This window comes from Coregonus clupeaformis, chromosome 8 (genome assembly GCF_020615455.1).
Source record: "Coregonus clupeaformis isolate EN_2021a chromosome 8, ASM2061545v1, whole genome shotgun sequence".
NCBI lineage: Eukaryota > Metazoa > Chordata > Actinopteri > Salmoniformes > Salmonidae > Coregonus > Coregonus clupeaformis.
In genome coordinates, this window is record NC_059199.1 from 61,452,873 (window position 1) to 61,524,961 (window position 72,089).

At 43.7% G+C, this 72,089-nt stretch overlaps 1 protein-coding gene across 1 annotated transcript; it reads right to left on the reverse strand.

Moving 5' to 3' along the window:
- Positions 1-7,838: 7,838 nt before the first annotated feature.
- On the reverse strand, positions 7,839-57,021 carry LOC121572272 (sorting nexin-13). The gene is made up of 26 exons (XM_041884290.2): positions 56,881-57,021; positions 39,748-39,860; positions 39,438-39,540; positions 39,081-39,170; positions 32,651-32,772; positions 29,956-30,077; positions 29,523-29,627; positions 27,453-27,541; positions 24,608-24,691; positions 23,220-23,358; positions 22,624-22,712; positions 22,408-22,507; positions 21,835-22,025; positions 20,540-20,647; positions 19,490-19,622; positions 18,334-18,371; positions 18,014-18,083; positions 16,443-16,585; positions 15,845-15,952; positions 15,655-15,765; positions 15,376-15,537; positions 10,091-10,162; positions 9,650-9,795; positions 9,352-9,420; positions 9,153-9,265; positions 7,839-9,065 (listed from the first exon to the last, which is right to left on the reverse strand). The coding sequence occupies exons 1-26, from the start codon at positions 56,890-56,892 to the stop codon at positions 8,830-8,832; spliced, it is 2,868 nt and encodes a 955-aa protein (XP_041740224.2). The 5' UTR covers positions 56,893-57,021; the 3' UTR covers positions 7,839-8,829.
- Between the last annotated feature and the right edge of the window lie 15,068 nt (positions 57,022-72,089).

The window sequence follows — 72,089 nt, forward strand, 5'->3', positions numbered from 1 at the left end:
CCACCACCCCTTAACTCCACAACAACATAGCAGCCACCACCCCTTAACTCCACAACAACATAGCAGCCACCACCCCTTAACTCCACAACAACATAACAGCCACCACCCCTTAACTCCACAACAACATAGCAGCCACCACCCCTTAACTCCACAACAACATAACAGCCACCACCCCTTAACTCCACAACAACATAACAGCCACCACCCCTTTACAAACTCCACAACAACATAACAGCCACCACCCCTTAACTCCACAACAACATAGCAGCCACCACCCCCTTAACTCCACAACAACATAGCAGCCACCACCCCTTAACTCCACAACAACATAGCAGCCACCACCCCTTAACTCCACAACAACATAACAGCCACCACCCCTTAACTCCACAACAACATAACAGCCACCACCCCTTAACTCCACAACAACATAACAGCCACCACCCCTTAACTCCACAACAACATAGCAGCCACCACCCCTTAACTCCACAACAACATAGCAGCCACCACCCCTTAACTCCACAACAACATAGCAGCCACCACCCCTTAACTCCACAACAACATAGCAGCCACCACCCCTTAACTCCACAACAACATAACAGCCACCACCCCCTTAACTCCACAACAACATAGCAGCCACCACCTCTTAACTCCACAACAACATAGCAGCCACCACCCCTTAACTCCACAACAACATAACAGCCACCACCCCTTTACAAACTCCACAACAACATAGCAGCCACCACCCCTTAACTCCACAACAACATAGCAGCCACCACCCTAACTCCACAACAACATAGCAGCCACCACCCCTTAACTCCACAACAACATAGCAGCCACCACCCCTTTACAAACTCCACAACAACATAACATCCACCACCGCAACAAACTCCACAACAACATAACAGCCACCACCCCTTTACAAACTCCACAACAACATAACAGCCACCACCCCTTTACAAACTCCACAACAACATAACAGCCACCACCCCTTAACTCCACAACAACATAACAGCCACCACCGCTTAACAAACTCCACAACAACATAACAGCCACCACCCCTTTACAAACTCCACAACAACATAACAGCCACCACCCATTTACAAACTCCACAACAACATAACAGCCACCACCCCTTTACAAACTCCACAACAACATAACAGCCACCACCCCTTTACAAACTCCACAACAACATAACAGCCACCACCCCTTAACTCCACAACAACATAGCAGCCACCACCCCTTAACTCCACAACAACATAGCAGCCACCACCCCTTAACTCCACAACAACATAACAGCCACCACCCCTTAACTCCACAACAACATAGCAGCCACCACCCCTTAACTCCACAACAACATAACAGCCACCACCCCTTAACTCCACAACAACATAACAGCCACCACCCCTTTACAAACTCCACAACAACATAACAGCCACCACCCCTTAACTCCACAACAACATAGCAGCCACCACCCCTTAACTCCACAACAACATAGCAGCCACCACCCCTTAACTCCACAACAACATAGCAGCCACCACCCCTTTACAAACTCCACAACAACATAACAGCCACCACCGCTTAACAAACTCCACAACAACATAACAGCCACCACCCCTTTACAAACTCCACAACAACATAACAGCCACCACCCCTTTACAAACTCCACAACAACATAACAGCCACCACCCCTTAACTCCACAACAACATAACAGCCACCACCGCTAACAAACTCCACAACAACATAACAGCCACCACCCCTTTACAAACTCCACAACAACATAACAGCCACCACCCATTTACAAACTCCACAACAACATAACAGCCACCACCCCTTTACAAACTCCACAACAACATAACAGCCACCACCCCTTTACAAACTCCACAACAACATAACAGCCACCACCCCTTAACTCCACAACAACATAGCAGCCACCACCCTTAACTCCACAACAACATAGCAGCCACCACCCCTTAACTCCACAACAACATAACAGCCACCACCCCTTAACTCCACAACAACATAGCAGCCACCACCCCTTAACTCCACAACAACATAGCAGCCACCACCCCTTAACTCCACAACAACATAGAAGCCACCACCCCTTAACTCCACAACAACATAGCAGCCACCACCCCTTAACTCCACAACAACATAGCAGCCACCACCCCTTAACTCCACAACAACATAGCAGCCACCACCCCTTAACTCCACAACAACATAGCAGCCACCACCCCTTAACTCCACAACAACATAGCAGCCACCACCCCTTAACTCCACAACAACATAGCAGCCACCACCCCTTAACTCCACTACAACATAGCAGCCACCACCCCTTAACTCCACAACAACATAGCAGCCACCACCCCTTAACTCCACAACAACATAGCAGCCACCACCCCTTAACTCCACAACAACATAACAGCCACCACCCCTTAACTCCACTACAACATAGCAGCCACCACCCCCTTAACTCCACAACAACATAGCAGCCACCACCCCCTTAACTCCACTACAACATAGCAGCCACCACCCCTTAACTCCACTACAACATAGCAGCCACCACCCCTTAACTCCACAACAACATAGCAGCCACCACCCCTTAACTCCACAACAACATAGCAGCCACCACCCCTTAACTCCACAACAACATAGCAGCCACCACCCCTTAACTCCACAACAACATAACAGCCACCACCCCTTAACTCCACAACAACATAGCAGCCACCACCCCTTAACTCCACAACAACATAGCAGCCACCACCCCTTAACTCCACAACAACATAGCAGCCACCACCCCTTAACTCCACAACAACATAGCAGCCACCACCCCTTAACTCCACAACAACATAGCAGCCACCACCCCTTAACTCCACAACAACATAGAAGCCACCACCCCTTAACTCCACAACAACATAACAGCCACCACCCCTTAACTCCACAACAACATAACAGCCACCACCCCTTAACTCCACAACAACATAGCAGCCACCACCCCCTTAACTCCACAACAACATAGCAGCCACCACCCCTTAACTCCACAACAACATAACAGCCACCACCCCTTAACTCCACAACAACATAACAGCCACCACCCCTTAACTCCACAACAACATAACAGCCACCACCCCTTAACTCCACAACAACATAGCAGCCACCACCTCTTAACTCCACAACAACATAGCAGCCACCACCCCTTAACTCCACAACAACATAGCAGCCACCACCCCTTAACTCCACAACAACATAGCAGCCACCACCCCTTAACTCCACAACAACATAGCAGCCACCACCCCTTAACTCCACAACAACATAGCAGCCACCACCCCTTAACTCCACAACAACATAGAAGCCACCACCCCTTAACTCCACAACAACATAGCAGCCACCACCCCTTTACATCTAGGTTGCTCCTTCCTACATACTGACACTACATGATCACATTTCTGACATCAAAAACACTGCAGAACAGCTGGCTCGAATGCTCTAACCCGGTGCTAGGTGCTGATGGACTGGTGCTAGGGGGTGGTGTGGGAGTGTGAATGGCTAGGCTGGTGCTAGGCTGGCGTGGGAGTGTGAAAGGCTGGTGCTAGGCTGGCGTGGGAGTGTGAATGGCTAGGCTGGTGCTAGGCTGGTGTGGGAGAGTGAATGGCTAGGCTAGGCTGGTGTGGGAGTGTGAAAGGCTGGTGCTAGGCTGGTGTGGGAGAGTGAATGGCTAGGCTGGTGCTAGGCTGGTGTGGGAGAGTGAATGGCTAGGCTAGGCTGGTGTGGGAGTGTGAAAGGCTGGTGCTAGGCTGGTGTGGGAGAGTGAATGGCTAGGCTAGGCTGGTGCTAGGCTGGTGTGGGAGTGTGAATAGCTAGGCTGGTGCTAGGCTGGTGTGGGAGTGTAAATAGCTAGGCTGGTGCTAGGCTGGTGTGGGAGTGTGAATGGCTAGGCTGGTGCTAGGCTGGTGTGGGAGTGTGAATAGCTAGGCTGGTGCTAGGCTGGCGTGGGAGTGTGAATGTGTGTAAATGTGGGTATAAATCTACATCTCCAAAGCCTGGGATCATCAACTAGATTCAGCCTCGGATGGTCAGTGGGCCGGAACATAATTACACATTTGTAGACTGCAAATTGACTGCAAGAAGCCTAAACAGATATAACATTTGACTAAAAAAAATTCTAACCTTGCTTACGTTTGTATTCGATCATATACTATTGGGCTCCCGAGTGGCGCAGTGGTCCAAGGCACTGCATCTCAGTGCTTGAGGCGTCACAACAGACTCCCTGGTTCGATTCCAGGCTGTATCACAACCGGCCGTGATTGGGAGTCCCATAGGGCGGCGCACAATTGGCCCAGCGTCGTCCGGGTTTGGCCGGTGTAGGCCGTCATTGTAAATAAGAATTTGTTCTTAACTGACTTGCCTAGTTAAATAAAGGTAAAATAAATACAGTATATCTCTCTTTTATGCGTGGAAATACTTTGAAACAGATTTCCAAAATGTAAATAACTTGGAGCTGATTTGCTGGTATTACAGTCTTTTATGTCCAACAATGAAAATGTAAACGTTTTGTTTTGTTCAGAAAACTGGGGGGGGTGGGGCAAATAAAATCACCCGCGGGCCGCCAGTTGGGGAACCCTGTCCTAAACCATGTTAAGCTGCTAACAGAAGCTCCTGCTGACGCTAACTGGAGTGTGTGAGTGCAGAGACAGGGAGGAAAAGAGAGAGGGAGATGAAGAGGGAGAAAGGGAGAGAGAGAGTGTGTGAAGGACCAGGGCACTCTGAAGGAGAGAGAGAGAGAGAGAGATCGCTGAAGAACAACACACGCAACACACCACACAGTGGTCAGTTGGTCAGTTACCGCTTTATTATTAGTGTTATTACTGATCTGAGTTCAACGTTTCCAAAGGAATAGTTTGATAAGCATGATGCAAAAAACACCACAGAGCAGGGGTCTCCAACTCTGCTCCTGGAGAGCTACCCATCCTTAGTAGGATTCTGCTCCAGCCGTGGTCTAACACCACCACACCTAGTTCTGCTAATCAGCTGCTCCTCAACACCTTGATTGGTTAAATTGGGTGTGTTAGAATAGAGCAGGGTTGGAGCAAAATCCTGCACAGCCAGTAGTTCTCCAGGAGGAGGGTTGACCACCCCAGGTTCTAGAGTCTAGAACCCACCCCCTGGCTCTAGAATCTTTAGAGTTCTCTGTTTCTAGAGTCTTTAGAGTTCTCTTCAGTCTAAAATGACCATGACATTCTGTTTGATGCTTATCTGTCGTTAAAGAAAAATACGAAAATAGAGCTGAAGGAACATTTAGGCACACTATTGACACGTACTGTACACAGATATGCTCACGGTTCATTGTCATAGATTCATAATGTACTAGAAGATCCCGGCTTTTCACAGCAACGCTTCATCCAAATGTACATGATGCTTGCTGTGTTGTCTCATATTGTGTTTCTCCATTTGATTCTGTGCTCCGTTCATTTAATGATTAATACAACGCAGGACCATGTTGACGTGGGGTAAACCTTGTGGACATCAACAGCCAAGCCGTCCTGAATGGGAGAGAGTGGAGGCTTTAAAGGTGAAGTCTTGTGGGGTTCACCTGGTCACCTCTCCTGTCCAGGGACACATTTCCACTTCCTTTTAAAAGTCACACAGCTCAGATTTCATGTCCTCACACTGCCAATCACAGTCTAGAGCTGTTCAGTGCCAGCCAATCACAGCAGACGAGGGACAGTTCCATCCAATGGCAGCAGTGGAACGGAGCTCTGATCGGCCAATGGAAGAACTCTGGTACAAAGTGCTATATAGCAGTGATTCTATTGGTTCACAGAAACATGGCTTTCCTGCAATTTGATTGGACAGATGACACAAAGTCTCTCCTGTCATTGGTTCATACAACAGTGAATCATTTCACTCTCCAATCAACAGGCTCATCTGCATAATAAGCCCTTCCACCATATCTCTAGACCAATGAGCTATAGCTTCCCATCCAGAGGCTTTAGCTCGACTGGCTAGATCACTCGTCACTCCAGCTGACACATCGGCATGGAAACCACATTCATCAGGAGTAAAAAATAATAATAAAAAAAATACTTATAAAACGAGTCTGCAATTAAATGTTGATTTTTTTTTTTTTTACAACGGAATGTAGGCTGTTGGGGTTCGAATACTTTTTTCCTTTGGGAAGGGAGGATAATTCTTTCATCTTTTCTACAATTTTTCCAAAACAGTATATTTTTCCATTTTTTATACAATATACAGTTATTCAAATAGTCATGCATCAAAGAAAAATATTGCACAAAATTAATGACATTTTCTCTGAATAAAAGCGTGATAAAGTAGGGATATCAGTGTGTGTTCTCTCTCTGTTCCTTAGTGGTGTGTGCTACTATAGCATTGGGCTATCAGTGTGTGTTCTCTCTCTGTTCCTTAGTGGTGTGTGCTACTATAGCATTGGGCTATCAGTGTGTGTTCTCTCTGTTCCTTAGTGGTGTGTGCTACTATAGCATTGGGCTATCAGTGTGTGTTCTCTCTCTGTTCCTTAGTGGTGTGTGCTACTATAGCATTGGGCTATCAGTGTGTGTTCTCTCTCGTTCCTTAGTGGTGTGTGCTACTATAGCATTGGGCTATCAGTGTGTGTTCTCTCTCTGTTCCTTAGTGGTGTGTGCTACTATAGCATTGGGCTATCAGTGTGTGTTCTCTCTGTTCCTTAGTGGTGTGTGTTACTATAGCATTGGGCTATCAGTGTGTGTTCTCTCTGTTCCTTAGTGGTGTGTGCTACTATAGCATTGGGCTATCAGTGTGTGTTCTCTCTCTGTTCCTTAGTGGTGTGTGCTACTATAGCATTGGGCTATCAGTGTGTGTTCTCTCTGTTCCTTAGTGGTGTGTGTTACTATAGCATTGGGCTATCAGTGTGTGTTCTCTCTGTTCCTTAGTGGTGTGTGCTACTATAGCATTGGGCTATCAGTGTGTGTTCTCTCTCTGTTCCTTAGTGGTGTGTGCTACTATAGCATTGGGCTATCAGTGTGTGTTCTCTCTCTGTTCCTTAGTGGTGTGTGCTACTATAGCATTGGGCTATCAGTGTGTGTTCTCTCTCTGTTCCTTAGTGGTGTGTGCTACTATAGCATTGGGCTATCAGTGTGTGTTCTCTCTCTGTTCCTTAGTGGTGTGTGCTACTATAGCATTGGGCTATCAGTGTGTGTTCTCTCTCTGTTCCTTAGTGGTGTGTGCTACTATAGCATTGGGCTATCAGTGTGTGTTCTCTCTCTGTTCCTTAGTGGTGTGTGCTACTATAGCATTGGGCTATCAGTGTGTTCTCTCTCTGTTCCTTAGTGGTGTGTGCTACTATAGCATTGGGCTATCAGTGTGTGTTCTCTCTCTGTTCCTTAGTGGTGTGTGCTACTATAGCATTGGGCTATCAGTGTGTGTTCTCTCTCTGTTCCTTAGTGGTGTGTGCTACTATAGCATTGGGCCCACACTGGCAGTGTCTGACTGGGGAGGGCTGCAGCTTACTGCTACACTCTCTCAAAACACACACTCACTCAAAACACACTCTCTCTCTCTCAAAACACACTCTCTCTCTCTCTCAAAACACACACACACTCAAACACACACACGCTCTCTCTCAAAACACACACTCTCTCTCTCTCTCAAAACACACACACACTCAAACACACACACGCTCTCTCTCAAAACACACACTCTCTCTCGCTCAAAACACACACACACTCAAACACACACACGCTCTCTCTCAAAACACACACACTCTTCTCTCAAAACACACACTCTCTCTCTCTCAAAACACACACACATACACTCAAAACACACACACGCTCTCTCTCAAAACACACACACGCTCTCTCAAAACACACACACACACTCAAACACACACACTCTCAAACACACACACACACACACTCTCAAACACCAAACGCAGACAGACAGGCCCAGCGAGTACATTCTACTTGATAGACAGCTGCTTCTACAGACAGCAGCATTCACAGTCTGGCCTGTCATTTCATTCTGTCTCCGTCCAAATAGGCACCACATTCCCAAAATGCAGAGTACTACCATTAGCCTCTGTCTGTCCGAAAGCAGTGCATTAGAATGAGCCATTTCAGATTTACCCAGGCCTCACCAGCAGGGGAGCTGTGCATTCTGGTTTCTGTTTTTTTTCTTCACATGATTAACATGAAGCACAGTAGAGCTGTCAATCATCCCTGTCAAACACAAGCAACAGTTAGAGAGTTGGTTGTCATGGTTACTGATGTGCGCATTAGAAAAGGGGGAGTGGCCTTCAGGCCAAACCCAGCCTCCTCGTGTCCTAGAGGATTATGGCAGGATGATGATGTCACATTAAAAAAAAAACGTGAAAACAAACGCCTTGACACTTCCCTTCACGCTTTCTGTCTCACTACCCATGGCATCCTCTATCCCCCTCCCTCTCCTATCCATCTATTTATATACCGGTACATGTGTTTCTCTAGACATGGCCTGGTATCAGGAACTGAGATCATCTGCTGGGCATATCAGAGCAGCTCTGCCAATCTGACCACACATCTACAATAAAAACAGTTAGCATAAAAAAAAAAGTAAAAAAAAAAAATGAAACCAAAAAATAAAACCCAAAGCAGTTTGTTATCGCTACAGGAGCGTGTTGGTGTGTGAGGCACGTATGGGAAGTGAAGAGCAGGACAGAGTTAACAGCTAGGACGGTCCAACAATCCCTTCTTGAGAACACACGCGTTAACCTCTTCTCAACCCCACAACTCCCCTCCCTCTCTTCTCTCACGCCGTGTGACAGAGTGTCACTCAGTAGCCTGCCCAGTCCCAGTCTCCTGTCACCTCTTCAGGGAGGTGCTCTTGAGTTTCTGTGTGTATCTGGCTGTGCGCGGCGAGCGAGAGTGAAGTTTGACAAACAGCTCAGGGAACTTGTAGTGAGGGAACATGGTCTCCAGGAACCCTTCTAGGAGCACGTAGACCAGCCGGCGGTTCATTGGTCCATGTTGGAACATGTCAAACACACGCAGGATGCCCTTACGAGTCGTATCCGCCCCGATGATGTGCTTCAACTCATCTGGAAGAGGAGAGGGAGAAATGGTGGATTAATAGTGAACATGTTGGTTCAGTCAGTGTGTGTGTGTTTACTCCGTGTGTGTGTTACCTGGCATGATTCCCAATAGGTTGGTCTTGGCGGCGACCCGCGTCCTCATGCGGATGTTCTTGTCCCGGCGGGGTGGAGACTCTGCCAGGATTCCGTTGGGCCAGTACGAATCCCTGCACAGTGGCGGGACCACAGAGTTACTTTCAGAGGCTTTCTAACCAATCACACGCAGCGATCTGATGGTGTGTGTGTGTGTTACCTGAACTTCTTGACGTAGTCTGCTACCTGTTCTGGAGCTGTCATGAAGTCCACATGATCCACGATCTTCCTGCAGAGACCAGAGGCAGACAATAGTCAGATCTCCGTATGTGGCTCTGATGAGTGAGTGTGTGTGTGTGTGTGTGTGTGTGTGTGTGTGTGTGTGTGTGTGTGTGTGGTGTACCTGTTGATAGTGTCTCCGTATGTGGCTCTGATGTGTGTGTGTGTGTGTGTGTGTGTGTGTGTGTGTGTATGTGTGTGTGTGTGTATGTGTGTGTGTGTGTGTGTGTGTGGTGTACCTGTTGATAGTGTCTCCGTATGTGGCTCTGATGAGCTGCTGCAGCAGGTTCTTGATGTTCCTGCGGAGCCACTGGTTCCTCTCCTTCAGGTCAAACACCTCATCCATCAGCAACAGCATCACACGCAGGGGGATGTTATCATCCACCTGGAACACACCAGGCCAAAGTGACTGTCACACCACTATACAGAGCAGAGGGCCTGTAAGCTGGTGGGGGGGATGTTATCATCCACCTGGAACACACCAGGCCAAAGTGACTGTCACACCACTATACAGAGCAGAGGGCCTGTAAGCTGGTGGGGGGGATGTTATCATCCACCTGGAACACACCAGGCCAAAGTGACCGTTACACCACTATATCGTTTTCACTTATTAACATGTTTCAGAGCAGAGGGCCTGTAAGCTGGTGGGGCCCTGTGCTAGTGGGGGGTGTTGTACTCACGTTGTCGTCCAGCTGGGCCGAGACTCGGCAGTGCTCTGGGTCAATGTCAGACTTGGGGAGCAGTGGAGGCACCTGAACACCAGACATTACAGAGCATGGTTAAATGGATGGTCAGAGTATTGTTAGAGTATGGTCAGTATGGTTGGAGTTAGGGCTGTTGCGGCGAGCACACCCCCCCCCCCATCAACATCGACGGGGCTGTAGTGGAGTGGGTCGAGAGCTTCAAGTTCCTCGGTGTCCACATCACTAAGGAATTAACATGGTCCACACTAGAGCTGTTACGGTGTCCGTATTACCACCAGTCACGAGTCATGACCGCACTCAAATTCCACTTGACCGCTTAGTCACGGTAACTAGGCTTCTCCAAGCTCTGATGCTGCTGATGGTCATTAGCAGCCTACCAAACTTGCTAACTGCCTGGTACTCAGCACTCCATTGTCCCTCTAATCACACTGACATCAATGCAAATGTAATCGAAAATCTAATCAAACACTTAATGAGAACCCATGAGCTCGTGTTGCGCAACATTTCTATAGGCTATGCAATTGCGTGAGAAAACAGAGTGATGGCCTCTAATAAAAAGAGGAGGCTCCCATCAGCTTTCTATAGGCTAGGCCTACTATATTTATTTCTCAACTTTCCTAATATTAAGCACATTGCTTCGCTTTACAACAGGAGTATAGCCTATCTGGCTGGCATGAAAATGAACCACGGGAAAAGCGCTCTCCATTCGCTATTTAAGTGCATAGATGTAATGTATTTTTCCCCCTGCCCCTGTTACGACAAGTGCATGATAATGGTCCATTCTAAATAAAAACTTATTTTACACATATATTATTTAGTATATGTAAAGACAAAATTAAATGAAGAATAGTCTGATGGGTGAAAATATATATATATATCACTTGTGAATTATATATTATCAATTGTGAATGATGCAAAGCGTGTGCAGTAAGGCAGGAAACAGCGCATGCCTTTTTTCAAATCATTGTCGCACACCTCATGTCACCTAACCCATAGGCCTATACGCTTTGATAAGGTTTGTATCACAACTAAAGTGGCCAAATAACTCCTTAAAATTAAGCACATTAATCTGCTTTACAAACGGTGTAGAGCCTAACTGGCATACAGTACCAGTCAGAAGTTTGGACACACCTACTTATTCCAGGGTTTTTATTTATTTGTATTATTTTCTACATTGTAGAATAATAGTGAAGACATCAAAACTATGAAATAATACATATGGAATCATGTAGTAACCAAAGAAGTGTTAAACAAATCAAAATATATGTTAGATTTTAGATTCTTCAAAGTAGCCACCCTTTGCCTTGATGACAGCTTTGCACACTCTTGGCATTCTCTCAACCAGCTTCATGAGGTAGTCACCTGGAATGCATTTCAATTAACAGGTGTGACTTGTTAAATGTAATTTGTGGAATTTCTTTCCTTCTTAATGCGTTTGAGCCAATTAGTTGTGTTGTGACAAGGCATGGGTGGCATACAGAAGATAGCCCTATTTGGTAAAAGACCATGTCCATATTATGGCAAGAACAGCTCAAATAAACAAAGAGAAAGGACAGTCCATCATTACTTTAAGACATGAAGGTCAGTCAATACGGAACATTTCAAGAACTTTGAAAGTTTCTTCAAGTGCAGTCGCAAAAAACATGAAGCGCTATGATGAAACTGGCTCTCATGAGGACCGCCAGAGGAAAGGAAGACCCAGAGTTAGCTCTGCTGCAGAGGATAAGTTCATTAGAGTTAACTGCACCTCAGATTGCAGCCCAAATAAATGCTTCACAGAGTTCAAGTAACAGACACATCTCAACATCAACTGTTCAGAGGAGACCGCGTGAATCAGGCCTTCATGGTTGAATTGCTGCAAAGAAACCACTACTAAAGGACACCAATAAGAAGACACTTGCTTGGGCCAAGAAACACGAGCAATGGACCGGTGGAAATCAGTCCTTTGGTATGATGAGTCAGAATTTGAGATTTTTGGTTCCAACCGCTGTGTCTTTGTGAGACACAGAGTAGGTGAATGGATGATCTCCGCATGTGTGGTTCCCACTGTGAAGCACGGAGGAGGAGGTGTGATGGTGCTTTGCTGGTGGCACTGTCAGTGATTTTTTTAGAATTCAAGGCACACTTAACCAGCATGGCTACCACAGCATTCTGCAGCGATACGCCAGACCATCTGGTTTGCGCTCAGTGGGACTATCATTTGTTTTTCAACAGGACAATGACCCAACACACCTCCAGGCGGTGTAAGGGCTATTTTACCAAGAAGGAGAGTGATGGAGTGCTGCATCAAATGACCTGGCCTCCACAATCCCCCGACCTCAACCCAATTGAGATGGTTTGGGATGAGTCGGACAGCAGAGTAAAGGAAAAGCAGCCAACAAGTGCTCAGCATTTGTGGGAACTCCTTGAAGACTGTTGGAAAACCATTCCTCATGAAGCTGGTTGAGAGAATACCAAGAGTGTGCAAAGCTGTCATCAAGGCAAACGGTGGCTACTTTGAAGAATCTAAAATATATTTTGATTTGTTTAACACTTCTTTGGTTACTACGTGATTCCATATGTTATTTCATAGTTTTGATGTCTTCACTATTATTCTATTCTATGTTTAGAATATTTTTTTCTCGCACAGAAGGACAAGTTAACCAACAGAATAGGTCAACTTTTGTACTATGGGGGAAAGTAGATTGACATAGGCTAGTGCTTTTGCTGTTCGTTAGGACTACTCATCTTGTTGGCTGACGAAAAGTAAATGTGGACTGTTCTTCGAACATCAATCTGCGCCTCAGAATTCGATAAGAAGGACGCACGCAGTTGCATCCCTGTCTTCACTTGTAGCCTACTTCGGAGTTGAGATGCCTATGAGAAGGACCCGATCACGTGACGGGCATTGGCTAATAAGAATTGAGATATCTGAGAGAGCCATGTAAGTGAGAGGTGCTTTGGAGCACGCGATTTGCAGCCGGGAGAAGGGAATTATAATTATTATATCCAGCCCAAGGGCACAACAGCCACGAAAGGCATGGATTATCAAGTGCTTGTCAAATTGTGAATGAAAGACTGATTAAGTGTGTGCAGCCTGAGCAAAAAACAAAGCAGAGCTCATGCCTTTCATGTGACTTTTTTTCAAATCATCATTAGAGTCGCATCATGCAGCCTTAGAATGTATTAAAAATCTAAACATTTGTATCACAACTAAAGTTACATAAATAACTCTAAATGATGCATCTAAGAGGACCTGTTTCTTTGTTAACCGCTCAACACAGAATAGCCACATGTGCGCACTCCCTTGGAAATCATTTGGTAAAAATATCCTTGCATGCATGAGAGCATCAGCTGTTCCGGACGACTGTGTGATCACGCTCTCCGTAGCCGATGTGAGTAAGACCTTTAAACAGGTCAACATTCACAAGGCCGCAGGGCCAGACGGATTACCAGGACGTGTACTCCAAGCATGCGCTGACCAACTGGCAAGTGTCTTCACTGACATTTTCAACCTCTCCCTGCCTGCAGACCACCATAGTCCCTGTTCCCAAGAACAATAAGGTAACCTGCCTAAATGACTACCGACCTGTAGCACTCACGTCTGTAGCCATGAAGTGCTTTGAAACGCTGGTCACGGCTCACATCAACACCATAATATAATAATATGCCACTTAGCAGACGCTTTTATCCAAAGCAAATTATTCCAGAAACCCTAGACCCACTCCAATTTGCATACCGCCCCAACAGATCCACAGATGATGCAATCTCTATTGCGCTCCACACTGCCCTTTCACACCTGGACAAAATAAACACCTATGTGAGAATGCTGTTCATTGACTACAGCTCAGCGTTCAACACCATAGTGCCCTCAATGCTCATCACTAAGCTAAGGTCCCTGGGACTAAACACCTCCCTCTGCAACTGGATCCTGGACCTCCTGACGGGCCGACCCCAGGTGGTAAGGGTAGGTGACAACATATCCGCCACGCTGATCCTCAACACTGGGGCCCCTCAGGGGTGCGTGCTCAGTCCCCTCATGACTGCATGGCCAGGCACGACTCCAACACCATCATTAAGTTTGCAGATGACACAACAGTGGTAGGCCTGATCACCGACAACGACGAGACAACCTATAGGGAGGAGGTCAGAGACCTGGCCGTGTGGTGCCAGGACAACAACCTCTCCGTCAACGTGATCAAGATAAAGGAGATGATTGTGGACTACAGGAAAAAGAAGAAGACCGAGCACGCCCCCATTCTCATCGATGGGGCTGTAGTGGAGCAGGTTGAGAGCTTCAAGTTCCTTGGTGTCCACATCACCAACAAACTAACATGGTCCAAGCACACACCAAGACAGACGTGAAGAGGGCACGACAAAACCTATTCCCCCTAAGGAGACTGAAAAGATTTGGCATGGGTCCTCAGATCCACAAAAAGTTATACAGCTGCACCATCGAGAGCATCCTGACTGGTTGCGTCACTGCCTAGTATGGCAGCTGCTCGGCCACCGACCGCAAGGCACTACAGAGGGTAGTGCGTACGGCCCAGTACATCACTGGGGCCAAGCTTCCTGCCATCCAGGACCTCTATACCAGGCGGTGTCAGAGGAAGGTGTCAGACTCCAGCCACCCTAGTCATAGACTGTTCTCTCTGCTACCGCAGGCATCCCCCCTCTGCTACTCTCTGCGTATTATCTATGCATAGTCACTTTAATACCCCTACCTACATGTACATATTGACTCTGTACCGGTACCCCCTGTATATAGCCTCACTATTGTTATTTTTACTGCTGCTCTTTAATTATTTGTTACTTTTATTTCGTATTATTTTTTGTGTGATTGTTTTTTTTTTGTTGGTATTCTTAAAACTGCATTGTTGGTTAAGGGCTTGTAAGCATTTCACTGTAAGGTCTACACCTGTTGTATTCGGCGCATGTGACAAATACAATTTGATTTGATTTGAATATAAAATACTGCCACGGAATTCTAAGCAAATCTTGTCTACTAAATGAACTAATGTAGCCCACAGCCATATGGCACAGCCATATCAGGACCTAACATAAGGACAACTCACAAGTTTATGTTAATTAACGGTCAATTACCATGAGACCGGCAGTTATTTGCTTGACAATCACTGACTAAATGTAATGACCACCACAGCCATAGCTGCAGTGTTAGACAGTATAGTCAGCCTGTATCTTGAACATGACATGTTTGATTCTGTCCCAATCGTTCAGATATCCCTTGTTGGCTAGGTTATGGTTGCAGTTAGGGTCGTTACCTTGAACACGGACTGTTTGAGTTCGTGTCCCAGCTTCTCAGACATGCGTCCCATGTTGTCAGCAGCCTTGTTCATACCCTCAGCCAGACTGTCTGGCAGGCCCTTCACAGCGATGGACACGTTACGCATCGAGCTACGCAGTGGGTTCACAAACGTATCCATCTGAGGACACACACACACACACTAGACAAGTGAGTTTGTGTCGTGTGCGACGCCGTAGATAAGCAACTGGAGTATCTTGCAGTTGGGCAAGGTAAGTGTGTGTCTGTATGTGTGTACCTTGCGTGCGAAGTCTCCCTTCCCCTTGCTGTACTGTTTATTCTCCAGGAAGTCGTAGACGTATGGGACCAGAGTAGGACAGGCCTTCACCATCTCTGGATTCAGCAGCAGCTAACACGCAGACAGAGGACTGGTTATAGCCATGTAACCGGATATACTTAAGGCATGACACACATCGTCACACTCTTACCTGTAAGTACGAGTTCAGGTCTCTTTTTCTCTTTTCCAGGAAGTCTCTGTCCATGTTGTTGAACGTCTTCTTCCCCGGCAGCTTCAGGATCGACGTCAAATTCTCAAACTGGAACACAACGCAAACACACACTTCAGGTTCCCAAAATGGAGGAACAACACACACCCATGGAGATGGATGGAGGGCGCATTCGGACCAAAGGCTGTTTTAACATGGGCAGTGTCATTGAGGCTTCCACCATTTTAAAGTAGTCAGCTGGGTGGGACTTCCTACGGGTTAAGGTCAGCAGGCAGGGTCAGCTAATTAATTATACTCTATAACTGCAGGTGGCAGTATATCCCCAGCCTTGGCTTTATACCTGTTCAGACTATATACCCTCCAGCACAGTAGGTGTCAGTAGCCACCTTTTCAGTTTACAAACTGCACTTACAGAAGCAGAAGAATAAATTGACTACTTTAAAATGGAGATTGCCCTCAATGGCGCTGCTCATGCTGGCACATGCCATCTTTCCATATCTATGTACACACCTTAGTAGTCAGAAGCCCTTTGTTATAGGAACACACACACACACACCAACACACCCACATTTACCTTTACCTGCTCCGTGATCCTCATGTGAAAGTCGTGGAAGTCAGAGTAGCGTCGGTAGGTCTTCCAGGAGTCTTCGCTGCCGTCATGGTTACGGCGCAACACAGTGATGGCGTAGAGGGCGTAGGTCTTTCCGTGGTCATTACATACCCCTGTGGCACCCAGCAGGCCCAACCCCAACCCCAACCCAGCCCCGGGGAGACACGCATCAGCTACTGATACACAGAGCCCAGGAAGGGTGAAGAAGAGAGAGAGAGAGAGAGAGAGAGGGAGGGAGGGGTGATGGCACATAGGATGGGACATATGCAGACAGGTGGGCAAGAGAGAGAGAGAGAAGCAGGGGGATGAGGACAGATGACCAAAAGGATGGACATGGCGAGAGGAAAGGGGATAGAGGATGCCATGGGCAGCGAGACAGAGGATGCCATGGGTAGCGAGACAGAGGATGCCATGGGCAGCGAGACAGAGGATGCCATGGGCAGCGAGACAGAGGATGCCATGGGCAGCGAGACAGAGGTTGCCATGGGTAGCGAGACAGAGGATGCCATGGGTAGCGAGACAGAGGATGCCATGGGTAGCGAGACAGAGGATGCCATGGGTAGCGAGACAGAGGATGCCATGGGTAGCGAGACAGAGGATGCCATGGGTAGCGAGACAGAGGATGCCATGGGTAGCGAGACAGAGGATGCCATGGGCAGCGAGACAAGAGGATGCCATGTGCAGCGAGACAGAGGTTGCCATGGGTAGCGAGACAGAGGATGCCATGGGTAGGGAGACAGAGGATGCAATGGTTAGCGAGACAGAGGATGCCATGGGCAGCGAGACAGAAAGCAAGAAGGGTAAAGAAGGGAAGTGAAGGGAAAAAGGAGAAACAGAAGAAATGGTAAAAGGTGATAGAATAATGAAATGGTAAAGGTGATAGAATAATGAATGTGTGAAAAGAAAAGTAGCAGCAACATGAGATTGTAAGATAAGTGATACAAGCTGATGGTTAACGTGAGGAGATGAGGTCAAAGGGCGATGCAGAGGTGAGTTGGTGGCTAGTCAGGGGGAGGAGTTAGTAGGTCAAAAGACTGACAACAGTTCTGGCCCTAAAAAAGTTACCTGTCACACTGCTGTAAAATCTAAACAATTGCCTCCCCTACCCAGCCCAATCAATCAAATCAATTAATCAAATTTCAAAACATGGTGGCCATTTTATCACCCCTGATACGCATTCCTTTCCATGAACGCCCCAACGTTCTACATTGAAGTCAGTAATGTAAAGCTTTGATAATACTGCTGAATATTGACAACAGAACTCACGTCTTGTAGTGTTCGGAGACAATGCTGCCTCTAGGCTCCTTACAGCGTCAAGGCATTTTGACAGAGTAACGTTTTTAAGACCACTACTGTTGTACCCACACATCTCTGAATGAAACCACATTAGTGGTCAGTAGTCACACATGCAAGTGAGAGGACATGGATAGCTGGTTAACTTTCAGAATATACTAGCTTACAATACATCACACCACAGACTATATACTGACTGGAGATTATATCACACGTGTGTGTGTGTGTGTGTGTGTGTGTGTGTGTACCTGTATCAGAGATGAAGGCGTGTAGCTGTATATTGTCGTCATGGCAGGAGTTCGACAGGTCATCCAGAGACTGTAAACAGTGGAGAGAAAAACAACCAAATCAGAACCAGAGATACTGCCAATCTCTGGACTAACAGCCAATTAAAAGAAGCAATACTGCTACCGTGAACTCTGCAGTAAAAGTCAACCATTTCTTAACTGGTGTTAAATGTTAACAACTCTACAGCAGTAGGGGTCCAGTAAAACCTGTTGTAACAGACAGCACTATGACTGGCTGTAGTTAATGACAGCTGGTGTCTCAGGGGGTGACGAGGACTTACTAGATTAATGCTTCCTGTTGGAGAACCGTTGAACGATTCTGTAGATAGAGATAGAGAGAGAGAGAGAGAGAGATGAGAAGCAAAGAGTTATAGACACCAACCAAGAATTCAAAAAATTGGACAAACACCAAATGGAGACTCTGCATGCAGAATTCTGCAAAAATATCCTCAGTGTACAACGTAAAACACCAAATAATGCATGCAGTGCAGTCCTCTAAGCAAGCTGGTCCTTGGGCTCTGTTCACAAACACAAACAGACCCCACAGAGCCCCAGGACAGCAACACAATTAGACCCAACCAAATCATGAGAAAACAAAAAGATAATTACTTGACACATTGGAAAGAATTAACAAAAAAAAAAAAAACAGAGCAAACTAGAATGCTATTTGGCCCTAAACAGAGAATACACAGTGGCCGTCATGACTTCCTCCTTCAGACTATTTGGCAGAATGCACAGAATATGTTCTATAAGTTAAGATAGGAGATGGTGTCAGACACATGCCCGAACCAACCCTATGAACTATGCCTATGTAACGTGTCTGTAACCAGTATATAAGGGATCTAACGGGTATGCCCCGGTGGAGCTCCTGATCGACATGTGTACTTGGTGCATTGAGTTGGTTGGAACCTCTCCAGCGCACTGATAATAATGACTAATTTAAGATTTACTTCGAGTGTCCCATGTGTAGAATTTCCACGACAGTATATAGACATAATATGACATTTGAAATGTCTTTATTCTTTTGGAACTTTTGTGAGTGTAATGTTTACTGTACATTTTTTATTTCACTTTTGTTTATTATCTATTTCACTTGCTTTGGCAATGTAAACATATGTTTCCCATGATAATAAAGCCCCTTGAATTGAATTGATATAGGACAACAGTTACTCTTCACAGTCATGGAGAATGGGTTAAGCCAGGGGTGTCAAACTCCATTTCTGTTGGGCTGTGTTCATATTTTTGTTATATTTGTCCAACTAAGACCTAGGCAACCAGATGAGGGAAGTTCCTAACTGATCAATGACCTTCATTGATTATTCAAGTACAAGGGAGGAGCGAAAACCCACAGACTCTCTGCCCTCCAGGAATTGATTTTAACACCCCTGGGTTAGGGTTAAGCTAGGCTAACAACATACAGACAGAACCTGTACTTACCTCCGTCTCCGTCATCTGATCCTCTATAGGAGGGTTCTTTGAGCATGTCCAGCTCAGCTAACATCCTGATGTAGAGAGGACTCTGTTTGAATGAAGGGTAGTACCTCTCATCACGAAGCATCATGTCATACACCTGCAACACACACAGACACGCACACACACGGGCACGCACGTCAGAACACGTGAATACTTTATTTGGATCGACAATGAAACATTAAGTACAAAGGTTTCCAATATCTCAGAGATGCTGGTTACAGTAGCTGTTACAGTTGATAGTCTAATAAAACTGTTGATAGTCTGATAAAACAGTTAATAAAACAGTTGATAGTCTGATAAAACAGTTGGTAAAACAGTTGATAGTCTGATAAAACAGTTGGTAAAACAGTTGATAGTCTGATAAAACAGTTAATAAAACAGTTGATAGTCTGATAAAACAGTTGGTAAAACAGTTGATAGTCTGATAAAACAGTTGGTAAAACAGTTGATAGTCTGATAAAACAGTTGGTAAAACAGTTGATAGTCTGATAAAACAGTTAATAAAACAGTTGATAGTCTGATAAAACAGTTGGTAAAACAGTTGATAGTCTGATAAAACAGTTGGTAAAACAGTTGATAGTCTGATAAAACAGTTAATAAAACAGTTGATAGTCTGATAAAACAGTTGGTAAAACAGTTGATAGTCTGATAAAACAGTTGGTAAAACAGTTGATAGTCTGATAAAACAGTTGGTAAAACAGTTGATAGTCTGATAAAACAGTTAATAAAACAGTTGATAGTCTGATAAAAGTTGGTAAAACAGTTAATAAAACAGTTGATAGTCTGATAAAACAGTTGGTAAAACAGTTGATAGTCTGATAAAACAGTTGGTAAAACAGTTGATAGTCTGATAAAACAGTTAATAAAACAGTTGATAGTCTGATAAAACTGTTGGTAAAACAGTTGATAGTCTGATAAAACAGTTGGTAAAACAGTTGATAAAACAGTTGATAGTCTGATAAAACTGTTGATAGTTTGATTTTTTTTTTAAAGATAATTAAAACACAAACCCACCTTTCTCTGGATGTCGTCGAATATCTCTGGCGTGGGGTCACCGACCTTCTGTAGCTTCTCTCCCAGTTTGAGAACAGACACCTCCTCTACCTGCACCCTGGGGGACGCCTGGAGAGCAAGAAAGATTATACAATTGAAAGAAAACGTGTGTATGTTTAAGTGATACTTCAGGATTTTAAAGTGATACTTCCCCAGAGTCAGATGAACTCGTGGATACCATTTTTATGTATCTGTGTCCAGTATGAAGGAAGTTAGCTCAATGCCTTCCAGCCATAGTCCCAGTTGGTATTCACGTAACAATAAGGAATTTCCCTCGACCACAAATTGGGGAAAAACCAACATTCTTTCCTATTGACCCCCATTGTAAAAGAGGCAACTTCGTAGTCGATTTTTTGTTATACAGAAATAACAAAACATGCCGAAAAGCTGCTGTGTTGTTCAATGTACATGTAACCAGGTCAAAAATCCCAACCTACGGTTCGCAATGCTCCCACGTAGGGAAATAGAGCCTGCGGTTCCCAATGCTCCCACGTAGGGAAATAGAGCCTGCGAGAAGAGCCCTGTGGTTTCAGGCTATTCGGCGTGGGAGAGTGGGAAATGTGGGAACCCGGTATCCATGTAGGCTACATGTAGCTATGTGTGTGGAAAACATTTCATCACAGGTAAGACTTAACTTGTTTAGCACAGTTCATTTGTAACTCCACTCACTACTGTATCGTCTGTCTGTTTGTGTTGTTGGTCTTGGCTAGATTAATGTTCCGGTCGGTAGCTAGCTAGCGCTCACTCACTCACTCACTCACTCACTCACTCACTCACTCACTCACTCACTCAAGTGGCTGCTAGCACCGTCATGGAAAGGGGCATGAGGGAGTGAGAACACTAGGGAGCAGGCAATGTTGAAAAGTAATCTTTAGACATGTTGTACTTTTCTTAAATGTAGTTTTGTAATTGACTAAAACAAGCAGACAACAAAGAGTTGTTGTTGTTAGCTAATGGGGTAACCTAGGTAACCACAGGTTGTTTTCCCCACAGGCGGGCAAGGACGCAACGTTCTATCTAATACTGACTGGGACTATTGCACCAACGGCCTCATTGCCAAAATCCCAAAGTATCCCTTTAAGTAAAAGTAAGTGTGTGTCTGTGTGTGTGTGTGTGTGTTGAAAGTGTGTGTGTGTGTGTGGTGAAAGTGTGTGTGTGTGTGTGTGGTGAAAGTGTGTGTCTGTGTGTGTGTGTGTGTGTGTGTGTGTGTGTGTGTGTGTGTGTGTGTGTGTGTGTGGTGAAAGTGTGTGTGTTACCTTATCAGACAGGTACTGCTCATACACCCCTAGTGCTGCAGCCTTCAGCAATCCTTTAGTGGATCCTCCCTTCTTTCCCTCCTTCTGCCGTACCTCCATCACCTCTAGTTGTTGCTGGGCTGTTACTCTGTAGCCCTCCACTGTCAGCCAGAAGAACAGCTCTGCCTGGGCCCCAGCCGCCAGCATGTAGTCTACAGGAGAGGGTAGAGGTCAAAGGTTAGAGGTCAGGGTCAGAGGTCAGCTGTTACTCTGTAGCCCTCCACTGTCAGCCAGAAGAACAGCTCTGCCTGGGCCCCAGCCGCCAGCATGTAGTCTACAGGAGAGGGTAGAGGTCAAAGGTTAGAGGTCAGGGTCAGGGTCAGAGGTCAGCTGTTACTCTGTAGCCCTCCACTGTCAGCCAGAAGAACAGCTCTGCCTGGGCCCCAGCCGCCAGCATGTAGTCTACAAGAGAGGGTAGAGGTCAGAGGTCAGGTGTGGGTTGTTACTTTGTAGCCATCTATTGCCAGGCAGAAGAACAGCTCTGCTTGCTTGCTTGCATGTCAGGACAGAGACAGTGTTGTGTGTGGTACTAACCCATAAAGAACTGCAGGGCGATGTTGTGTACAAGGATGTGTTCCAGCGGTATAATACACAGCTTGCCGAAGTTAGCCGCTAGTTTCAGAGCATCCACCTCCTACAGTAGACAGATGGAGACAGGGAGAGACAAGGTGAGAACAAGCGAAATTGAGAGAGAGCGCGAGGGGGGGTTTAGTACGTGTTACGGTTGACTCGTCTTCACTCCTGTCTTACCTTCCCAGACTGTAGCCTCTGTATCCTGGTCTCACAGACCTTCTTCACAAACAACAGACTGTTGATCTGGTTCTTTATTACATTGATATCTGAGAGAGAGAGAGAGAGAAATGGCGAGGTAGAATGAGAGGGAGGAAGGAGGAGGATAGGGGTGGGATGTGGAGAGGAGAGTTGAGGGAAAAAATATGAATATTTTAGATTTTCAGGATTTTATGTATACTTTGTTAAGTGTGGCGTCATGCATGTCACTGTGTGTCACTCTCTCTCTCTCTGTGTGTGTGTGTGTGTGTCTCTCTCTGTGTGTGTGTGTGTGTCTCTGTGTGTGTGTGTGTGTCTCTCTCTCTGTGTGTGTGTTTGTGTGTGTGTCTCTCTCTGTGCGTGTGTCTCTCTCTCTGTGTGTCTCTATCTGTGTGTGTGTGTCTCTCTCTCTGTGTGTGTGCGTGTGTCTCTCTCTCTGTGTGTGTGTCTCTCTCTGTGTGTGTGTGTGTCTCTGTGTGTGTGTGTGTGTGTGTCTCTCTCTGTGTGTGTGTGTGTCTCTGTGTGTGTGTGTGTCTCTGTGTGTGTGTGTGTGTGTGTGTGTGTGTGTGTGTGTGTACCGTCTCCTGCGGTGTCCAGTGATCGTAGGTACTGTAGTTCTCCCAGAGCCTTGTCTTTAACAGCCTCCAGCTCAGACACTCTGTCTGTCAGCTTCAAGACGTTCAGAAACGCCTCGTAGTTACAGCTAGAGTCCCGGATCTACACACACACAGGTTTGTCAATAGGTGCTACAACAGCTGTATTTATAACAGTTCTTGATCTCTACCAACCACCCACAACTGGTTGATAAAGTGGTTATATTGATAATGATACAGATATTGATTATCAATGTCGTTTGATTGATTCCTCATGAAACCAGGACAAAAAAAGCCCCAGATTTTTTTTATTTTCACAAGATTTAATCCATAGAGTGGTCCTTTGGAGGAATGATTGTTGACATATATTTGACATTTCTTTCCAAAAGCATAATTGATAAGATATAAGTTGGCATATTTATGACACTGTGGTCACAAAGAAAAATTTGCTACAAAGAAAAAGGTGTCATATGAAGCTTTACCGCTTGCTCTGTAATATGAATAGTATTTTGATTCCAATAACAATTTTCTTATATTCATTTATGAATATTAAAAAATATAAACATGAATATTGAAAATACACCATTAGTTATTTGTTAAATTTTCACAATATTGTTGAACATAGTACAATCTAAAGTCATGGTCTTGAATAGCGGAGGTGCATAAAGATGGCGGCTCCATGCACGTACAACAAATGCCTAGTTTGCTAAGTTTTCCGTATTGTACAGCGCTGTCCGTCACTCTTTTTTTGTATCGTCATAAGCAAAGTACACATGATCCCAATTTTCGCTCCAATTTCGTGGCAATTTGAAAAACAAAAAAAGTAGATAGTGCTAATTTGGCGGCACATTGAACCATGTCGCGCGCTGTAGTTTAAAAGCTCAGTGGATAAACTATGTCATATCTGAATTCCGCCATTTTTATGCATCATTGCCATTGGATTCACATTTTCCTGGTCTCGGTCTTGACTCGATCTCGGACCCCTCACCCCCCCCTCCCGGTCTTGACTCAGTCTGCCCCCCCCCCCCCAGGTCTTGGTCGACTCGATTTGCTTTGGTCTTGAAAATCGGTCTCGCTTTAGGTGGTCTCGAACACAACACTGATACTCATATTACAGAGAAAGCGGTAAAGCTTCATATGCCACTGATTACTGTTTTGGATCACCTACAGATGAAACATTATGGAGTCTTAAAGGAGGCCTGGGTAAGGCAACAATGTCATAAATATGTCAACTTTGATTAATTATTTCTCAATAATACTTTTAGATACAAATGTCAAATATATGTCAACAATCCTTCCTCCAAAGGACCACTCTATGGATATAATCTAGTGAAAATCATATTTTGTTGTCCTGGTTTTTTACTGATACTAACCATCCAGATAACAAACTGGTTGACGTAATCAGGATCACTCAGCTGGTTGACCAGTGGAAGGAGAACGCCTTGCGCCAGAATCTCCTGGAACATGGACACAATCACATTACATCACCATCAGAATCTCCTGTAACATGGAAACAATCACATTACATCACCATCAGAATCTCCTGTAACATGGACACAATCACATCACCATCAGAATCTCCTGTAACATGAACCCAATCACATTACATCACCATCAGAATCTCCTGTAACATGGAAACAATCACATTACATCACCATCAGAATCTCCTGTAACATGGACACAATCACATTACATCACCATCAGAATCTCCTGTAACATGGACACAATCACATTACATCACCATCATCAGAATCTCCTGTAACATGGACACAATCACATTACATCACCATCAGAATCTCCTGTAACATGGACACAATCACATTACATCACCATCATCAGAATCTCCTGGAACAGGAACACAATCACATTACATCACCATCATCAGAATCTCCTGGAACATGGACACAATCACATTACATCCCCATCAGAATCTCCTGGAACAGGAACGCAATCACATTACATCACCATCAGAATCTCCTGGAACATGGACACAATCACATTACATCACCATCATCAGAATATCCTGTAACATGGACACAATCACATTACATCACCATCATCAGAATCTCCTGGAACATGGACACAATCACATTACATCACCATCGGAATCTCCTGTAACATGGACACAATCACATTACATCACCATCTTCAGAATCTCCTGGAACATGAACACAATCACATTACCATCAGAATCTCATGTAAAATGGACACAATCACATTACATCACCATCAGAATCTCCTGGAACATGGACACAATCACATTACATCACCATCGGAATCTCCTGTAACATGGACACAATCACATTACATCACCATCAGAATATCCTGGAACATGGACACAATCACATTATATCACCATCAGAATCTCCTGTAACATGGACACAATCACATTACATCACCATCAGAATCTCCTGTAACATGGAAACAATCACATTACATCACCATCAGAATATCCTGTAACATGGACACAATCACATTACATCACCATCGGAATATCCTGGAACATGGACACAATCACATTACATCACCATCAGAATATCCTGTAACATGGACACAATCACATTACATCACCATCAGAATCTCCTGTAACATGGACACAATCACATTACATCACCATCAGAATATCCTGGAACATGGACACAATCACATTACATCACCATCAGAATCTCCTGGAACATGGACACAATCACATTACATCACCATCAGTACTGTATGGGGCCATAAACAAACAAGAAACCGCACACCCAGGGGCAGCGTTTCTGGTGGGCGGAGACTAACGCGGGGAGACTTAAAACCGTTCTACCAACAAGTCTACTGTGGCACTAGGGCCGATAAAACTCGAGACCACTTTTATTCTACCCACAGAAACGCATGAAAGGCCCTCGCTCGCCCTCCCTTCAGCAAATCAGACCTTGACTCCATCTTCCTGCTTACAAACGAAAGCTCAAACAGGAAGTACCAGTGAAGCGCTCAATACGGAAGTGAGGCTACAAGACTGTTCTGCTAGTATAGACCGGGATATGTTCCGGAATTCATCCGAAGGAGTTTACCAAATCAGTACCGGACTTCATCAATAAGTGCATTGACATTGTCCCCACAGTGACTATACGAACGTATCCAAACCAAAAGCAATGGATTACTATATAATAATACTATAAGCCATTTAGCAGACGCTTTTATCCAAAGCGACTTAGTCAAGTGTGCCTTTTTTAACCCTGGAATACCAGGGCGTGTTCTTAGAGCATGCGCAGACCAGCTGGCAAGTGTCTTCAGGGATATTTTCAATCTCTCCTTGTCCCAGTCGGTAATCCCAACATGTTTCAAGCTGATCACCATCATCCCTGTTCCCAAGAAGTCCAAGGTAACCTGCCTAAATGACTATCGCCCTGTAGCTCTCACCTCTGTATTTATGAAATGCTTTGAAAGGCTGCTTGTGGCTCACATCAATACAATCATCCTAGACACCCCGGATCCACTCCAATTTGCATACCGCCTCAGCAGATCAACAGATGACGCAATCTCTATTGCACTCCACACTGCCCTCTCCCACCAATGTGATAATGTTGTTTATTGACTCAGTTCAGCGTTCAACACCATAGCGCCCTCCAAGCTCATCACTAAGCTCAGGACTCTGACTTTGAACAACTCTCTCTGCAACTGGAACCTGACCTTTCTGACGGGCCGCCCCCCCAGGTGGTGAGGGTAGGCAACAACACCTCCGCAGCGCTGACTCTCAACACGGGGGCCCCCTCAGGGGTGAGTGCTTAGTCCCCTCCTGTACACCCTGTTCACACACGACTGTGTGGCCACGCACTACTCCAACGCCATCATTAAGTTTGCTGACGACAGCGGTGGTAGGCCTGATCACCGACGACGATGAGACAGCCTATAGGGAGGAGGTCAGAGACCTTGGCAGTGTGGTGCCGGAGCAACAACCTCTCCCTCAACGTCAATAAGACCAAGGAGCTGATCATGGACTACAGGAGAAAGAGGGGAGAGCACGCCCCCATCCACATCGACAGGGCTGTAGTGGAGCGGGTCGAGAGCTTCATGTTCCTTGGCGTCCACATCACTAAGGACTTAAACATGGTCCCCACACGCGCACAGTTGTGAAGAGGGCACGACAGCGCCTCTTCCCCCTCAGGAGGCTGAAAAGATTTGGCATGGGCCCTCAGATCCTCAAAAGTGTGTGTGTGTGTGTGTGTGTGTGTGTCTCACCCTGAGGAAATATCTCATGTTCTTGTTGTGGAAGTCTCCAGGAGGTAGTAACAGATACAGCAGCACCTCACACAGATCCCTCAGGAACCCTGACACACAGAGACAGACAGAGAAGTCAGCGCCTCACACAGATCCCTCAGGAACCCTGACACACAGAGACAGACAGAGAAGTCACCACCTCACACAGATCCCTCAGGAACCCTGACACACAGAGACAGACAGAGAAGTCAGCGCCTCACACAGATCCCTCAGGAACCCTGACACACAGAGACAGACAGAGAAGTCAGCGCCTGAATGTGAACATTATGATAAACCCACTCAGAGACAGACAGAGAGAAAAGTCAGCATCTGAATGTGAACCTTATGATAAACCCACAGAGGTAAAAACCTGGAGCAGACGCACACCCACATCTTTTTTGTAGAGGTGCTGACTAACGGAGAGTAAACAGTAGAAAAAGAAAGTTGCACACGATATATATGCTCCCAACAATTTAATGGGAAAACTTCATTACTAACGTTTCGGCTGACCCTGAAGAAAGCGCTGCGTTGCCAACCGTTGGTTATAAGGTTTACCCCATTGTCTTTCATCCGATGGTGTCATTCTAACGCAACAAGCGTCTCCAGGAGCCATCTGTCTAGCAAACCGTGGAACTCATCCCTACAAATCTAGATTTTGCTCATCTGCCTAACACTAGTTGCCAGGACTACCATAGCTATGAACTGTTGCACTGGCTATTGGCTGCTACAGCAAACCATGTTCGATCAGCAGAGGAAACTTGTTCCCAGTCAGCAGCCCAGTACCAGTTTGTTTGAATCGCCATTACTGTAGCTAGTCTGCCAGCTTGCTGATGAAGTTGTAATGCACCAAAGTTATGGGGTCGTTCTCAGAAATCAGTATGTATCCGTCCCTGATAGCTGGCACTGGTGACTCGCTACGTTTGTCATTATACCCTGATGAAGACAGCTTGTCTGTCGAAACGTTTTTCCAAGTGTTTTACTCAGTTCGCCAGCACCTCGCCTAAATAGGTGTGCGTTTCTTTCGCCTCTATATGACTCGCTACGTTGTAACACTTGGCCAACACGAAGTCGCAGCTAGCGCAGTCAGCTGCTGCAGAACTCGGTGCACTAAACACAGCAGAACAGAAACTGTCTTATCATAAAACATATTAATTGTGCTATAGCTAGAATTTTACTACGCTATGTAGCTACCTTGAGGGAGTATTTATTCAGCATTGAGTGTGTGAACTGGCGTCGGGTTAGCATCACTTGCGTTTCATGTGGCTCCCGAGTGGTGCAGCGGTCTAAGGCACTGCATCTCAGTGCTTGAGGCGTCACTACAGACCCCCTGGTTCGATTCCAGGCTATATCACAACCGGCCGTGATTGGGTGTCCCATAGGGCGGCGCACAATTGGCTCAGCGTCGCCCGGGTTTGGCCAGTGTAATAGACTAGTTATAATGCAGTAAGTGGTAATAGACTAGTTATAATGCAGTAATAGACTAGTTATAATGCAGTAATGTAGGCCGTCATTGTAAATAAGAATTTGTTCTTAACTGACTTGCCTAGTTAAATAAAGGTAAAATAAAAAATAAAATAAAAATATGGAGACTGGCTCAGCTAGCAAGCAAAATAGTTAGCTAGCTAGCCAATTTTCATGCACATTTCGAATTTCGCAATACTGATTCTACAACCACAATACTCCTTAGCTAGATGTAGAATTAGGTAGTTAAGACTTAAAAGAAAATGTCAAAATTAGCTACAGGTTTATAGTTTTTGTAAGATAAACTCTGACCTTAGTAACATTTTCGGATGTTACGACAGCGTATTGTAGCCAAACTACTTTTTTGATCTATCCCATGAGTGTTTGCGAGTTATCAGACAGATCATTGCAGACGGCGTTGTGCTATCTGACGTGAGACGGTGAGGTTTACCCATTAAATCCTTGGGCGCATATAGAGTGTGGGACTTTCTTTCTATTTAAAACACACAGAGGCTCAAAGGTGTTTCAACTGCCGAGGTGCAGCGTGTGAACCTTTCTCGTTCTTCAGGGTGTGTGTGTGTGTGTGTGTACCTTCTTCATCCTTCAGGGAGGTGCAGACCACGTCTCTACAGATGTTCCTCTCCATCTCCACCTCCGCCTCAAAGAACGACTCCACCATCTCCTCCGACAAGTCCCCTAGAAACACACCACCACCATGATCATAAACATCACCACCACCACCACCATCTTCATAATTATCCACATCATCATCATGTCTGATAGAGAAAGAGAGTGTGTGTGTCTCTGTGTGTGTCTGTCTGTGTGTGTGTGTGTCTGAGAGTGTGTGTGTGTGTGTGTGTCTGAGTGTGTGTGTGTGTCTGTGTGTCTGTCTGAGTGTGTGTGTGTGTGTGTGTGTGTGTGTGTCTGAGTGTGTGTGTCTGTCTGTGTGTGTGTCTGAGTGTGTGTGTGTGTGTGTGTCTGTGTGTGTGTCTGTCTGAGTGTGTGTGTGTGTGTGTGCCCTTACTCTGTTTATTGTCTTCCCTGCCCTCCAGTCTGTCTTGGGCCTTTCTGAAGACTCGAAGGTGAGTAGCGAAGTCATCCACCAGTCTGGTGGTCAAATAAGGCTGCCAGTCTACATCTTTAGACCTGTATAACCGTGTGGTAAAACAGTAGTAATACAGTCGTTATAGAGTAGTAATAGACTAGTTATGACGCAGTAATAAGAGTAGTAAGACTAGTTAAAAAGCAGAAATAGACTAGTTATAATGCATTAATAGAGTAGTAATAGACTAGTTATAGAGTGGTAATAGACTAGTTATAATGCAGTAATAGACTAGTTATAATGCAGCAATAGAGCAGTAATAGACTAGTTATAAAGCAGTAATAGACTAGTTATAATGCAGTAATAGAGTGGTAATAGACTAGTTATAATGCAGTAATAGACTAGTTATAATGCGGTAATAGACTAGTTATAATGCAGTAATAGAGTGGTAATAGACTAGTTATAATGTAGTAATAGAGTGGTAATAGACTAGTTATAATGCAGTAATAGAGTGGTAATAGACTAGTTATAATGCAGTAATAGACTAGTTATAATGCAGTAATAGTGGTAATAGACTAGTTATAATGCAGTAGAGTGGTAATAGACTAGTTATAATGCAGTAGAGTAGTAATAGACTAGTTATAGAGTGGTAATATACTAGTTATAATGCAGTAATAGACTAGTTATAATGCAGTAAGACTAGTTATAATGCAGCAATAGAGCAGTAATAGACTAGTTATAATGCAGTAATAGACTAGTTATAATGCAGTAATAGAGTGGTAATAGACTAGTTATAATGCAGTAATAGTGGTAATAGACTAGTTATAATGCAGTAGAGTGGTAGACTAGTTATAATGCAGTAATAGTGGTAATAGACTAGTTATAATGCAGTAATAGACTAGTTATAATGCAGTAATAGACTAGTTATAATGCAGTAATAGTGGTAATAGACTAGTTATAATGCAGTAGAGTGGTAATAGACTAGTTATAATGCAGTAATAGAGTGGTAATAGACTAGTTATAATGCAGTAATAGACTAGTTATAATGTAGTAATAGACTAGTTATAATGTAGTAATAGACTAGTTATAATGCAGTAATAGAGTAGTTATAATGCAGTAATAGAGTGGTAATAGACTAGTTATAATGCAGTAGAGTGGTAATAGACTAGTTATAATGCAGTAATAGAGTGGTAATAGACTAGTTATAATGCAGTAATAGACTAGTTATAATGTAGTAATAGACTAGTTATAATGTAGTAATAGACTAGTTATAATGCAGTAATAGAGTAGTTATAATGCAGTAATAGAGTGGTAATAGACTAGTTATAATGTAGTAATAGACTAGTTATAATGCAGTAATAGAGTGGTAATAGACTAGTTATAATGCAGTAGAGTGGTAATAGACTAGTTATAATGCAGTAATAGAGTGGTAATAGACTAGTTATAATGCAGTAATAGACTAGTTATAATGTAGTAATAGACTAGTTATAATGTAGTAATAGACTAGTTATAATGCAGTAATAGAGTAGTTATAATGCAGTAATAGAGTGGTAATAGACTAGTTATAATGCAGTAGAGTGGTAATAGACTAGTTATAATGCAGTAATAGAGTGGTAATAGACTAGTTATAATGCAGTAATAGACTAGTTATAATGTAGTAATAGACTAGTTATAATGTAGTAATAGACTAGTTATAATGCAGTAATAGAGTAGTTATAATGCAGTAATAGAGTGGTAATAGACTAGTTATAATGTAGTAATAGACTAGTTATAATGCAGTAATAGAGTAGTTATAATGCAGTAATAGAGTGGTAATAGACTAGTTATAATGTAGTAATAGACTAGTTATAATGCAGTAATAGTGGTAATAGACTAGTTATAATGCAGTAGAGTGGTAATAGACTAGTTATAATGCAGTAATAGAGTGGTAATAGACTAGTTATAATGCAGTAATAGACTAGTTATAATGTAGTAATATACTAGTTATAATGTAGTAATAGACTAGTTATAATGCAGTAATAGAGTAGTTATAATGCAGTAATAGAGTGGTAATAGACTAGTTATAATGCAGTAGAGTGGTAATAGACTAGTTATAATGCAGTAATAGAGTGGTAATAGACTAGTTATAATGCAGTAATAGACTAGTTATAATGTAGTAATAGACTAGTTATAATGTAGTAATAGACTAGTTATAATGCAGTAATAGAGTAGTTATAATGCAGTAATAGAGTGGTAATAGACTAGTTATAATGTAGTAATAGACTAGTTATAATGCAGTAATAGAGTGGTAATAGACTAGTTATAATGCAGTAATAGAGTGGTAATAGACTAGTTATAATGTAGTAATAGAGTAGTAATAGACTAGTTATAATGCAGTAGTGGTGATAGACTAGTTATATTGTAGTAATAGACTAGTTATAATGTAGTAATAGACTAGTTATAATGTAGTAATAGAGTATTAATAGACTAGTTATAATGCAGTAGTGGTGATAGACTAGTTATAATGTAGTAATAGACTAGTTATAATGTAGTAAGACTAGTTATAATGTAGTAATAGAGTGGTAATAGACTAGTTATAATGTAGTAATAGAGTGGTAATAGACTAGTTATAATGTAGTAATAGACTACTTATAATGCAGTATTATAATGAAGTAATAGAGTGGTAATAGAATATTACCGTGTAGAGAACTGGACCAGAGCGTTCTGGACAGTCTGTCTGATTTCCAGCAGAAAAGACTCATCCTCACTCAGAGCGTAATACCAGTACTGGATATAATCTCTCAATGCAAACAGGATGACCTGGAGAGGGGGAGGAGGGAGGGAGAGAGAGAGAAACAGGCCAGTCATCATTGTTGCTGTGAACTCCATGTTCATCGTACCTGAGGAAGTGGGAACTCAAAACACTTAGCTAGATTGCTGACTCTAAATATTATATTGTTTGTAGATAGCCAGGATAATAGGCTAATTGATGAATCTATCAGTAAATGTAGGCTAATGTCCTACAACAACTTTCCAGCGCTAGGCCTAGGCTACTTGATGTAGCCTAGGTCCCCTGTAGTTCAGTTGGTAGAGCATGGCATTTGCAACGCCAGGGTTGTGGGTTCGTTTCCCACGGGGGGCCAGTGTGAAAAATGTATGCACTCACTAACTGTAAGTCTCTCTGGATAAGAGCGTCTGCTAAAGGACTAAAATGTAAATGTAATGTAAATGTAGGCCTATTCACTGCAAATGGCGCACTCCACTCGGCTACGGAGGCGGATCAAAACCATACTAACTACAGCCTACTCCGGTTGTAAAGTGGTGCCATTACCTCAATTTTTAAGAGGTGAGAAATACTTTATATACGCACAGAAAGCTGTGACTCTCCTCTCTAACTAGAACAGTAGTTGATCCTGGAAAGACAGCACTGCAGTAGATAGCGGCCGTTTTACTGGCTCCTGACATTCTGCTATTTTGTGTGTTTCTTTATGCTGATCTTAAAGGAAAACTCATATTTTGGTATTTGTTTCATTAGTCCATTGTTGATATAGTCCCAAAATGTTTTGCATGTCAGCAATCAAGTTTGAAATACATATAACTTTCAAAATACAGACATAAAGCATTTTGCATTATATGATGCAAACTGCACCATGCCTTCTGTTCTGTTGGAGAATGTGCAGTCACTGGGAAAAAAAAAAAACTGGATGAACTCCGAGACTATCCTATCAACGGGACCTGAAGAACTGTAATATTCTATGATTCTCGTAGTCATGGCTGAACAAGGCCACGGATAATATATATCCGTTTCTTCATGCATTGTCTAGACCAGACGGCAGCCTCGGGTAAGACTAAAGGGGGAGGGGTGTGTCTTTGTTAAGAGCAGCTGGTGCACAATCTCTAATGTTAAGGAAGTTTCACGTTTTTTGCTTGTTAAAATACCTCATGATAAAGCTGCACACCGTATTATCTACCAAGAGTTTTCAGCTATATTTTTTTCGTAGCTGTCCATTTACCAGAACAAACCGATTATGGCACTCAACAAGCTGTATAGACGGGTTGGTTGTTTATTAACAAAACCGACGCGTGCACAACTATAGGGCAAAACAGACGGGGGTTGGCTTAGATTGTTGACAACATGTAAGCTATATTTTGTCACCATTGTTTATTGAAAACATAAATAAATGTGCTGAATTAGCCCTTGTTGTCTCTTAAATAGATTGTTACAGTTGTTGGTTAGCTAGCTAGCAAGCAAATATATTGCCATATTAGCATTGACATGAAATCAGTTAAAACACCTCAAAACAAGACATTGTATCAAGAACAAGATGAAACGAGCTGAAACGAGCCACTTATTATTCCCCAAATGGCGGTTTCTTGTCATTCTTGGTAGCAATCTGGCAATCCAGAATCACAACAACATGCTGACTTCAGCCCCATGGAAGCGCCAACATCATTTTTGTGAAGTTGGAAGCTAACCCATCCATAGGGTGTTAAAGTGGAAGGGAAACACTAGGCTTTAGAACACCAGCTAACTGTAACTGTAAATCTAGCCCATCTATAGGGCTTTAAGCAAACAGGAAAATACACATCCAGAGGAGGCGCTTCTCGTGGCCGGTGATTTTAAGACAAGGAAACTGAAATCCGTTTTACCTCATTTTTACCAGCATGTCAACAGTGCAAGTATAGGTGACAAAACTCTAGATCACACCTTTACTCCACACACAGAATGCATATCCCTTGCCCTCCCTTTGGAAAATCTGACCATAACTCTATCCTCCTGGTTACAAGCAAAAACTCAAAACAGGAAGTACCAGTGACGAGCTCAATACGGAAGTGGTCCGATGAAGCGGATGCTAAACTACAGGACTGTTTCACAGACTGGAATATGTTCCGGGATTCATCCGATAACACTGAGGAGTTTACTACATCAGTCACCGGCTACATTAATAAGGGTATCCACAACGTCGTCCCCACAGTGAACGTACGTACATATAATAATAATAATAATAATAATAATAATAATAATAATATGCCATTTAGCAGACGCTTTTATCCAAAGCGACTTACAGTCATGCGTGCATACATTTTTGTGTATGGGTGGTCCCGGGGATCGAACCCACTACCTTGGCGTTACAAGCGCAAGCGCCGTGCTCTACCAGCTGAGCTACAGAGGACCACCATATCCCAACCAGAAGTCATGGATTACAGGCAACATCTGCACTGAGCTGAAGGCTAGAGCTACCACTTTCAAGGAGCGGGACACCAATCTGGATGCTTATAAGAAATCCCACTATGACCTCCGACGAGCTATCAAACAGGCAAAGCATCAATACAGGACTAAGATTTAATCCTACTACGCCGGCTCTGACAATTGTCGGATGTGGCAGGGTTTGCAAACTATCAGGGATTACAAAGAAAAACCCAGCCGGGAGCTGCCCAGTGACACGAGCCTACCAGATGAGCTTAATGCCTTCTATGCTCACTTCGAGGCAAGCAACACTGAACCATGCATGAGAGCACCAGCTGTTCCAGACGACTAAGTGATCTCGCTCTCCGTAGCCGATGTGAGTTAGACCTTTAAACAGCTTAACATTAACACGGACGCGGGGCCAGATGGAATACCAGTATTCACTGACATTTTCAACCTCTCCCTGACCCAGTCTGTAATAACTACATGTTTCAAGCAGACCATCATAGTCCCTGTGCCTAAGAATGCCAAGGTAAACTGTCTAAATGACTATCGCCCCGTAGCACTCACATCTGTAGCCATGAAATGCTTTGAAAGTACTCTCATCAACACCATAATCTCAGACACCCTGGACCCACTCATATTTGCATACCCCCCCCCAACAGATCCACAGATGATGCAATCTTTATTGCACTCCACACTGCCCTCTCCCACCTGGATAAGATGAACACCTATGTGAGAATGACGTTCATTGACTACAGCTCAGCGTTCAACACCATAGTGACCTCCAAGCTCATCACAAAGCTCAGGACCCTGGGACTAAACACCTCCCTCTGCAACAGGATCCTGAACTTCCTGATAGGCCGCCCCAGGTGGTGAGGGTAGGCAACAATACATCAGCCACACTGACCCTCAACACGGGGGCCCCTCAGGGGTGTGTGCTTAGTCCCCTCCTGTATTCTCTGTTCACCCACGACTGCAACACCATTATTAAGTTTGCTGACGAAACGACGGTGGTAAGCCTGCTCACCATCGATGACGAGACAGCAGGGATCATCAACTAGAGTCAGCCGCGAGCAGATTTTTTCTTGAGCAGATGGTCGGGGGGCCGGAACATAATTACAAATAATTTGTAGACTGCAAATTGACCGCAAGAAGCCCAAACATATATAATATGACTAAAACAATCATTTCAAACCTTGCTTACATTTGTATATGATCACGTCGCTCTATAATGCGTGGGAATACTTGGGAACAGATTTCCAAAAAGTGTGGTGCCAGGACACCAACATTTCCCTCAACATCAGCAAGACAAAGAAGCTGAGCGTGGACTACAGGAAACGGAGGGCCAAGCACCCCCCTATCCACATCGATGGGGCTGTAGTGGAGCGGGTCGAGAGCTTCAAGTTCATCGGTGTCCACATCACTAAGGATCTATCATGGTCCACACACACCAACCCAGTCGTGAAGAGGGCACGACAACGCCACTTCCCCCTCCGGAGGCTGAAAAGATTTGGCATGGGCCAGCAGATCCTCAAAAATGTCTACAGCTGCACCATTGAGAGCATCTTGACTGGCTGCATCACCATTTGATATGGCAACTGCTTGGCATCCGACCACAAGGCGTTAGCGGGTAGCCTAGTGCGTTTTTGCCGAGTACATCACTGGGGCCGAGCTCCCTGCCATCCAGGACCTCTATAGCAGGCGGTGCAGACTCCAGCCACTCTCTGTTTATTATCTATGCATAGTCACTTTAATAACTCTACCTACATGTACATATTACCTCAATTACCTCGACTAACCGATGCCCCACAGTGACTCGGTACCGGTACCCCCTGTATATAGCCTCGCTATTGTTATTTTTACTGCTGCTCTTTAATTATTTGTAACTTTTTTTTTGGGGGGGGGGTTGGTATTTTTTCTTAAAACTGCATTGTTGGTTAAGGGCTTGTAAGTAAGCATTTCACTGTTGTATTCGGCACGTGACAAATAACATTTGATTTGATTTGATTCTCTCCGCTACCGCATAGCAAGCAGTACCGCTGCACCAAGTCTGGAACCAACAGGACCCTGAACAGCTTCTACTCCCAAGCCATAAGACTGCTAAATAGTTAACCAAATAGCTACCTGGACTATATGCATTGACCCCAATTTGCACTTGATTAGAATTTTGCTTTGAAAATTGTCATTTTCCCACAATTGCATTTGCAGCAACGGTCATATGCTTGTGCTTCTCAGAATGCATCTCTCCCTCCTCCGTGCGCACAGTGGGGAGAGGGAGTGAGAGTCAGCAGCCGACAGCGAAACAGGGACAGGCAGGTACTTTCATAGCAGGAATCAACGTAACGCAATAAGGCTATTACTGTTGACCAAATAATGGTTTTAGAACAATCAATCAATCTACAAGAACGGAGATCACCGACGTAAGCAAAATGCTTTGGTAAGAGAAAGGCAATGTCGGTGTCTTTTCGGTTTAACGTCCCAGCTCTACATCGAACCCACAGTGGCCATACAAAACTACAGAGGACCACACAATGGGACTCACACACACACACACATGGACACACACACACACAGTGACATCTGTAGAGAGACAGTGAGGCTGCGGATCCAGGCAGGTCGTGATCTAATTAGGCTACTTAATGACACGCCCTCCCTTTATCTGGCTGCCATATAAACTAACTTTAGTGGACACATTTCAGTAATACAGTGCTGTGACAAAGTATTTGCCCCCTTTCTAATCTTCTCGACTTTTGCATATTTGTGATACCTTTAGATCTTCAACCAAAATCCAAAATTAGATAAAGGGAACCTTATTGAACAAATAACACAACAATGACATAGTTATTTCATTTATTTCATAAACAAAGTTATGCAACACCCAATTCCCCTGTGTGAAAAAGTAATTGCCCCCTTACACTCAATAACTGGTTGTGCCACCTTTAGCTGCAATGACTCCAACCAAATGCTTCCTGTAGTTGTTGATCAGTCTCTCACGTCGCTGTGGAGGAATTTTGGCCCACTCTTCCATGCAGAACTGCTTTAACTCAGTGACGTGTTTTTTCAAGCATGAACTTCTTGTCTCAAGTCCTGCCACATATCAATTGGGATTAGGTCTGGACTTCGACTAGGCCTTTCCAAAACTTCAAATGTGTTGCTTTTTAGCCATTTTCATGTGGACTTGATTGTGTGTTTTGGATCATTGTCTTGCTGCATGACCCAGCTGCGCTTCAGCTTCAGCTCACAGACGGATGGCCTGACATTCTCCTGTAAAATTCTCTGATACAGTCATGGTTCCTTCTATTAAGGCAAGTCGTCCAGGTACTGAGGCAGCAAAGCATCCCCAAACCATCGCACTACCACCAGCATGCTCGACCCTTGGTATAAGGTTCTTACTATGGAATGCAGTGTTTAGTTTTCGCCAGGCACAATGGGACACTTATTGTCCAAAAAGTTATACTTTTGACTCATCTGTCCGTAGAACATTCCAAGAGTCTTGATGACCATCCAGGTGCTTTTTGACAAACTTGATGCAAATTTTTGGACGAGATGGGTCCAATTATGTCCGGCGAAAAGTATTCAACCCGAGTCATCAAGATAGTGTTTTTTTATTTTTTTTATGAATGTTTTACTAATGTTATAATTTTTCTTCCACTTTAACATTACAGTATTTCTTGTAGATCGTTGACAAAAAAATTACAATTAAATCAATTTTAATCGCACTTTGTAACAACAAAATGTGGAAAAAGTCAAGGGGTGTGTATACTTTCTGAAGGCACTGTAGTTGAAGACTGACACAGGTGACTTGGTCATAGTTGGATAGATTGATTCAGCTGAAAAAGCAGAGTTGATTTTCAGAAGAAGAAGCTAGTAAGCAGAAAGTATCTATCATCACTGTGTTCCCTCTCGGTTCGGTTCATCCTTCTGTTCTGTCACTAACCTGTTGCAGAGGCTCGTCTATGTAGTTGGAGCCAGTCAGTCTCCTGTCTATCTTTATAGGCTTCGGAGCCAACCTCAGCTCATCCAACGTCTGGGAGAGGGAGGGAGAGGGGAGACGGGAGAGAGAGAGAGGGAGAGAGGGAGACGGGAGAGAGAGGGAGGGAGAGAGGGAGACGGGAGAGAGAGGGAGGGAGAGAGGGAGACGGGAGAGAGAGAGAGGGAGAGAGGGAGATGTTGAGAGCGAGGAGGGGGAGGGGGTGGAAGAGAGAGAGAGAGAAAGAGATAGCCATTATTTATTTATTTGTGTGTGTGTGTGTGTGTGTCTGCGCGCACGCGTGTGGATGTGTGTGTGTCCTACCTTCAGTATACCCGTTTGCGTGGCCGGAAGGTAGGAGTGTTCACACTTCTCTAGATGTCTCTCTGAGTTGGTCTTCCCAAACAACAGAGTGACCGCAAAACCACTGGTGATGAGAGGAGAGGGAAAGGGAGAGGTGAGGAGAGAGGGAGAGGTGAGGAGAGAGGGAGAGGTGAGGAGAGGAGAGAGGGAGAGGTGAAAGGGGGGGAAAGGAGGAGAACAACATTTCTAGATTACACAACAAAGACAGCCCATTTCATATGAACACATCTATAAATGACTTCATAACTTCAAACTTGTGGTACACACTTACCCTCCTACGAAGCAGCAGATATAGAAGGCCAGGTAGAAGATAGCGAAGGGTCCGAAAGTGATGAGGAACAGCACCACTCCTAGACCCCCCCATCCCCACACAGACAGACTGGCCTACAGAAAAAGACAGAGACTTTATTTCACTTTTTTGTTGATCTATTTCACTTTTTTTGGCAATGTAAACATATGTTTGCCATGCCAATAAAGCCCTTTGAATTGAATTGAGAGAAAGAGGGAGCGAGAGAGAGAGCGAGAGAGAGAGCGAGAGAGGGAGCGAGAAAGAGGGTTAACGTACAGCAACAAATCAGCACCAATATCACCCACCTAATTTGACATTTTAGCTAAATAACACTAGAGAAAGTCAGATGGAGAGTGAGGGGGGAGAGTGATAGAGAGTTCCTCATCCTCAGGTTTCCTGCTATTGTCAGAGCAGGAAACAGAGAAACTAACTGCTGACCTCACCACTAACGGCGTTAGCTCTCTCACTGCATCCTAACACAGTCTCACACAGCTTACAGGCTCACGCTAACAAGCTAACTGCTAATGCTAGCTCTCGCATTGCAACCTGTGACCCAGTCTCATGCTAACAAGCTAACTGCTAATGCTATGCTAGCTTTCTCCCTGCATCCTGACCTTGTCTCACACAGCCTACAGTGCAGGCTAACACTAGCAAGCTAATGCTAGCAGGCTCCCTACGTAACCCAGTTTCCAGCCAATACTGGCACACATCATACAGGCTAACAACCTACAATGAGTTTATTCATTACCTCAGGTCATTAGCCTACATCTGAGAGTTTCTTCAGGCTACTTGAAAGACAGCCAGGCTAACAGCTAAAGCTGGTCCTAAATATATTCTGCATGAGGATTGTCTACCAGACGGTCTAAATTACAGATCATTTGTTTAGTTTACATTCTTCTGATGTTTTCTGAGAGAGGTAAACGTACCAGGAGTGCCAGGTGAGGTGATACGGGTGAGACAGGTGTCTGAGACTGTCACAGAGGGGTCATGCAGGTGAAACGGGGCAGGAAGGAAGGAAGGGAGAACTAGGCCATGGTTAACACAGACTGGCTCCTGAAAGGCCCAGGACAGGACAGGACAAGACAGGGCAGCTAGCGCTAGCCTATAAAGTAGCATGTTAAAAAGAAAGCATGACCAAGGGGAATAAAGAAGAGAAATTAAGACAGAATGTGATTTTGCCATCTGATCCAGAGCACCCTGCTGATCACTCACTGTAGAGTCACCACCCTGCTGATAGCTCTCACTGTAGGGTCACCCCAATGCTGATCACTCACTGTAGTCACCACCCTGCTGATTACACTCACTGTAGTCACCACCCTGCTGATTACACTCACTGTAGTCACCACCCTGCTGATCACTCTCACTGTAGAGCCACCACCCTGCTGATCACTCTCACTGTAGAGCCACCACCCTGCTGATCACTCTCACTGTAGAGCCACCACCCTGCTTATCACTCACTGTAGAGCCACCACCCTGCTGATCACTCTCACTGTAGAGCCACCACCCTGCTGATCACTCTCACTGTAGAGCCACCACCCTGCTGATTACACTCACTGTAGAGCCACCACCCTGCTGATCACTCTCACTGTAGAGCCACCACCCTGCTGATTACACTCACTGTAGTCACCACCCTGCTTATCACTCACTGAAGAATCACCATGCTGATGATAGTGATCAGGATAACATTGTGGGTTGTCTGTTTATCAGCTCAGGTTATCTACACTAGATGGATAGAGTTAGTGCCTGTGGTTCAGGTTATCTACACTAGATGGATAGAGTTAGTGCCTGTGGTTCAGGTTATCTACACTAGATGGATGGAGTTAGTGTCTGTGGTTCAGGTTATCTACACTAGATGGATAGAGTTAGTGTCTGTGGTTCAGGTTATCTACACTAGAGATGGACAGAGTTAGTGCCTGTGGTTCAGGTTATCTACACTAGAGATGGATAGAGTTAGTGTCTGTGGTTCAGGTTATCTACACTAGAGATGGACAGAGTTAGTGTCTGTGGTTCAGGTTATCTACACTAGAGATGGACAGAGTGCCGGTGGGATGAGATAACCATCGGTACAGGAGGAAGGTTTCTAAGGACACATAGGTATTGTTCTCACTCTGACATAACAATAGCCAATGACCTATCAGTAACCAACATCTACTGAACAAAAATATAATTGCAACATGTAAAGTTTTGGTCCCATGTTTCATGACAACAGAAGTGCAATGCTATTTGGTTAGCAGCCACACACACACAATTAAATTGGCGTGCAATGACAAAGCAAAGTATATTTAGCAAACATGATGCATCATATTTCTAATGTTTATCATTGAAAGAATGTAGACAGCTACTTTTTCTAATGCATTTTAACTTGCTACCAGAGAAAAACTACACAAGATGAAAGAAAAACTACACAATATGAAAGTACCAGAGATAAGTAGCCTACACATCAGTCAGAGAGCTGTCTGGATAGATAAGTAGCCTACACATCAGTCAGAGAGCTGTCTGGATAGATAAGTAGCCTACACATCATTCAGAGAGCTGTCTGGATAGATAAGTAGCCTACACATCAGTCAGAGAGCTGTCTGGATAGATAAGTAGCCTACACATCAGTCAGAGAGCTGTCTGGATAGATAAGTAGCCTACACATCAGTCAGAGAGCTGTCTGGATAGATAAGTAGCCTACACATCAGTCAGAAAGCTGTCTGGATAGATAAGTAGCCTACACATCAGTCAGAGAGCTGTCTGGATAGATAAGTAGCCTACACATCAGTCAGAGAGCTGTCTGGATAGATAAGTAGCCTACACATCAGTCAGAGAGCTGTCTGGATAGATAAGTAGCCTACACATCAGTCAGAGAGCTGTCTGGATAGATAAGTAGCCTACACATCAGTCAGAAAGCTGTCTGGATAGATAAGTAGCCTACACATCAGTCAGAGAGCTGTCTGGATAGATAAGTAGCCTACACATCAGTCAGAGAGCTGTCTGGTGATCCAACGATGAGAGCAAATATATTTAATCTGAGTGGAGAAGTACAACTGAAGCACAAAATGTGTCCTCCTACATTCATGATTTGGAGCGAATCCTGACTGAAGCCGAGCAGAATGTACAATAAGAAGCATTTTAGATCAGCTTTTACAAAACGCAGCAAGATATTTATGCGTTTTATCTTTCCTTTTCTGCGTAAAAAACACAGAATCCTGCGTTATGACCCCTGGAGAGTCAGTAGAACCGCAGAGTTTCTAAACCCAGAGGCTCAACATCACAAGACTTCCAGGAATGGTTGCAAAGCAGACTCTGCAGACCAGACCGAGGTTCGGGGTTTGAGTCAATGAGAGAAGTGAAACATTATTTCTTAGTTGTTAATTTTCTCGAATTCTAAATCCACAACCGAGATTCGAGCCAATGTCTTAAGTAGCTGAACATGTTATTACTCCAACTGACACTTTTAAATTTTCGTCAAAAATAACGTTATACGCATGCGCAGTTCGGCGCGAGACGACCGTTAGACCCTTAATATCTGTATTGTTTTAACATTTGGAAATAAATAGCGCCCCTTGTGTGCACTGCCGGTAATACAGTATAACCTGGTATGGATAATCGTAAAATAACACCCAACCCTAGTCTAGAGAGCATGACTCAGCGTGTCAGAACCATAGCAACAGTGTTCTAGAATGTGTTGAAACATGGCCACTCCTCTGTCACAGTAACAAAGTGCACCACATAATTACACAAGCACGTACATGCACACACATGTATCCTTCATCTGTTCAAAAGACCGGTCATGTCATGGATGTACGTATGGAATGTTTAGAGGATTCCAGAACATCATACACACACAGTGGATGGGTCCTGACCTTTGCAGGGGTCAGGGTGATGGTTTTGAGTAGTACAGCAGCATTACTGCTATGAGCATCACACCAGGCAGGAGATAGCAGCAGCATCCTTCCAGTTGACACAGTTTTAACATCAACACCGTCTGTTCCAATCAACCACACTGGACAGAGCCGGGCTATCCCTACACAACTTCATATTACACACACACACACACACACACACACAGAAACGCACACACACAGCGTTTCCCTCACTCACAGAATCGTACAGCCTTGTCAGTCTCTTCCTGCTCACAAATTCACGTGAGAGTAAACAACACAACGTGAGAGTAAACAACACAACGTGAGAGTAAACAACACAACGTGAGAGTAAACAACACAACGTGAGAGTAAACAACACAACGTGAGAGAGTAAACAACACAACGTGAGAGAGTAAACAACACAACGTGAGAGTAAACAACACAACGTGAGAGTAAACAACACAACGTGAGAGTAAACAACACAACGTGAGAGAGTAAACAACACAACGTGAGAGTAAACAACACAACGTGAGAGTAAACAACACAACGTGAGAGTAAACAACACAACGTGAGAGTAAACAACACAACGTGAGAGTAAACAACACAACGGGCAAATAACAACAGAGCACTGACTTCTACAGGTCGTTGACCTCAGTGCTACAGCCTATTATATTACACTATTACAAAAAAATTAAAAAATACCTGCATCCTACACACACTAGCTAAGGGACTGGGCTGTCAGAGAGAGCTTTATTTCACTAACGGTAGGCTAAATCTCAAATGCTACCTTAGGCTAGTTCTGGTGAGAAGTAGCATACTAGTAGGGTGTCATTTGAAACAACCTAAAACATGTTACTCACCCTGACTGAGGAATGAACATGCCTGGTCACCAGTCAGAACTTTGTACTGCTAACACCAGCCAGTCCACACACACTTTTGATCGTAAGGCTCACCTGGTATCTTTTTATTCAATCAGTCAGGGTCTTTATACTACTAACAGCAGGGATAAGGAGGCCTCTCCTCATTCACGAGGTGCCTGGCTGCTAGTAGACGTCCTTGACTTGACACACACACACAGGTAATGGTGTTAGCGGGCCCATATCAGCAGGCCAGAGCCAGCGTTATCACAGTGGAGCCGCCAGGGAACAGTCACTGTCTGAATACAGGGACAGATAGGTAGTCATGGTATTGCTGGTGGCTAGCCTCCTTCACTCTGATTGAGGCTAACCTTATCTGCGCTAAGGGCAGACAGGTAGGCATGGAGGGAGGGGCTAGTGGGAGAGAATAGAAATCAAAACAACAACAGTTCAGCACGGTGAGTCACTCACCGGCCACAACAAATCAAAACAACAGAACTGTGGGTAACAATTATGTTAACGTCTTCCGTGATAATGTAGGGTAGCAAGAAGGTTCAGGGAAACTCCTCTCTGCCCACCATAGACTCAGTCAGCTGTAAAGAGTCTCACCTATAGCTAGCTGTGGTCATACCATGTCTCGTCTCTCATCCACTCCACTGTATAATGTCCATCATTCAGCTAAAGGATGACAGGGTTTATTAAACCACTACTATTTACAGGCTGAGGTAGCAGTCAGTGTACTGTCCTAAATGCGCAGCAGAAACTGCCCTGAGCCGAAGGCTGAGAGTAAAGCCTCTATTCCCTTGCTAGAAAACTACCGTAGCACACTGGTCAACGGGATAGTGGAGACTGGAGAGGATGTCATAGGCGTCTGGTTCACACACGCCATCAGAGGACGAGAGCCAACGGTTCCAAATGCAAGAGAAGGGTTCCGAACGAGAGCGAAGGGTTCCAAAACAAGAGCAAAATAGTTTTAAAGCTTAGTTGCATCTTGTAAATCCATTTTTGGACTTACAAGTAATGATATATACACATTGATTATTGAAGAATATAACTTATAAATGCCTCATGAGCTTAGTTCAACTGTCGTACACCACCAGAACCCAAAATAAGCTTATAATTTTGATATCATGGATGGTCAGTCCTTGCATCCATAGCTGTCTATTAATCTGAGAGTAGGTTGATTCCTCAGCTTCCTAACCTCTCTGCATTACAACCAAATGATGATAAATGTACTATATTACCTATTGGATCACTAAAAAATACAACATTTACATTACCGTGTAGTTTACCAATAAAATGGTCTGATGGTGATGTGGATATACTCTGAATACATATCCCAAAATAAATAAATGATCTCATTCCAATACATTTTAATAGAAAGTTAGCAAAAATAGATAAGATCTTGCTACCATGGAAAGGTAAATACCTGTCTATTTGTGGAAAAATCACCCTGATTAACTCTTTAGTATTATCCCAGTTTACCTATTTGCTTATGGTCTTGCCTACAGTTTTTTAAATTAGATGAGAAAAATATATTTAAAAAAATTTCGAATGGCAAGCCAGACAAAATTAAACGGGCCTATTTATATAATGAATATGAATTCGGAGGACAGAAATGATTAAATATGAAAGCATTAGACCTATTACTAAAAGCTTCAGTCATACAAAAGTTATACTTAAATCCAAATTGGTTCTCTAGCAAATTAGTAAGATTGTCTCACGCCATGTTCAAGAATGACCTTTTTCCCTTTATTCAGATTACAACCGCTCACTTTCAGTTATTTGAAAAGGAAATAATCTCCCAAATATCACTATTTCTAAAACAAGCCATAGAAAGTTGGTTGCAATTTCAATTTAATCCTCCAGAAACGACAGAACAAATATTGCCACAAATATTGTGGTTAAACTCAAATTGATAAAAAAGTTATTTTTTGAAAAAATGTTTAAAAAAGGTATAATCTTCATTACATTTACATTTTAGTCAGTTAGCAGACGCTCTTATCCAGAGCGACTTACAGTTAGTGAGTGCATACATTTTCATACTTCATAAATGATATCATAGGTAGAACTGGTGGAATTGTCGCACATGCAGCTAACAAAAACATATGGAAATGTCTGCTCTACCCAAAATTACAACCAAATAATTGCAGCATTACCGCAAAAATGGAAGAGGAAAGTGGAAGGGGGAAAAAGTAAGGAACTTGCCTGTCGGCCCTACATTAAAGACCATCATTGGTTAAAGAAAATGGTGATAAATAAAAAAGTATACCAGTTTCATTTAAGGACCAAAGGATTGACAGCCGTCTCACATAGATTGCAAAATAGTTGGGAAGAGATTTGACTTACCGTTTCCATGGCAAATAGTTTATGAACTGATACGCAAAACGACGCCGGATTCATAACGTTTAATTATTATACAAAATTCTTGCAACCAATAGAATGTTATTTATATGGGGTATACAATCGTCCCAGCTCTGCAGATTTTGCTGCGAAGAGACAAAATCATTAGATCATTTGTTTTGGTACTGTCCATTTGTAGCTTGTTTTTGGTCACAGGTCCAGGAATAACTGCAGGATTGCAATATTTACCTGGAGCTAACCCTGCAGATAGCACTACTGGGTGATCTGAAAAGTCATAGTCAATCGATCAATAATATAATAATACTTTTAGCAAAAATGTTTATTTTCAATTTACAATCTGTAGAAACAATGAGAATAGAATGGTTCAGAACTTTTGTGAAACATCACAGTACAGTTGAGAAATATATGGCAAGTAGAAATCCAATATGGATGGTGTTAGAGAGATAGATGGGTGGTGTTGAATGGAGCTGAAGGTTGGGACTAATAACAACAAAATAACTAATGTAAAACATACGGTGTCCATAATAAGTATATAGGTTGAGAACTTTTGTGAAAGAGCACATTTACATTTACATTTTACATTTTAGTCATTTAGCAGACGCTCTTATCCAGAGCGACTTACAGATAGCACATACATTATTTTATCGAACCCACAACCCTGGCGTTGCAAACGCCATGCTCTACCAACTGAGCTACATCCCCTGCCGGCCATTCCCTCCCCTACCCTGGACGACGCTGGGCCAATTGTGCGCCGCCCCATGGGTCTCCCGGTCGCGGCCGGCTACGACAGAGCCTGGATTCGAACCAGGATCTCTAGTGGCACAGCTAGCACTGCGATGCAGTGCCTTAGACCACTGCGCCACTCGGGATATGGCATGAGGCAGGGTGGCCACTTTCCAATTAAGGATTCTGGCTTTAAACAAGAGCTCAAGGTTCCAAGCTGAAGCAGCACAAAGCATTCCTTGAAGACAAAAACAGTTGTCCCCATCACATGAAATCAGTCAGTCAGGTTTCACTTCCCTCGGTCACCACAGCCCCTGTGACCCATGGCAGTGACTAAGGGTTTAGGCAGTGCTTCATTTGTAAATTGGGAGGTGACCTGGGGGATTCGGAGGTACTGGAATGCATGAGAATAATATATATTTTTTAAATATTCCCCTTTATAATAAAGCATTGCATGATCCCCTTTATAATAAAGCATTGCATGATCCCCTTTATAATAAAGCATTGCATGATCCCCTTTATAATAAAGCATTGCATGATCCCCTTTATAATAAAGCATTGCATGATCCCCTTTATAATAAAGCATTGCATGATTCCCTTTATAATAAAGCATTGCATGATTCCCTTTATAATAAAGCATTGCATGATCCCCTTTATAATAAAGCATTGCATGATCCCCTTTATAATAAAGCATTGCATGATTCCCTTTATAATAAAGCATTGCATGATCCCCTTTATAAAGCATTGCATGATCCCCTTTATAATAAAGCATTGCATGATTCCCTTTATAATAAAGCATTGCATGATCCCCTTTATAATAAAGCATTGCATGATCCCCTTTATAATAAAGCATTGCATGATCCTCTTTATAATAAAGCATTGCATGATTCCCTTTATAATAAAGCATTGCATGATCCCCTTTATAATAAAGCATTGCATGATCCCCTTTATAATAAAGCACTGCATGATCCCCTTTATAATAAAGCATTGCATGATCCCCTTTATAATAAAGCATTGCATGATCCCCTTTATAATAAAGCATTGCATGATCCCCTTTATAATAAAGCATTGCATGATTCCCTTTATAATAAAGCATTGCATGATCCCCTTTATAATAAAGCATTGCATGATCCCCTTTATAATAAAGCATTGCATGATTCCCTTTATAATAAAGCATTGCATGATCCCCTTTATAATAAAGCATTGCATGATTCCCTTTATAATAAAGCATTGCATGATCCCCTTTATAATAAAGCATTGCATGATCCCCTTTATAATAAAGCATTGCATGATCCCCTTTATAATAAAGCATTGCATGATCCCCTTTATAATAAAGCATTGCATGATTCCCTTTATAATAAAGCATTGCATGATCCCCTTTATAATAAAGCATTGCATGTTCCCCTTTATAATAAAGCATTGCATGATTCCCTTTATAATAAAGCATTGCATGATCCCCTTTATAATAAAGCATTGCATGATTCCCTTTATAATAAAGCATTGCATGATCCCCTTTATAATAAAGCATTGCATGATCCCCTTTATAAAGCATTGCATGATTCCCTTTATAATAAAGCATTGCATGATTCCCTTTATAATAAAGCATTGCATGATCCCCTTTATAAAGCATTGCATGATTCCCTTTATAATAAAGCATTGCATGATCCCCTTTATAATAAAGCATTGCATGATCCCCTTTATAATAAAGCATTGCATGATTCCCTTTATAATAAAGCATTGCATGATCCCCTTTATAATAAAGCATTGCATGATTCCCTTTATAATAAAGCATTGCATGATCCCCTTTATAATAAAGCATTGCATGATTCCCTTTATAATAAAGCATTGCATGATTCCCTTTATAATAAAGCATTGCATGATTCCCTTTATAATAAAGCATTGCATGATCCCCTTTATAAAGCATTGCATGATTCCCTTTATAATAAAGCATTGCATGATCCCCTTTATAATAAAGCATTGCATGATCCCCTTTATAATAAAGCATTGCATGATTCCCTTTATAATAAAGCATTGCATGATCCCCTTTATAATAAAGCATTGCATGATCCCCTTTATAATAAAGCATTGCATGATCCCCTTTATAATAAAGCATTGCATGATCCCCTTTATAATAAAGCATTGCATGATCCCCTTTATAATAAAGCATTGCATGATCCCCTTTATAATAAAGCATTGCATGATCCCCTTTATAATAAAGCATTGCATGATCCCCTTTATAATAAAGCATTGCATGATCCCCTTTATAATAAAGCATTGCATGATCCCCTTTATAATAAAGCATTGCATGATCCCCTTTATAATAAAGCATTGCATGATTCCCTTTATAATAAAGCATTGCATGATCCCCTTTATAATAAAGCATTGCATGTTCCCCTTTATAATAAAGCATTGCATGTTCCCCTTTATAATAAAGCATTGCATGATCCCCTTTATAATAAAGCATTGCATGATCCCCTTTATAATAAAGCATTGCATGATTCCCTTTATAATAAAGCATTGCATGATCCCCTTTATAATAAAGCATTGCATGATTCCCTTTATAATAAAGCATTGCATGATCCCCTTTATAATAAAGCATTGCATGATCCCCTTAATAATAAAGCATTGCATGATTCCCTTTATAATAAAGCATTGCATGATTCCCTTTATAATAAAGCATTGCATGATCCCCTTTATAATAAAGCATTGCATGATTCCCTTTATAATAAAGCATTGCATGATTCCCTTTATAATAAAGCATTGCATGATTCCCTTTATAATAAAGCATTGCATGATTCCCTTTATAATAAAGCATTGCATGATCCCCTTTATAAAGCATTGCATGATTCCCTTTATAATAAAGCATTGCATGATCCCCTTTATAATAAAGCATTGCATGATCCCCTTTATAATAAAGCATTGCATGATCCCCTTTATAATAAAGCATTGCATGATCCCCTTTATAATAAAGCATTGCATGATTCCCTTTATAATAAAGCATTGCATGATTCCCTTTATAATAAAGCATTGCATGATCCCCTTTATAATAAAGCATTGCATGATTCCCTTTATAATAAAGCATTGCATGATCCCCTTTATAATAAAGCATTGCATGATCCCCTTTATAATAAAGCATTGCATGCATTGTCATCACTTTTGTGTGCTGGCATAGAGCAGCTTGCAGAAGTTGCACACATGGGGAAATTTTTTTTAAGCGCATTTTATAAACGCATTTCATTCAATACTACATCATTTTTAGATTACTGGAGACTTTAACAGAATATTTTTCAATACCTCACAAATGATCGAAAGGCTACTTTGACACTGACAAACTGAGATCAATAGAAACCGTCCTAGTCTTTTAATCCATCAATAGCCTAGGCGTGTGGAGACACATATTGTACAATATGAGGAGGAAATTATAGTCCTAAAAAAAGCTTTTCAGTTTCACTGACTCACCCAATGATGCGCAGCTCACTCACCGGCGACGGCCGATGAACTCGTGCCAAAAGCCTTTACTTTGTAAAACAATGCTGTTCGCTCAACAGGCCTATTTGGAAGTTGATAACATCATCGGTAGCCTACAGACAGACTATTCTTCTCCTTTCAGCAGAATCCATTTGCTTTCCAACCTGTGTTTTCCCGCAACTGTGGTTTAAATAGTACGAAAGGCCTGTTTTGGCTGCACGATGTTCACTGACAGACTTTCCACGCTTTCCCGACTGTAGGTGATGCCTTGTGATTGGGCTAAACACAATCCACAGCTAGGCATAAAAAATAAAAATAAAAATGTATAAGCTATTGATCCTGGTGTGGTATTCTGAATGATTTCATTCCTTTCTGAACAGACAGCAGTAATTCTATAACTTTAGCAAATGCGTTTCAATTTATCAGGGGCGCTGCGGCACCTCCTGCACCCTTCCCTCGGCTATGATTCTGTAAGGAAATAAATGATGAAGTGCAACGCTGGAGAGATGAGTCAATCAGAGCAGAAAGAGGGAGAGAAATCACAGAAAGTGAATCTCATTCTATCCTTGTGAGATACAGGCGCGCTTCTCTCTCTCTCTCACCAAAGCAACGGCCACACGTTGCTCTATAGGCTACGATGTTACGCAAACCATAAATCCGGGCCGGTCAAACACAAATCAATTCTTAGAATATCAGGCACATTTTCACACTAAGTTGTTTAGGCGGGCAGGAGAATTACAGGAGGCGTCGATTGAATTACCTCCGATTTTATTCAACTTTTTACATTGCAAACAATGTTGTTGTTTTTTTCATGCAACGAGAGGTACCGGATGTTGGCAAATGGGTTCTGGAACAAAAGAGTCCAAAACTGAGAGGTGACTGGTCCTGTTCCAATTAAGCATTGGGGTTAGGGGTAAGAGGTCAGGGGTCAGGGGTCAGCGAATTCCTGTTTCAGCTCTGACAGCGGCACAGACCCCTTGATCCCCATGACAGTGAGGAGTTACTAGCGTTGGGAAAGGGGTTAGGGTTTATTTAGTGAGGGATTAACATTTACATTTACGTCATTTAGCAGACGCTCTTATCCAGAGCGACTTACAGTTAGTGCCTACATTATTTTATTTTTTCATACTGGCCCCCCGTGGGAATCGAACCCACAACCCTGGCGTTGCAAACACCATGCTCTACCAACCGAGCTACCTCCTTGCCGGCCATTCCCTCCCCTACCCTGGACGACGCTGGGCCAATTGTGCGCCGCCCCATTGGTCTCCCGGTTGCGGCCGACTACGACAGAGCCTGGATTTGAACTCTAGTGACACAGCTAGCACTGCGATGCAGTGCCTTAGACCACTGCGCCACTCGGGAGATTAACTCAGCACATTAATGCTCTCCTCTGAGAAAGTGAGTGGATCTCCCAGAGGGGGAGGGAGGGAGCTTGGGCTGAGCTGGGCTGGGGGGCCTCAGTATGATGACGTATACTGGGCTCACTGCTCCTGCTGCTCCCATAGACTGCGGACTGTTAAAGCTGTCTTGGGTGACCCCAGGCTGATGCAGGCCGCGTGTGCGTGCGTGTCTGTGTGGAGGAGCAGTTCTGATGGACTGGCGCCTCCCTGTCACTAAGCTGTGATTAAGACAGATGAATGAGATTTAGCTGTGAGAGGAACACATCTCAGCGAGGGTGTTATTACACTAACACCAGTTACACCACAACAGCCATCTCCCTTCAGTCTGCCCGGGTTGTGTTCAGTCAGGCCCTAACAATTGTCAAAGACTCCAGCCACCAAAGTCATAGACTGTTCTCTCTGGTACCCCAAAGCGAGCGGTACCGATGCACCAAGTCTGTTGCCAACAGGACCCTGAACAGCTTCTACCCCCAAGCCATAAGACTGCTAAATAGTTAATTAAAAAGTTCACCAATAGTGACTATCTGCATTGACCCACTAACTCTTTTGACTCATCACATACGCTGCTGCTACAGTTTATTGTCTATCCTGATGCCTAGTCACTTTATCCCTACCTATATGTACATACTGTATCTACCTCCATTACCTCGTACCCCTGCACATGGACTCAGGACTGGTACCCCATGTACAGTGGGGGAAAAAAGTATTTAGTCAGCCACCAATTGTGCAAGTTCTCCCACTTTTCATCATAGGTACACGTCAACTATGACAGACAAAATGAGAAGAAAAAAATCCAAAAAATCACATTGCAGGATTTTTTATGAATTTATTTGCAAATTATGGTGGAAAATAAGTATTTGGTCAATAACAAAAGTTTCTCAATACTTTGTTATATACCCTTTGTTGGCAATGACAATGACACAGGTCAAACGTTTTCTGTAAGTCTTCACAAGGTTTTCACACTGTTGCTGGTATTTTGGCCCATTCCTCCATGCAGATCTCCTCTAGAGCAGTGATGTTTTGGGGCTGTCGCTGGGCAACACGGACTTTCAACTCCCTCCAAAGATTTTCTATGGGGTTGAGATCTGGAGACTGGCTAGGCCACTCCAGGACCTTGAAATGCTTCTTACGAAGCCACTCCTTCATTGCCCGGGCGGTGTGTTTGGGATCATTGTCATGCTGAAAGACCCAGCCACGTTTCATCTTCAATGCCCTTGCTGATGGAAGGAGGTTTTCACTCAAAATCTCACGATACATGGCCCCATTCATTCTTTCCTTTACACGGATCAGTCGTCCTGGTCCCTTTGCAGAAAAACAGCCCCAAAGCATGATGTTTCCACCCCCATGCTTCACAGTAGGTATGGTGTTCTTTGGATGCAACTCAGCATTCTTTGTCCTCCAAACACGACGAGTTGAGTTTTTACCAAAAAGTTATATTTTGGTTTCATCTGACCATATGACATTCTCCCAATCCTCTTCTGGATCATCCAAATGCACTCTAGCAAACTTCAGACGGGCCTGGACATGTACTGGCTTAAGCAGGGGGACACGTCTGGCACTGCAGGATTTGAGTCCCTGGCGGCGTAGTGTGTTACTGATGGTAGGCTTGTTACTTTGGTCCCAGCTCTCTGCAGGTCATTCACTAGGTCCCCCTGTGTGGTTCTGGGATTTTTGCTCACCGTTCTTGTGATCATTTTGACCCCACGGGGTGAGATCTTGCGTGGAACCCCAGATCGAGGGAGATTATCAGTGGTCTTGTATGTCTTCCATTTCCTAATAATTGCTCCCACAGTTGATTTCTTCAAACCAAGCTGCTTACCTATTGCAGATTCAGTCTTCCCAGCCTGGTGCAGGTCTACAATTTTGTTTCTGGATTTTTTTGTTGTTATTCTGTCTCTCACTGTTCAAATAAACCTACCATTAAAATTATAGACTGATAATTTCTTTGTCAGTGGGCAAACGTACAAAATCAGCAGGGGATCAAATACTTTTTTCTCTCACTGTAAATAAACTATTCTGCTATGGGGTTGTCTGATTGTTCTATTCATTACTCGTTTTGTTTGCAGAGGAAAAGTACATTTGGACTGTTCTAGCATTTTTAAAGTGCGCCTTGGCAGATTTTTTTCATGTTTAATATTTTTTTTGGCGTGGAGGCAATGATTTTGACGTGGCGCAGCGCCACAGTTAAATGACTGAGCATATGTTTTGAAAACCGGAGCTGAAGGTTCGAGTTGCCAAACGTCAGCCTCGAAACCTTAATAACTTATAGAAGATCTGCAAAGAGGAGTGGAACAAAATCCCTCCTGAGATGTGTGCAAACCTGGTAACCAACTACAAGAAACGTCTGACCTCTGTGATTGCCAACAAGGGTTTTGCCACCAAGTACTAAGTCATGTTTTGCAGAGGGGTCAAATACTTATTTCCCTCATTAAAATGCAAATAATTTTATAACATTTTTGACATACGTTTTTCTGGATTTTTTTGTTGTTATTCTGTCTCTCACTGTTCAAATAAACCTACCATTAAAATTATAGACTGATCATGTCTTTGTCAGTGGGCAAACGTACAAAATCAGCAGGGGATCAAATACTTTTTTCCCTCACTGTACCTCGTCGGCTTGTTGTTCTGTGTTCTGTGAGAAATATTCCTCTCGAGGCGCATTCAAGTTTCGAGTGCCATAGGGAGGGAAACCTGCATTCTGACAAGCAATCAATGCACAGCAAATTCTTGCAATTGCGGGGAAAATAGCATGTTTAATGGCATTTGTTAAAAAGAGGGCGATCCCAGCTTTCCATTCAAACTTTATTTCTCAACTCCTAAATATGCGTGAAGTGCACCATTGTAAACCCAGAGTTTTTAGCAGCATCATGGTTAAGCAGTTTCCACTCAGCAATTCACAGTGAGTGCATAGGAGAGTGGGGCTAAATGTAACATGGGTCTATTGTCGGTTAACTTGGGGTAAAACGCCACCCTACCTCAGAATCATTTTTTTGGAGTGACTTAAATTGTGATGAGACAGATGACATTTTTTGTTGAGCAAGAGTAGTGGCAACCAGGGAAGGTGTTGGGGTAGGTGGCGTGTTACCCCGGGTGGCGGTTCACCCCAAGTTTTTTGGGACATGAAATTAATCAATAGGCTGCTAATTAGTTAAAAAGATTACATTTGGGATCTAGCTAATGATTAGCCCAATAGGATACATGCAGATAGGCTACCCCATGCTTCAGCCTATTTATTTATAGCCACTATGCTGCATCAGTTGGGCTACAGGTGATAATGCTTATTGCTAATAGCATACCAGATAATATGGGCCATGCATAGGCTAAATGCATGGTCAAATATGTTCAAATAATTTAAACAAATAACTGTATCAATATGTTATAGGGCCCATTTCTGGAGGTGGAAATCATATTTTGGAGTAGAAAATTGAGATTCTCAGTCTTTCTACATAAACCCCCTCATCTTTCATATCAGCGAAAAATATATATACACTTACTGTAGCAGTTTTGCACATATCCATATGCTGTGTGTGCCTCCAGTTGACAAACTACACTTCCTCCCCAGTTATGCCTACACACAGATGTTCGGAGCACGCCAGATAGCTAACTAGCACAGGTTACCGCCTCTGTCTTCTGTTGTGGGAACACTAACCCTACCCCTAAAAAAGGTGTGTAGTAATTTAACCTTTTATTATTATTCTCCCTGATGTTAAAGAACTGTTCCTTATGTTTCCAAAACCGTACAGCAAGAGATGCGTTTTAATGTTCAGAACGAGCGACAGGTCTCCCCCGGACTATCGTCAATAGGCGCTAAAGGTAGTTGACGTTAACATCTATTTGCAGCATCATGATGATGTGGCCGGTAACACACTTTGCTTCTTGAAAGTCCAATATCTTGAAAACTTGACTGCTGTCACTCAAAACATTTCGAGAGTGTATTAACAGTGGACTAAAGGACAAAAAAATTCCAAAATATAGTTTGAGTGGAATTCCCCTTTAACTAGTTAGCTAGCAGGCGAAGTTAGATATTGCCAGGAAGCAAATAGAGCAACTGACATCGATGTTGCTAGCCACCACCTAGCTAGCCAACTAACTATTTTGGGACGCACCCATTCCATTATCACCTGAGCTAAAGAGATTTTCCTCTTAGCAACGTCGTTACAACTCATAATGTGATCGCATAACGTTGGTTATTTAACCCAGCCAGCAAGCTAATTCCAGCACGATGTTGTCACTAAGGATAACTTCAGCTCATCGTATTAGCTGTCTAATCCTGGACTGACTAACACGGAGTTAGCAAGGAGGCTTTTTCAAAACAGACTGTCTGTCTGTGCTCGTCTTCCTGAGTTTACCTGTGGTCCGATGCTAAACGGTTAGCTAGCTATGTGGCTAGCTAGCTGTCACTGCCCAGCGCAGAAAACAAACTATAGACTCGCGTTTAAGCGAGTATGAACTTACCTCTGCAAACATCGTTTACAATGTTGTGGATGTCGAGGCTTGGGCTAATCCCGCCACATTGTACGAGGCGTAACTATATAGTTTAAAAACGGTTGTATCTCCACTCTCCGTAGTCTCTTCGGAGAGTCGCCATGTTGCAGCTTTACGTCTCAGGCACCCCGTTTCTCGACGTCGCTCTCTGATTGGTTGAAAAACTGTTATGACGCAAGCAACACACCCGTGACTGGCAATGTTGTTTAATTCTACAAACATTCTAATGGATTACTTTTACAACTGCAACTGAGCCAAAAAAATTATCTGAAACACTCAAACACATATTCGACATTTATGATGTTGTATTAAATGTGCAACGTTATCTTCGATTGTTGCTACTGTTGTGCAGATAGCCTGCCGTACAAAGTTATTGTTGATGGACTGTATACACAACATGACAGCTATATGAAAATGTAGCATAGCCTACCTCTCAACATCAAATCAAGTAGCAAAGAACTATCAAGTGCATGATTGACCAGTGGTTGACAACTTACCATCTAACCTGCAAAGAGATCGAGGGAAGGCAAGAAGGGCCTTCTATGCCATCAAAAGGAACATAAAATTCAACATCCCAATTAGGATCTGGCAAAAAATACTTGAATCAGTTATAGAACCCATTGCCATTTATGGTTGTGAAGCATGGGGTCCGCTCACCATCCAATAATTCACAAAATGGGACAAACACCAAATTCTGCAAAAACATCCTCTGTGTGTCACGCCCTGGCTCTGGGGACACTGTTATGTTGAGCCAGGGTGTGTAATTCTATGTTTGTATTTCTATGTTGGCCTGAGTGACTCCCAATCAGAGGCAACGAGTGTCAGCTGGTTGTCTCTGATTGGGAGCCATATTTAACTGTCTGTCTTTCACTTTGTGGTTTCTTGTTCTTATTTGGTTTGTGTTAAACCGTAGACATCACGTTTTCGGCTGTTATTTTGATCGTGTGATCATACCCTAATAAATAGAAATATGTTCACCTTCAACGCTGCGCATTGGTCTCTCCCTGACGATCGTGACAGAAGAAACCACCAGAACTGGACCAAGCAGCCTAGTGAGGAGCAGAGTGGGTGGACTTGGCAACAGTGGAGGCAGAGCTTCGACTGGGTCAAGCCGAATGAGGAGCTGAATGGCGGAGATTGGAAGCAGAAGAGCGAGAGTTGGGCGAGAATTATCGAGGCCTGGCCCACGGGGAAGAGAGACTCCCAGAAAAATTTTAGGGGGGGGCTCACGACGTCGGACCAGCAGGAGGCCGCGATAGAGCGGTCCAGCGGGTTGCCAGAGGAGGCCGCCAGGTTACGGGGGCCACTGGTCGAAGAGGGGATGGAGGATGTAGAGGCACGGCGAGAGGTACTGGCGTGTGTTGCCAGTCCGGTCCGGCCCGTTCCAGATCCCGGTGTAGGGCCAGTGGTGTGTGTCCCCAGTACGGTCCGGTCCATTCCTGCTCCCCGCACCAAGTCAGTGGTGCGTTTCGTCAGCCCTGTCCGGCCCGGTCCTGCTCTCCGCACGAAGTCTGTGGTGCGCGTCGCCAGCCCAGTCCGGCCCATTCCTGCTCCCCGCACCAAATCTGTGGTGCGTTTCGTCAGCCCTGTCCGGCCCGTTCCTGCTCTCCGCACCAAGTCTGTGGTGCGCGTCGCCAGCCCAGTCCGGCCCATTCCTGCTCCCCGCACCAAGTCTGTGGTGCGTTTCGTCAGCCCTGTCCGGCCCGTTCCTGCTCTCCGCACCAAGTCTGTGGTGCGCGTCGCCAGCCCAGTCCGGCCCATCCAAGCTCCCCGCACCAAGCCAGTGGTGCGCTTCGTCAGCCCGGCTCGGTCCGCTCCTGCTCCCCACACCAAGCCAGTGGTGTGCGTCGTCGGTCCGGCACGGCCCGTGCCTGTTCCACTGGTGCCTGGTCCGGCACCGGTCAGAGGCATTACGCCGGAGCTAGAGCAATCCGCTCCATCAGTGTGCAGTCCAGCTCCGGCCAGCGGGGCCAGACCGGACCAGGGGTACTTTGGGGGGTTGGAGAGGGAGTGGGGATCAGGCCCGGAGCCGGATCCGCCGCCAAGGCGGAGTGCCCACCCGGTCCCTCCCCTGTGGTATTTAGTTGGCGCGGTCGGAGTCCGCGCCTTTAGGGGGGGGTACTGTCACGCCCTGGCTCTGGGGACACTGTTATGTTGAGCCAGGGTGTGTAATTCTATGTTTGTATTTCTATGTTGGCCTGAGTGACTCCCAATCAGAGGCAACGAGTGTCAGCTGGTTGTCTCTGATTGGGAGCCATATTTAACTGTCTTTCACTTTGTTTGTGGTTTCTTGTTCTTATTTGGTTTGTGTTAAACCGTAGACATCACGTTTTCGTCTGTTATTTTGATCGTGTGATCATACCCTAATAAATAGAAATATGTTCACCTTCAACGCTGCGCATTGGTCTCTCCCTGACGATCGTGACACTGTGTACAACATAAAACACCAAATAATGCATGCATAGCAGAATTAGGATGATACCCATTAATTTACAAAATCCAGAAAAGAGCCGTTACCTTCTACAACCACCTAAAAGGAAGCAATTCCCAAACCTTCCATAACAAAGCCATCACCTACAGAGATACGAGCCTAGAGAAGAGTCCCCACAGAAAGCTGGTCCTGGGGCTCTGTTCACGAACACAAACAGACCCCACAGAGCCCCAGGACAGCAACACAATTAGACCCAACCAAATCATGAGAAAACAAAAAGATAATTACTTGACACATTGGAAAGAATTAACCAAAAAATTTAGCAGACTGGAATGCTATTTGGCCCTAAACAGAGAGTACACAGTGGCAGAATACCTGACCAATGTGACTGACCCAAAATGAAGGAAAGCTTTGACTATGTACAGACTCCGTGAGCATAGCCTTGCTATTGAGAAATGCCGCCGTAGGCAGACCTGGCTCTCAAGAGAAGACAGGCTATGTGCACACCGCCCACAAAATAAGCTGGAAACTGAGCTGCACTTCCTAACCTCCTGCCAAATGTATGACCATACTTCCCTCAGATTACACAGACCCACAAATAATCTATTAATATCTATTAAGTGAAATACCACAGTGTGCCATCACAGCAGCAAGAGTTGTGACCTGTTGCCACAAGAAAATGGAAACCAGTGAAGCATAAACACAATTGTAAATACAACCCATATTTATGTATATTTATTTTTCCCTTTTGTACTTCAACTATTTGCACATTGTTGCAACACTGTACATACTATAACATTTGAAATGTCTTTATTATTTTGAAACTTTTGTGAGTGTAATGTTTACTGTTAATTTCTGATTGTTTATTTCACTTTTGTTTATTATATATTTCACTTGCTTTGGCAATAAAGCCCTTTGAATTGAAATTGAATTGAGAGGGAGAGAGAGAGAGAGAGAGAGAGAGAGAGAGAGAGCCTGCAGAATAGACCAGGCCCAGCCTACTACCCCACACCAGACCACCAACTCTACCAGAGAGGTAGCCCCCCGGCCCAGACCTGGCCCCCCTCCCCTCCACGGGGCCCAACAGCAGGACCAGCGCAGCTATGTGGAGGCTGTAGGCTTGAGTGAGATAAAACATCTCCTCCAGTACATCTGCACTAAACACACACACATGCACCTACACACACACACACACACACACACACACACACACACACAAACAGGAATGTTTGCTGTTATCCATTGTTCTTAACAACTTAGCAGTTAGTAGTAACAACTTAGTAGTTAGTAGTAACAACTTAGTAGTTAGTAGTTACTGTATTTTTATGATGTTCTTCTTGCAACATCAGTTAGCATGTGGAACATTCTGGGCCTAAACTTGTCAACCTTTGGACAGAAGTGTTTGTATACTGGAGTTAAAATAAATCTGAAAGATGTTGATGTCATCATTCTGCAGGAGACATTGTGTAAGGCAGACATTGTCACTCACTGTCCCACAGGCTACAGAGAGGTAATCATGCCATCAAAGAAACACAGCTCTGTCAATAGAGGCAGAGACTCTGAAGGAGTGATCATTTGGTACATTTCCGAACTACAAAATCTAATTGATCCCCTCAAAATTGGTAAATATGATATTTGGTTAAAACTGAAAAAATTACTTGTACTGACAGAAAGATATGTGTTCGTTTTTCGCAATGTATATCCCCCTTTCAGAATCCCCATATTATTCAGAGGAGATATTCTCCACCCTTGAGGAAGAGACGTGCCATTTCCAGACGCAGGGAAATGTGCTCATCTGTGGAAACACAAATGCGCACACAGGAACACTACCTGATCTAACGAGCACACAAGGGGAAAGCTTTATTACAGGCCATCCTGTTTCTAACGGTCTTAATCTCCCCCATAGAAACAGTGAGAGCACCATCAACAAAAACGGAAAGGATCTGTTGCAGCTCTGTCAAAGCCTGTGTCTGTACTTTGTCAATGGTAGGTTACGGGGGGACAATTTGGGGAGATTCACCTATTGCTCACCCCTTGGCCACAGCACAGTAGACTATATGATTACAGACATTGACCCTTTCTCTCTCAGCTCATTCACTGTCAAGCCACTAACACCTCTGTCTGATCACAGCCAAATTACCTTGTTCCTCAAAAAATCCTGAGTGTAGGTTATGTCCCGGACATCTGGAATCAAGGACTCATAACTCAAATCTTTAAGAACGGAGACAAATTTGACCCCTAACAATTACAGAAGCATTTGTGTGAACAGTAACCTGGGGAAGGTTTTCTGTAGTATTATAAATGTAAGAGTTCGAAACTTCCTTAATAAGCACAATGTCTTGAGTAAAAGCCAAATTGGATTGATTCCAAAACATGGCACGACCGATCATATTTACACCCTACACACCCTGATAGATAAACATGTCCACCAAAATAATACCAAAATGTACGCTTGCTTTACCGACTTCCAAAAAGCATTTGATTCTCTTTGGCATACAAGACTGTTCCACGAAGTTATTGAAAGTGGTGTAGGGGGTAAAATATATTACATAATTAAACCAAAATGTGCAGCATCACAATTGGCAGGAAAATAACACAATTATTTAACCATGGGCGGGGCCTTCGCCAGGGTTGCAATCTCAGCCCGCGCTCTTCAATATTTACATCAACGAATTAGGCCCTATTCTAGAAAAATCCTCAGCTCCTGGTCTTAGTCTAAACAGTTCAGAGGTTAAATGCCTGCTCTTTGAAGATGACCTGTGCCTGCTGTCACCCACAGCACATGGCCGGGACCTGATAGAGCAGTACTGCCAGACGTGGGCCCTGGCAGTAAACCCCAAAAAGACAAAAATAATGATTTTACAGAGAAGATCCAGATCTCAGGGAATTAGACAAACGTTCTTCATTGGTACAAAATATATAGAGTACTGCACACACTACAATTACAGAGGATTAAAAATAAGCTCAACTGGACACCTAAATGAGGCAGTGCATGAACTGAGAGAGGGCATTATACGCCATTAAAAAACACATTCAAATTGAAATACCTATTAAAATTTGGCTAAAACTAATTGAATGTGTCATTGAACCAATTGCACTTTATGGCAGTGAGGTGTGGGGTCCACTTACAAAACAAGATTTCACCCAATGGGACAAACACCCCATTGAAAACTTGCATGCAGAGTTCTGTAAGATTCTCCTACATGTCCAAAGGAAAACTACAAACAATGCATGCAGGGCAGAATTAGGCCAATATCCACTAATAATAAAAACAAAAAAAATAGCAATTAAGTTTTGGAAACATCTAAAATACAGTGACCCCCTCTAATATCATACCCAAGCCCTGCAATGCCAAGAGCTGAGCAAAGAAAAGAGTCCCCTCATCCAGCTGGTCCTGGGGCTGAGTTCACGAACCTGTTCTACTAATACACTGAAGCCTCAGGACCAAAACATCCAATCAATCAGAATAAACCAAATTACAACACAGTCAAACCAAAACTACATTATCTATTGGGAAGCACACGCACAAAGCAAAATGCAGTGCTATCTGGCCCTAAATCGACAGTACACCATGGCAAACTATTTGACCATGATCACTGATCAAAACCTTAGAAAAACCTTGACAAAGTACAGGCTCAGTGAGTACAGCCTTGCCATTGAGAAGGGTAGACACAGGAAAACCTGGCACCCCGTAGAGCAGGACTGCTCCAACCCTGTCCCTGGAGAGCTACAGTCCTGTAGGTTTTCTGCTCCAACCCTAATCTAGCACACCTGATTCTAATAATTAGCTGGTTGCTAAGATGAATCAGGTTAATAACACCTGGGGTTGGAGCGAAAACCTACAGGAGGGTAGCTCTCCAGGAACAGGGTTGGGCTAGCCCTGCTGTAAAGGAAAGCAACCACTGCACCACAGCAGAACCTGAGACAGAGCTGCATTTCCTGACAAAATGTTTTTTTTTTTTTACTCTGATGCGAATAGGCTACCCATCCTGTTGGGGGAGGACGCAGAGAGCTGTGAGGTGGCAGCGCACTCCATTACTGCCTGCCATAAAATTAGGGACAGTGTCTGACAGACCAACCTGCAAATGTCCTCTATGCTATTGTTATTGTTATTGTCCATTGTATGGTTATCTTTACCCTTGATTATTGTTGTTACTGATTAATCACCTAATTCCAAAGTACATATACACTACCGGTCAAAAGTTTTAGAACACCTACTATTTCAAGAGTTTTTCTATATTTTTACTATTTTATACATTGTAGAATAAGAGTGAAGACATCAAAACGATGAAATAACACAAATGGAATCATGAAGTAGAATAGCCACCCTTTGCCTTGATGACAGCTTTGCACACTCTTGGCATTCTCTCAACCAGCTTCATAAGGAATGCTTTTCTAACAGTCTTGAAGGAGTTCCCACATATGCTGAGCACTTGTTGGCTGCTTTTCCTTCACTCTGCGATCCGACTCATCCCAAACCATCTCAATTTGGTTGAGGTCGGGGGAATGTGGAGGCCAGGTCATCTGATGCAGCACTCCATCACTCTCCTTCTTGGTAAAATAGCCCTTACTCAGCCTGGAGGTGTGTTGGGTCATTGCCCTGTTGAAAAACAAATGATAGTCCCACTAAGCCCAACCAGATGGGATGGCGTATCGCTGCAGAATGCTGTGGTAGCCATGCAGGTTAAGTGTGCCTTGAATTCTAAATAAATCACAGACAGTGTCACCAGCAAAGCACCCCCACACCATAACACCTCCTCCTCCATGCTTTACGGTGGGAAATACACATGCGGAGATCATCCGTTCACCCACACCGCGTCTCACAAAGACACGGCGGTTGCAACCAAAAATCTCCAATTTGGACTCTAGACCAAAGGACAAATTTCCACCGGTCTAATGTCCATTGCTCGTGTTTCTTGGCCCAAGCAGGTCTCTTCTTATTATTGGTCTCCTTTAGTAGTGGTTTCTTTGCAGCAATTCAACCATGAAGGACTGATTCACACAGTCTCCTCTGAACAGTTGATGTTGAGATGTGTCTGTTACTTGAACTCTGTGAAGCATTTATTTGGGCTGCAATTTCTGAGGCTGGTAACTCTAATGAACTTATCCTCTGCAGCAGATGTAACTCTGGGTCTTCCATTCCTGTGGTGGTCCTCATGAGAGCTAGTTTCATCATAGCGCTTGATGGTTTTTGCGACTGAACATAAAGAAACTTCAACGTTTTTGAAATGTTCCCTATTGACTGACCTTCAAGTCTTAAAGTAATGATGGACTGTCGTTTCTCTTTGCTTATTTGAGCTGTTCTTGCCATAATATGGACTTGGTCTTTTAGCAAATAGGGCCATCTTCTGTATACTCCCCTACCTTGTCACAACACAACTGATTGGCTCAAACGCATTAAGAAGGAAAGAAATTCCACAAAATAACTTTTAAGAAGGCACACCTGTTAATTTAAATGCATTCCAGGTGACTACCTCATGAAGCTGGTTGAGAGAATGCCAAGAGTGTGCAAAGCTGTCATCAAGGCAAAGGGTGGCTATTTGAAGAATCTCAAATATACAATATATTTTGATTGGTTTAACACTTTTTTGGTTACTACATGATTCCATATGTGTTATTTCATAGTTCTGATGTATTCACTATTATTCTACAATCTAGAAAATAGTAAAAATAAAGAAAAACCCTTGAATGAGTAGGTGTTCTAAAACTTTTGACCGGCGGTGTATGTACTTTATTACATCATGCCAATAAAGCAAATTCAGAGAGAGAGAGTCACATGATGACTGAACAGTAACTACCTGGATGCATTGTTCAGGGACCCGCTGACAACATGGCTATACCTTACACTCTTTGTATGCTGGCATGAGGAAGAGAGAGAGAGACAGCTAGAGAGAGACAGATAGAGATGGGATGTAGGGAGGGAAGGATGAAAGAAGGGATGTGAGAGAACTGGAGACAGAAGTAGATAGAAAAAGAGTGAAAGGGAAGCCTGGAAAGAGGAGCGAGTTACAGAGATAATAGAGTGGAGGATGCCTACCTCTCTCCAGATGGGCAGTGCCCCAGCAGGATCACACAGCAGGCAAGGGTGGAGATTAATATAGTCCCAGGCTCTGCTGCCAGCTCCAGGGAGGTAGGCCGCACTCACCAGGTCACCCATACTGTCACTGCACAGGTCCCAAATACTCCCTCATATTATCTGTGTGTATGTGTGTGTGCGTGTGTGTGTGTGTGTGTGGTGTGTGTGGTGTGTGGTGTGTGGTGTGTGGTGTGTGGTGTGTGTGTGTGTGTGTGTGTGTGTGTGTGTGTGTGTGTGTGTGTGTGTGTGTGTGTGTGTGTGTCTAACCTGATAGCACGGGTGATGAGTAGAGGTGACAGAGGAGACGAATGCTGCAGAGCGTCTTTTGCATGGCTGAAGACTGACTAGTTATTAAATTGCGCTCTCTCGCTCGCTCTCTCTCGCTCTCTCACACACACACACACACACACCTGCTGCTCACACTGCATCATGAGATTCAGTAAACTTTGCACCTCTTGTCTGTTTTATGGCTGTTCGTTACGAGGCTGTAAGAGGAAACAGTGGGTTGTTCTCATGTATGTTTAGTTATTTACTTAGTTAGGAACTTGGATGCTGTTGGTCAACGTATACAATATGTCTTTTATATTTACTCAAATATGATATTTTAGACACTAGGAAGTGGGCCGGGTTCTCTGTGGCTAGGAATACTGCAAACCTTAATGGATCGTTTAAGGGAACTTTTTCTAGAGTTGTGGGCCTCTGCAACCACAGGACAATCTCAGGACAACGTTAGGACAACCTCAGGACAATGTTAGGACAACCTCGGGACAATGTTAGGATAACCTCAGGACAATGTTAGAACAACCTCGGGACAATGTTAGGATAACCTCGGGACAATGTTAGGACAACCTCGGGACAATGTTAGGACAACCTCGGGACAATGTTAGGATAACCTCAGGACAATGTTAGGATAACCTCAGGACAATGTTAGGATATATATAAATATTTCCTGATCATTCTTATATCTCCTAGATACAGGACAGACACTTCAAGACCTTATTCTATAATGTATTTTTTTTGCCATTTATGAATACGTTATTCAATGCGTTTCTATGAGCTATATTTAATTATTTAAATGTTTTATTTAACCTTTATTTAACTAGGCAAGTCAGTTAAGAACAAATTCTTCTTTACGCTGACGGTCTTTTCCTGTCTAACTCCCACCGTTTCCTCCATATTTCTCTCTCTCTCCCACTGTCTCTCTACTTTCCTCTTTCCCTCAGAGAGACCAGTCTGTAGTCATTAATTAAAGATGACCACTGTCTAAACAGCTCAGCAGTCTGTGGGTCAATACAGACTGATGGTCAGGTTAAAATGTGCTTTTTAAGTGGATTAATAGCAAAGTGTCTGTGTGTGTGTGTATGTGTGTGTGTGTGTGTGTGTGTCTTTGGGGTTTTATTTCTTATTTAAGACCAATATTTACCCAGCAGCCCCAGGTTGAGATTACCTCATATCTCCGTCCAGCTGTGCTTTCTCAGCATTACCACGACTACCACCGGAATGTCACAGTTTACCCTCCTGCCAGGACAACAGAGAGAGAGAGCGAGAGAGAGCGATAGAGAGAGAGGTGGGGGGCAGGTCAGGGAGAAGGGGTTAGAGATTAAGGAGAACTACTCAACTTTGAGTGCTGACATACACGCACCTGAACACACATATCTCTCTTACTCAGGCCTCTCCTCTTCTCTCCTCCTCTCCTCTCTTAATCAGGCCTCTCCTCTTTTCTCCTCCTCTCCTCTCTTCCTCAGGCCTCTCCTCTTCTGGCCTCCTCTCCTCCTCTCTTTCTCTGCCCTCCTCCTTTGGCCTACTCTTCACATTTCCTCCGCTCCCTATTTCCTCATCTCCCCTCTTCCTCTCCTTCTCTCCTCCTCTTCATCTACTCTCCTTCTCTCCTCCGACCTCCCTTCAGGCCTATACTGCTGTGTGGATACTGTCCTCCTACCATGGGAACCAGCAGCTATTTACACTCATTTACAACAGAAAGCCTTGTGGAGGATAGTGACAGTTGGGAATGTACTATTTGGTGTCTTTCTCTCTCTGGCCTGTGGAATTGGCAGAAGTATCCTTATTTAGCCTACGAAGTGAAGGAGAGAAAGAGAGCAGACAGCACTGAATGACCCTTGGGTTGGACCGGCTCTCCTCTTCAAAAACCTTGTTGAAGCCTAAAGCGTTCAGACGGACAACACATCTAGGCTCCTGCTCTCCTATCATATCCAACCCAGCTCACAGTTAACTTCTGAAATGGACTCCGTTCAGAAGTATAAGGACATGAAAGGCGTGTGCGCTGAGGGAGAGGAGAGAAGGGACTTATTAAAACAGCAGGACCGCTGACGGTTTGGAGGTTGGACTCGAGCCAAAGAGGAACTCGCCGTGTTGCCCCTTGACAGGATTTAGACACCTCAGGTGGGGAATGGATTAGACAGATTCAAAATCACAACCAGAATATTAAAAAAGATAGAAGCAGCTTTTATCCAATATTCGCCTAAAAGGTGTTGATTTTTACTACACTTTTAAGTTAAAATCATGACCCTTTGGCCCAAATGCCTTCCTAGGATTTGAAAATCTAGAATAACGGTAGGATAGATGTCTTCCGCTACACACCGCAGGCCGGCGAACGTGTCCGGTTATCATCAGGCTTAAAGTGAATGGTGGTGGAGTGTTCACCTTCATGGAGCCAGAGCCTAATTTACTCACGGCTCAGATTATACATTATTGTACTTGGCTGAATTCCTAAAGTAACATGACTATATATTCATTAACTCCCCTTCCAGACGGACAGATCCTTAAAGATTCAACAGTAGGTATGTGTGTTTTAAATGGAGAGGCAGGGCCGTCTTGGGGACTCTGCGCTGCATGACGTTGTCAGTGACATAAACCTCATGGAGATTTTCACCCAAAGTCTACTTCAGCGTCAAAACAGCTCACAGACAGCTTTCTCCCCGCCAGTGGCTACCGGGGCCGGTACTATGACCATCTCCTACGTTAACGGGAGCCATCAGGAGACAGGCACACTCCAAAGGGAAAACACCGGACATCACCTGCATGAGACTGCCTCAGGGAGCACACTTGCCTATACCTACAGCCCGGGCTGTTTCTCACACACACACACACACCTCTCACACACACACCTCACACACACACACACACACACCTCACACACACACCTCACACACACACACCTCACACACACACACACACACACACTCACACACACACCTCACACACACACACCTCTCACACACACACACCACACACACACACGCCTCTCACACACACACCTCACACACACACACCTCTCACACACACACCTCTCACACACACACCTCTAACACACACCTCTCACACACACCTCTCACAAACACACCTCACACACACACACACACCTCTAACACACATCTCACACACCTCTCACACACACACCTCTCATACACATCTCACACACACACACCTCTAACACACATCTCACACACCTCTCACACACACACCTCTCACACACACACACCTCACACACACACATCTCACACACACACACCTCTAACACACATCTCTAACACCTCTCACACACACACCTCTCACACACACACCGGGCGGTCAAAGTGGAGGCGTGTGATCAACGTGGGCTAGCGTCAGGCGGCAAACGTTCGGGAGAGGAAGAGGATATTCAGTCTGACCGAGGCCTTTGACGAGCTACGGAGGAAAGTGCCGACCTTCGTTTACGAGAAGAGGCTGTCGCGTATCGAGACGCTCCGCCTCGCAATCGCCTACATCTCCTTCATGACGGACCTGTTAGGGAACACCTGACCTGATCAGGATCACATAGATCCATCAGCATGATCAGAAGCAGATCAATTAATCAGACTGGTTAGATTGATTGATGCTTCATCTCACAATCGTCTACATCTCCTGTTAAAGAACACCTGATCAGGATATATTAGCGTGATCAGAAGCAGATTACAGTTTTTCTCAGTCGCTTTGGTGCATTTTTCACATCATCCCTAACATGTGCAAAATAATAAGTGCATTTCTCAGAACAATTTGTACAAACTGCAATATACAATAGATATGTTTCTAAAGCTAGTCAGTCACTAAAAATCCTTAGTACATCTCTCAAAAGTAAATATTCATGCCAATGATCATGTCAGTGTCATCAGAATGATAAGTCATTGAGTCATTGTTCACGAACAAGGTTGTCAAAATGTTTAGGCATGTTGTCAATGGAACTGTGTACTTTGACAGTATTACCTGATGTAAACTTAGGCTACAGTTTGGATGACAGTTACTGTATTGAAAATGCACAAGGCTGCACTTCTATGGCATATATCAATTTCAACAGTACTATTTACATATTACTGTATGTGGGTTATTGATTGAAAGAGACTGGACAACCCAAGGGGCACAAAGGAAAAAAAACTAAATTAGAAAGAAACACAGGAAACCACCCCTAAGGCACAACTTTGCCCACAGCACTGTTCTAGTGCTGTCTCTACACATCCAGACGTTCCTGTCTGTCAGCCCACATATTCTCATCCACATCACACCGGATATTTTCCCTTCCAATGCAACGTGGAAAGAATCTTTTGGAATGCCTTATCCATCCTCTGCAGGCGTCTACTGTGGTGTCCTCACATGCTGCATCCATTGCAGCCAGCAGGGTCATCTGTGTGTGTGGCTGACGATCGTACACCTTCCACCTCCATGCTGAAAAGAACTCCTCAATTGGGTTAAGGAATGGTGAATAAGGTGGGAGGAATTCTATGAGCATCCTCGGGTGGGTCACAAACCATTGCCTTATGATGTTTGATCGATGGAAACTCACATTATCACAAATGACCACATACTTTGGCAAATCCTCTCTAAACAGACCCCTCTCATCATCAGGGATGAGAGCCCTGTAGAGAGTCTCTAAAAAGTTGAGTAGATGCTGGGTGTTGTATGGCCCTAAAAGGGGGGATATGGGTTAGGACACCATGCTCCGAAATAGCAGCACACATGGTGATATTTCCTCCCCGTTGGCCTGGCAAATCCACAGTAGCTCTGTGACCGATGATATTCCGACCCCGCCTTCTGCATTTGGTCAGGTTGAAGCCAGCCTCATCCACGTATACAAAGTTGTGAGAGGGTTCACTTGATTCCAACTCCATTATACGCTATATCCCAGAACACACAGTTGAATTTGTTTTGGTAAGGAAGAGTGACATAAAATGTACATATATTGCATGTTCCTTCCACAGCAATGGAAATGTGTGCAGTTTATGCTTACTGTACTATGTAACACTATAAAATGTTGCTGTAAAGTAGTTACATAGATATATGTTTTACCTGTACATACTGGTACCGTAGCTCCTTAACTCTGTCCTCATTCCTTTGGAATGGTACACGGTACAGCTGTTTCATACTCATCTGGTTTCTATGCAGCACCCTGTCGATGGTTGAGATGCTAACCGTATGGATGTTTTCAAAGACATCGTTGTCTTCTATAATGGTCCTTTGTATTTCCCTGAGTCTCATGACATTGTTTGCTCGGACCATGGTGCAAATAGCCTCCTCCTGTTGAGGTGTGAAAAGGCGTCCTCTGCCACCGGTTTGAGGTAATCTTGCAGTCCTATGTGTGGAAAAATGCAGTGATGCATCGCACACTTTCACATAGACAAAAACTATGCGAACACACATTTTACTGTAAAACATACAGGTGGGTGCATGTAAGGTGCAGTATGTATCTGTATAGAGTATATTTCTGTATGCTGTGAAATACAAGTGAACTACTGTAATATGAAGCATTGTAGGAAGTATACAGTATACTGCTTATATACAGTAACAGTGCACTGTACATTGGTGGACATACCTGTTCTCTCTTCGAAAACGTTTGTACTATTGAGGACACGGTTGATCTCCCAATATTCGGCTGCACCCTTCGACCCGCCTCAGCCATTGTAAGGCCATGATTGACAACATGGTCTACAATAGTGGCCCTTATGTCATCAGATATGCGCCTATGTCCTCTTCTGCCTCTTCCTCTGTTTTGCCTTCCACCACGCATCCTTGCTCCTCTTCTTCCTCCTCTTGGCTGTTGACCCTGTTCGTTTCCTGGTCCATCCATTATTGGAAAATTGCAACTCTGTGTTGTGGTCTGTCTATATATGCTTGCCAATTGATTCTTCATGAGATGCACCTTTGAGCAATTTAGACAACTGGTTGATTGTTGGTTGAACTAACACTTTACATTCCTTCATGAGTGAGGGTTAATTTCACCTGCACGATTCAGCAATTTACGTTTTTGTACAAAAGGTCTAAAAGAAATGTGTAAAACTATGCTTGACAGTTTATGACAAATAGTTCAACAATTTTGCATGTAATGGCTTATGCAAGGAACTAATGCCTAGATGTTTTGAGGGGTAAGACTATTCAACAGAGACCCATCTACTATATTTTGATCAACATGACATGAGCAATTGAAAATGTGGAAAAAAGCTGACACTTGTACATTATCAATTGCAATATGTACAAAAGCAATTGCAATTTGTTCAAAGGAATAAGAAATTGCTTTAATGATGTGCACAAGTGACTAGATGATTTAGAATTTGTACAAGTAGTATCAAGAATTGCACTTTTGATCTAAGAAATGCACCAAAGCGACTGAGAAAAACTGTAAATGATTGATTGATCAGATATTCATTT

Bases quoted from the DNA above. Each gene is read 5' to 3' on its own strand.
- LOC121572272 (XM_041884290.2), bottom strand. The intron at 18,372-19,489 runs GTAAGTACAGGT...CTCTATCTACAG, and splicing joins ATCAGATGACGGAGACGGAG to AATCGTTCAACGGTTCTCCA. The intron at 9,796-10,090 runs GTGAGTACAACA...GGTGTGTTCCAG, and splicing joins CGGCCCAGCTGGACGACAAC to GTGGATGATAACATCCCCCT.